At 48.9% G+C, this 70,124-nt stretch overlaps 3 protein-coding genes across 3 annotated transcripts in view; all 3 read right to left on the bottom strand.

The window, feature by feature from the left end:
- Positions 1-21,031, bottom strand: part of CD70 (CD70 molecule) — a 33,356-nt gene extending 12,325 nt beyond the window's left edge. Inside the window, exons 1-2 of the mRNA XM_049788300.1 lie at positions 21,010-21,031; positions 20,001-20,107 (exon numbers count right to left, since the gene is read on the bottom strand). Of these exons, the coding sequence (XP_049644257.1) occupies positions 20,001-20,107; positions 21,010-21,031 (129 nt within the window). The remainder of the gene's footprint in view (positions 1-20,000; positions 20,108-21,009) is intronic.
- A 3,674-nt stretch (positions 21,032-24,705) lies between these two features.
- TNFSF14 (TNF superfamily member 14) lies at positions 24,706-29,785 on the bottom strand. Its single transcript, XM_049788299.1, has 4 exons — positions 29,567-29,785; positions 28,111-28,147; positions 27,804-27,845; positions 24,706-25,130 (listed from the first exon to the last, which is right to left on the bottom strand). The coding sequence occupies exons 1-4, from the start codon at positions 29,783-29,785 to the stop codon at positions 24,706-24,708; spliced, it is 723 nt and encodes a 240-aa protein (XP_049644256.1).
- A 6,542-nt stretch (positions 29,786-36,327) lies between these two features.
- C3 (complement C3) lies at positions 36,328-69,699 on the bottom strand. Its single transcript, XM_049789484.1, has 41 exons — positions 69,550-69,699; positions 68,545-68,737; positions 65,213-65,375; positions 65,054-65,124; positions 64,135-64,229; positions 63,966-64,048; positions 63,613-63,703; positions 63,083-63,185; positions 62,871-62,997; positions 61,796-61,911; positions 61,543-61,692; positions 58,241-58,450; positions 57,941-58,147; positions 55,821-55,985; positions 54,806-54,935; positions 54,583-54,654; positions 54,295-54,495; positions 52,654-52,762; positions 52,128-52,213; positions 51,344-51,486; positions 51,012-51,224; positions 50,041-50,107; positions 49,862-49,948; positions 49,538-49,741; positions 48,826-48,901; positions 48,353-48,512; positions 47,301-47,399; positions 44,147-44,303; positions 43,468-43,631; positions 41,700-41,858; positions 41,473-41,532; positions 40,331-40,421; positions 39,987-40,038; positions 39,553-39,640; positions 39,358-39,447; positions 38,939-39,044; positions 37,923-38,012; positions 37,722-37,805; positions 37,221-37,304; positions 36,987-37,122; positions 36,328-36,505 (listed from the first exon to the last, which is right to left on the bottom strand). The coding sequence occupies exons 1-41, from the start codon at positions 69,630-69,632 to the stop codon at positions 36,364-36,366; spliced, it is 5,007 nt and encodes a 1,668-aa protein (XP_049645441.1). The 5' UTR covers positions 69,633-69,699; the 3' UTR covers positions 36,328-36,363.
- Between the last annotated feature and the right edge of the window lie 425 nt (positions 69,700-70,124).

Here is a 70,124-nt window from a genome sequence, read left to right as displayed (position 1 = left end):
TGGGCCACACTCGGCAGTGCTCAGGGATTACTCTTGGCTCTCTGTTCAAAAATCACTCCTGGCAGGCTTGGGGGACCACATGGGATGCTGGGATTCGAACCACTGTTGGTTCATGCAAGGCAAATGCCCTACCACCAGGTTATCTCTCCGGCCCCTCTTATGTTGTTTTTGTTCAGTTTATTAAAGACTTCTTTTTTTTTGACCACACCCGTTTGATGCTCAGGGGTTACTCCTGGCTAAGTGCTCAGAAATTGCCTCTGGCTTGGGGGGACCATATGGGACGGCGGGGAATTGAACCGCAGTCCTTCCTTGGCTAGCGCTTGCAAGGCAGACACCTTACCTCTAGCACCACCTCACCGGCCCCAAAGACTTCTATTTTTATCTGTTCACATTCCTTGAGTACTTTTTTCATTGTCTGATTGTTTGCTTTAAGGTTCTTTTTTAATCTCTTCTGCTGTATGGAGTTGTTCTGTATTTCATCTTCCAGCTCACTGATTCTGTCCTCGGCTGCTGTTACCCTGTTGGAGAGGCTTTCCATTGAGGTTTTCAGTTCAGCTACTGTGTTTTTCAGATCTGTTATTTCAGTTTGGAATTTTCTGATTTGTGTCTTTGTGTTCTGTTCAGCTAGAGCTATGTTTTCTTTGATTTCCATAAGTATCATCCATATTTCTTTTCTATCTTTATATATTTTATTTAAACACCTTGATTACATACATGATTGTGTTTGGGTTTCAGTCATGTAAAGAAAACCACCCATCACCAGTGCATTGTTCCCATCACCAATGTTTTTAACCACATCCGGCAATGCTCAGGGGCTATTTCTAGCTTTGCTCAGGACGCCTTCCTGGCATGCTCAGGGGGCCATGTGGGACGCCGGTGACTGAACTCAGGTCGAGCTCGTGCAAGGCAAGCACCCTACCCATTGTTCTATTGCTCCGGCCCCTCCATATTTCTTTTTTTTTTTTTTGGGGGGCCACACCCGGCGGTGCTCAGGGGTTACTCCTGGCTGTCTGCTCAGAAATAGCTCCTGGCAGGCACGGGGGACCATATGGGACACTGGGATTCGAACCAACCACCTTTGGTCCTGGATCGGCTGCTTGCAAGGCAAACGCCGCTGTGCCATCTCTCCGGGCCCTAGGAAACAATTTTTGCTGGGCCCTTCCTGGCCCTCTCAGGAGAGCTTCAGGAGGCAGAAAAGAAGACAAACACACAAAGCTGACAGGTCCCCTCAGTCTCTCCCAGTTGTCAATGTCACAGGCCCCTCCCCCAAATTCAGATTCCTTTTTTCACATGCGAGGCAAATATTCTACCTGCTATAATCTTCCCCTACCCTAAAGTGTTTTTGCTTTAACAGCTGTCTTGAGCCGGAGTGATAGTATAGCAGTAGGGTGTTTGCCTTGCACGCGGCCAACCCTGGAAGGACCTGAGTTTGATCCCCGGCATCCCATATGGTCTCCTAAGCCTGCCAATAGCTATTTCTCAGTGCAGAGCCAGGAGTAACCCTTGAGTGATGTCAGGTATGTCCCTAAAACAAACAAACAAACAAACAAAAATCTTACTCTGGGGGCCTGAGTACAGAGAGTAGGGCTCTATCTAACCTTGTGTGTGGTTGACAAGGATTTGATCCTCGACATCCCACAGGGTCCCCTGAGCACCACAAAAAGTGATTCCTGAGTGCAGAGCCAGGAGCAAACTGTGAGAACTGCCGGGTGTGGCCCCCAAGCGAAACAAAACAGACCCCCCCCCCCACACACAAGCAAAAATCTTACTCGAGTGGCTGTGTGGAAAATTGTCTGTAGGGGGAGCCAGTGGACTCAGATTTCAGCTATGCCAGGTCAAATAGACTTCGATGGATGGAATGTCTAAGTATCACAGAGGAGGGGCAGGAGAGATAGCACAGCGGTAGGGCCTTTGCCTTGCAAAGTTCAGGGTTCAATCCCTGGCATCCCATGTGGTCCCTCGAGCCTGCCAGGAGTGATTTCTGAGCACAGAGCCAGCAATAACTCCTGAGCATCTCTGGATGTGGCTCCAACCCCCCTCCCCAAATCTCAGAGAAGTCTAAAAGAGCAGGAGTAGAAAACCAAACCAAACTAATAAATAGGATTAGAACATGTCACTTCTAAACAGGAAAAAGTAGGATGAGGAAACCAAATAATCCCAGATAAAGTAAAAAAAAAAAAGGAGGGGCCGGAGAGATGTCACAGAGGTAGGGCATTTGCCTTGCATCCAGAAGGACGGTGATTTGAATCCCGGCATCCCATATGGTCCCTGAACCTCCTGCTAGGAGCAATTTCTTTTTTTTTTATAATTATCTTTATTTAAACACTGTGATTACAAACATGATTATAGTTGTATGATTACAGTCATGTAAAGAACACCCCCCTTCACCAGTGCAACATTTTCCCACCACCAATTTCCCAGATCTCCCTCCTCCCCCCCCCCCTACACCTGTACTCGAGACAGGCTTTCTACTTCCCTCATTCATTCACATTGTTATGATAGTTTTCAGTGTAGTCATCTCTCCAACTGCACTCATCACTCTATGTGATGTCATGAGCTGCACCTACCAGCCCTCATCTCTCTTGTCTCTGAGATACTGTTAAAAATGTCTTTCATTTTTCTTAAAGCCCATAGATGAGTGAAACCATTCTGCATCTTTCTCTCTCCCTCTGACTTACTTCACTCAGCATAATAGATTCCATGTACATGTATAGGAAAATTTCATGACTTCATCTCTCCTGATGGCTGCATAGCATTCCAATTTCTGAGTGTAGTGCCAGGAGGAAACCCTGAGCGCTGCCGGGTGTGATCCAAAAGCCAAAAGCCAAAAATAAATGAATAAATAACTAAAAAATAAAAAGGAGAGAAAGGAGCAAGGGAAATATTGGGGGCATCAGACAGTGTTGTAACCCGCAGGACACTTTTATTGTGGGTATCTCTGGGGGGGGAAATGTTTGAATAAATACAAAACAAAGACAAACAATAAACACAGAACAAACCAAGAGACACAGAGACAGAAAATGGGAAGGTGTTTCCAAGGTGCCCCTTGTTACAAGACACCCTCAAGCTTACCAAAAAAAAGTCTATAATTGTTTTACCGCCTAGAAAAATTCGCTTCAGGTAAGTTTTCCTAACAGGACATTAATTAGCTCTGACCTTACTAGAACTTCGGCTCCTAGCATCTCCACCTTTTGTATTTAGTAAAAGCAGAAGGAAGTCAATGTTCCTAAGGCAATACTAAGAAAAAGTTTTCTAAACATAGAAATATAGCCAATAATGGGGCTGGAGAGATAGCTTGGAGATAGCGCGTTTGCCTTGCATGCAAAAGGACGGTGGTGGTTCGAATCCCGGCATTCCATATGTTCCACCGAGCCTGCCAGGGGCAATTTCTGAGCATAGAACCAGGAGTAACCCCTGAGCACTGCCGAGTGTGACCCCCCCCAAAAAAAAACAAAAAAAAATGAAATATAGCCAATAAGTTAGTGCTTAAAAGAGAAGTCCAGGTGTCCAGCTAAGGTTAGTCCATTTTGGTGGGGGTTTTTTTGGGGGGGCACACCTGGTGACACTCAGGGGTCACTCCTGGCTATGCACTCAGAAATCACTCCTGGCTTGGGAGACCATCTAGGATGCCAGGGGATCAAACCTCGGTCTGTCCTAGGCTAGCGCCATCAAGGCAGATGCCTTACTGCTCCATGACACAGCTCCAGCCCCAAGGTTAGCCCATTTTGTATGATGAGCACCGGGTCATCCCATTTAACCTGTTTGGATTAGCTATGTCACCTTTATCATACAAAGGCCTGGCAGTACATAGGCTATGTTTGTAGTTTATAAGGAGTTTCCCTGGGGTTTATTGCCTACAGAATCCCCCTGGTGATCAATGGTACCCAGTTAAGGGGCCCCATAAGGGGGATCATATTCCAGAGTCTTCTTATAGGTCTCTGCACTCCACACCAATGTGTAGGCTCAGCCAGCATGAATAATGTTTTAGTGGTCTAATCCTGAATGTTCTGGGCCTGCCTGTGCTTTTCCACAGTTGGTTGGGTCTTATAGCCCTGAGATTCCAGCGAGACCAGCGCGTGGCCCCACCAGAAATTCCCAGGATGGAGGTGGGCAACTCTGTTAAGCAACATGTAAAGAAATCTTGCTTTTTAGATTTTTCTATATTGCTTTACCCATTGACTTGGCCTTGCTAACCTTGGCCCGCAGGCCATGCAGTATTCCTTGGCATGTTGCTTTAAGGGCCCAAGCTGGGGTAAGATAACAAGCCAGGATGTCTCCTCGGTTGTTTCCGTGTTTGGCCTTTTTATGGATCACATGGTGGCATTCGTGATCTCGTAGGGATCTGCAGGGAAGCCTATGTTCTGGAAGTCTAGATGATGATAATGTACTGAAAGGGTTTTGCCTGTAGGTCATCAATCTAACGTTTAATAAAGTCAGTTAATTTTTGGGCCAGAGTGATAGCACAATGTAATGTATTTGCCTTGCATGTGGCCAACACAGGGCAGTCCCTAGTTCAAACCCTGGCATCTCATATGGTCCCCTGAGACTTGCCAGGAGCAACTTCAGAGCATAGAGCCAGGAGTAACTCCTGAGTACTGCTGGGTATGAGCCAAAAACCAAAAATAAATAAATAAATAAATAAAATCAGTTAATTTTTTAAAAGCCTAAGGCCCAAATGAAATTACCAATATGAAGCCAATGAGGGGGCCAAGGACAGAGGGCAAAAGAGTGGTTAACCAACCAAACAGATTCCATTCTCCTCCATCTTGTTTAATATTCACAGCCAGCTGATGTAATTTATCAATCTTATCCTGAATTTCCTGGCAATTATCTGAAATAGTGAAACAATACATGCCTTTCACTTTTATACAGCCTTACAATAGATAGAATTATGACTATGCTTTCAGCATCAGATAAAAAGGAGACTTCAACTGAACTCTGATAAAGTCAGATAGAGTCCCTTGCTGCTGATAAACTTTTTCTTTTTTTTTTTTTTTTTTGGTTTTTGGGTCACACCCGGCAGCATTCAGGGGTTACTCCTGGCTCTATTGCTCAGAAATCGCTCCTGGCAGGCTCGGGGGACCATATGGGATGCCGGGATTCGAACCACTGTCCTTCTGCATGCAAGGCAAATGCCCTACCTCCATGCTATCTCTCTGGCCCCAGTTTCCCTAATTTTTAATGACTTTTGTATGCCTGTTATAAATTCTTCATGCACATTAAGTTCTTGTCCCATTTTTTAAACCCTTCTTCCACAATGAATAGTATAACAGGCAAATATAATCACAACTATAAGAAGACAAGGTTGGGCCCGGAGAGATAGCACAGCGGTGTTTGCCTTGCAAGCAGCTGATCCAGGACCAAAGGTGGTTGGTTTGAATCCCGGTGTCCCATATGGTCCCCTGTGTCTGCCAGGAGCTATTTCTGAGCAGACAGCCAGGAGTAACCCCTGAGCACCGCCGGGTGTGGCCCAAAAACCAAAAAAAAAAAAAAGAAGACAAGGTAAAACTTTAAAAACAAAGAGAACAGTGAGGATTTCAGGAGAGAGAGAAAGCACGCATAGAAAGAGCTAAGAAAAGTTCAAGAGATGAGTGAAAAGAAGAAAGAGCCAAAGGGAGATTTCAAAGTGAAGAAGGAGAGAAATGCTGTAAGGCATAACAGTAGAGTTAACAAAGAAAACTCTTGCTTCTTTCAGCAGGGGATTCTGAGGAGACCCCGAGAAAATCTATGCCTACCTCTTCTGGTAGGAGGCCCTGATGGAGCCCTGAAAGTCTATGCCTAGCCCTCTGTAGGAAGCCCTGATGGGGCCCTGAGAAAGTCTATGCCTAACCCATCTGGTAGGAGGCCCTGATGGGGCCCTGAAAGTCTATGCCTAGCCCTCTGTAGGAAGCCCTGATGGGGCCCTGAAAGTCTATGCCTAGCCCTCTGTAGAAAGCCCTGATGGGGCCCTGAGAAAGTCTATGCCTAACCCATCTGGTAGGAGGCCCTGATGGGGCCCTAAAAGTCTATGCCTACCCCTTCTGGTAGGAGGCCCTGATGGTACCCAGAGAAAGTCTATGCCTAACCCATCTGGTAGGAGGCCCTGATGGGGGCCCTGAAAGTCTACCATTTCTGTAGGAAGCCCTGATGGGGCCCTGAGAAAGTCTATGCCAAAACCATCTGGTAGGAGGCCCTGATGGGGCCCTGAAAGTCTATACCTAGCTCTCTGTAAGAAGCCCTGATGGGGCCCTGAGAAAGTCTATGCCTAACCCATCTGGTAGGAGGCCCTGATGGGGCCCTGAAAGTCTACCATTTCTGTGGGAAGCCCTGATGGGGCCCTGAGAAAGTCTATGCCTACATCTTCTGGTAGGAGGCCCTGATGGGGCCCTGAGAAAGTCTATGCCTAACCCATCTAGTAGGAGGCCCTGATGGGGCCCTGAGAATTTACATGCCTGCCCTTATCTGTGGGGGTTCTGATGGGACCCTGAATAGAAGGAAATCCCCCACTTATCAATCCTGAAGTACTCTGGCACATCATGCATGGAGACTTCTTTGCTGAATCGTGGCCACGTTCACCTTCTGTGGGGCTTCTTTCTGGCAGGGAAATGTTCTAGTGAACACAAAACACAAAACAAAGACAAACAATAAACACAGAACAAAGAGACACAGAACACAGAGACAGACACAGAGACAAAGAATGGGAAGGTTCCGTTTATTAAAACAGCAAAAGTTCCTTATATAGGTTACAGACTCACTAACAGGCAAATATGGGCAGGCAAAAATTTTGTGATAACAAGAACTGTTCAACATTCTTTTCTCAGAAATACCAGTATGTTTCCAAGGTGCCCCTTGTCACAAGACACCCTCAAGTCTAGTAAAACATCTATAATTGTTTTACTGCCTAGAGAAATTTGCTTCAGGTAAGTTTTCTTGAAAGGTTTTCCTGAAAATAGGACATTCCTTAGCTCTGACCTTACTAGAACTTTGGCTCCTAGCAAGTCAGCACAAAAAAAAAAAAAAAATCCAAACAGGACTTTTTTTTTCCTTTTTGGGCCACACCCTGTGATGCTCAGGGGTTACTCTTGGCTATGCACTCAGAAATTGCTCCTGGCTTGGGGCACCATATGGGACACCGGAGGATTGAACCATGGTTCATCCTAGGTTAGCGCATGCAAGGCAAACGTCCTACCACTTGAGCCATCACTCTGGTCCCCAGGTTGGACTTTTATCTGTGTCACATGCAGGGAGATCAAGACACTGGTTATGACATCACTGCTGTCCTTGAAATATGAGTGGTGTGAATTGAGGGACGATATTCAATGGAGACTTGCCCCCAAAATTTGGAGGTCAGGAATGATTGTATTGCTAAGGGAAGAAATGATAGATGTGTTGTGAAAAAATTTTTTTTGTTTTTTTGGGCCACACCCATTTGATGTTCAGGGGTTACTCCTGGCTAAGCGCTCAGAAATCGCCCCTGGCTTAAGAGGACCATATGGGACGCCGGGGGATTGAACCGAGGTCCTTCCTTGGCTAGCGCTTGCAAGGCAGACACCTTACCTCTAGCGCCACCTCACCGGCCCCCACATGTTGTGAAATTTATTTAAAAAACAAACCCTCCTTTTTATTGAGATCAATGTGAATTACAAGTCTTGCACAGTTATATTTAAGGTACATAGTGACAGCGAATTAGGGCCATTCCTACCACCAGTGTTGACATCCCTCCACCACTGTTCCCAGCATGCACCCCAGTCCTCCCTCCACCCTTAGCCCCTGGAATGCTAGTGTAACAGGTCCCTTTTGTGCGTATCTTGTTGTAGTTTGGGTCTCTTGGTTTGTTGTTGTTAACTTTGGGTTGGTTATTTAGGTCTGACTATTTTTTATTTCTTCTCAATGCTCCTAAGACCATCCACTTTTTTTCTTTTTTCTATTTATAGCAAGACATAGAAATATCAGGCAGAACAAGATGATTCATGGAACATGGTTCTGTAAAAAAAATGGTGGGGGCCCTTATGTAGAAACTATAAATATAAATAAAATAAAATAATAGAAAAATAGGGGCCGGGCGGTGGCGCTAAAGGTAAGGTGCCTGCCTTACCTGCGCTAGCCTAGGACGGACCGCGGTTCGATCCCCCGGCATCCCATATGGTCCCCCAAGCCAGGAGCGACTTCTGAGCGCATAGCCAGGAGTAACCCCTGAGCGTCACCGGGTGTGGCCCAAAAACCAAAAAAAAAAAAAAAAAAAAAAAAAAAAAAAAAAAAAAAAAAGAAAAATAGAAAAAAAAACAGAAAAAAGAGGGGAAGATGTGGCAAATTTGTTTGTTTATTTTTCATAGGCATAATAAATGTTGGAAAAATTAGAAAGGAAATTCCCTTAGCCTAAGAGATACAGGGTGTTTCTACCTTTGAAGCAAAAAACAAACCCTTGGGCCGGGCGGTGGTACTAGAGGTAAGGTGCCTGACTTGCCTGCGCTAGCCTTGGACGGACTGGACCGCGGTTCGATCCCCCGGCGTCCCATATGGTCCCCCAAGCCAGGAGGGACTTCTGAGCGCATAGCCTGGAGTAACCCCTGAGCCTCACCGGGTGTGGCCCAAAAACCAAAAAAACAAAACAAAACAAAAAACCCTTTTGAAATAAAAATAAAAACAAAAATTTTCAGGCGGAAGAGGTTTTTTTTTTGTTATTGTTGTTCTTTTTTTAATTTATTTATTTTTAATTATGAGAACAAGGATGCAAAGAAAGAGGACAAGGTAAAGTTACAGTGGAAGGACAATCACCCATAACATAATTCTCAGAAGTCCCCTTGCTGATATCTTAACTTTGAACTTTCAGCCAAAGAACATTAAGATAAATAAAACAGAACCCATGTACAATTACTTTGTCCCTCAAGTCCCCAGATTGTAACACATTATAATATTTCTTAACAGCACACAAGGCAATCTAAAGCCATAAAACTTACGTAACTCCTTAAACATTACAGGCATAGTATAGGGAAGAGGTTTGGGCCACACGTAACAGTGCTCAAGGTTTATTTATGGCTCTGTGCTCAGGGATCACTCCAGGTGGGATTGGGGGACCATATAGGGTGTCAGGAAAGAATCCAGATTAACCACATTCAAGGCAAATGCCCTCCCACCTATACTATCAATCCAACTCCCACATTAGAACGTTAAAACCTATTTATGATATTGGGTGGCAAGGGTGTAAATTGTATTAAAGTACAAATATTGGAGCCAGAGAGATAATATAGCAGGTAGAACATTTGCTCTCCATGCATTAGATCCTCAGCACCCTATTTGGTCCCCAAATCCTGCAATAAATAGTTCTTAAATATGGAACTTGCCAGGCCCGGAGAGATAGCACAGCGGCATTTGCCTTGCAAGCAGCCAATCCAGGACCAAAAGGGGTTGGTTCGAATCCCGGTGTCCCATACGGTCCCCCGTGCCTGCCAGGAGCTATTTCTGAGCAGACAGCCAGGAGTAACCCCTGAGCAACGCTGAGTGTGGCCCAAAAACCAAATATATATATATATGGAACTTGCCAAAATTCTGTTTCCTATGTGCAGAGCCAGTAGTAACTCCGGAGCATTGCTAAGTGTGTCCCCAAAAGAAATAGACAAACAAAATAAAATAAAAATATTATCAGGCTGGATTAAAAAAACAAAAGCAATGTGTTGCTTGCATTTAAACTTAAAAAAAAATTCAGAGGATGTAAATAACAATGAAAAAGGATCTGATTTAAACACATGAACCTGTTTACCATCAGATGCTATTGCGCTATGAGATATGATCAAAGCTATATATGTGTGTAAAGATATATATGTGAAGATATAATTGATGATATAATTGAAGCGCTATAGAAAAATACAATTCTAAAGAAGGGACACTTGAAAATGTGGTCTTTGTGGCCAGAGCCATAATACAGCAGGGAGGGCACTTGCCTTGCAGGCAGATGACTTAGGTCTGACCCCCGGCATCTCATAGAGTCCCCCAAGCACCACTAGGAGCTGTTCCTGAGCACAGAGACAGGAGAAACCCCTGAGCATTGCCAGGTGTAGTCCCCACCTCCCCCAAAATGGGGTGTCTAGTTGACCATATAATTTCACTTGCATGTGGAAGATTAGAGAAATGGACGAAGTCAATAAAACAGAAGCTCTTAGACTGTGAAAAATATAACTGGATGGGCACTACAGACAATGACCAGGATTGGACAAACTAGTTTGCCTGGAGCCTCGAAATGATCTTATGTCAGGAAACTTCAGGGGTAGGGTCTCCGTGTACTTAGGCCAAAGTTTTTCCTTTCCATGACCCCCATACTTTGGTGGGCCCATGCAACCGATAATTGCCACACTAACATTGCTTTTACAGTGCTCCTTTGACTCGAAACCTTTAAGAAACCACCAGTAAAAATATCTGGAATTGCATATATACTTTTAGTTACACTGGCATTCTGGGGGACAAAGGAGGGAGATAGGGGATATATGCTTGGGAACAGGGATGAAGGGAGGACAACACTGGTGGTGGAAAGGCCCTCATTTATTGTCACTGTGTACTTAAATATCACTGTGTAAGATTTGTGAAAAAATAAAATAAAATGCCTCTAATAATGTAAGCCATTACGATAAAAAATTGTGTTTTAATCAGAAATGTTCTTTGATTTACATGTATTCTTATATTAATTATATTATGTTATGTTATGTTAGTTCACCTCAATATGTTAATCAATTTTGTCTCTTGATTAAATTCTTACAATAAAAAAAACAAAACCAAAAAAAAAAAAAAACAGAAGCTCTTGGCTCAAGAGAACAAACTTGGGGCTGTCAGAAATAAAGACTCTTAGGGTACAGCATAAGGTGGGTAAATGGGACCGTGTGGTGAGGAGTGTGGCGAGAATCAGTCTTGGGTAATACTTATGCAGATATTGTGTTAACCAAAATTGGAATTAACACTGAAATATAGAATATGATTCATACCTAATAGGATATGCTGGTCAAAATTGTGTCATACTTATTTTTGTCTTATTTCGTGTTTTTTTTTTTTTTTGTCACACCCAGCGACGCTCAGGGGACTATGCCAGGCAAGCTCGGCGGGGGACTATGCCAGGAACCAAACTAGGGTCTTTCTGGTGTTGGCCGCATGCAAGGCAAACGTCCTACCACTGTACTATCGCTCTGGCCTCACAATTTGTTTCATACTCTTTTTTTTTGGGGGGGGTGGGTTTGGGCCACACCCGGCGGTGCTCAGGGTTTACTCCTGGCTGTCTGCTCAGAAATAGTTCCTGGCAGGCACGGGGGATTGGACACCGGGATTCGAACCAACCACCTTAGGTCCTGGGTCGACTGCTTGCAAGGCAAACGCCGCTGTGCTATCTCTCCGGGCCCTTGTTTCATACTCTTAAAAGATGCAGAGAAAACATTGAACAAGACTCAACATCAATTCTTTCTTTTCTTTCTTTCTTTTTTTTGTTGTTGTTGTTTTATTTCTTTTGGCCACACACATGTGCTCAGGGGTTACTCTTGGCTCTGCATTTAGGAATCACTTCTGGTGGGCTCAAGGGACCATGTGAGATGCCAGAGATTGAACCCAGGTCAGCTACATACAAGGCAAATGCTCCACTACATAGTTGTTCCAGCCCCTCAACAACTATTCTTGATGAATTACCAGAAATTTCCTCAATGAAATCAGGAAGAGGATGGAGTATGAGTGATCAGACAGCAGGGAAGGCATGAGACCAGGTTCAAATCTTGGCATCTCATGGGGTCCCCAAGTATTGCCAGGAGTGATTTCTGAGTGCAGAGCCAGGGATAATTCCTGAGCATCACCGATTGTGGCCCAAACAAAGAAAAAAAACAACAATGAAGAGGAACTGGAGTGATAAATAAGTACAGATGGTTAGGCACTTGCCTGGCATGCAGCCAACCTGGATTCAAATCCCATCATCTCATATGGTCCACCAGGACTGATCTCTAGTGCAGAATCAGGAATAAACCAGGAATACCGATGGGTATAGCCCCTAAACCAAAATTTAAAAAAGGCAGGGGGGCCGGGCGGTGGCGCTGGAGGTAAGGTGCCTGCCTTACCTGCGCTAGCCTTGGACGGACCGCGGTTCGATCCCCCGGCATCCCATATGGTCCCCCAAGCCAGGAGCGACTTCTGAGCACATAGCCAGGAGTAACCCCTGAGCGTCACCGGGTGTGACCCAAAAACCAAAAAAAAAAAAAAAAGGCAGGAAGAGAAGGGGAATTCCTTAATCTGATAAGGGCCATCCCCCCAAAATACCTAATAGAAAATCATCATTAATGGTGAGACAATAAAGTGTTCACTTATAGATTAGAATCAAGAAGGTCCTTTTTAGGGACTTTCTAAAATGTCATTGTTATAGACTATGACCATCGGTGATGCTGTGTCTGTCTGGAACAGATGTTAGGCAGTACACCATTAAAGGAAAACCAAAGAGAAACCATATTGCAAGGGCTGTTGCATAATTGGAAACATTGAGAGAGGCCATACAGTATATGTTTCTACACACAGTGCTTGTGGAAAAAAATGAAACATTAGAAAGAAACATTCAAGGAGACCTAACTAGGGGTTATACCATGTTCATGGATGGGAAGAACTGTCTCTTATCTATCATCTATCTATCTATCTATCTATCTATCTATCTATCTATCTATCTATCTATCTATCTATCTATCTATCTATCTATCTATCATCTATCATCTATCTATCAATCATCTATCTATCTATCATCTGTCTATCTATCATCTGCCTATCTATCATCTATCTATCTGTCTGTCTATCTGTCTCTGTCTCTTTTTCTTTTTTTTTGGCCACATCCAATAATGATCAGTGATTACTCCTAGCTCTGCACTCAGAAATCACTCCTGACAGGCTCAGGGACCCTATGGGACACCAGGAATGGAAACAGGGTCAGCCACATGCAAGGCAAATGACTTACCTGTTGTAATATTGCTCAGGCCTCAATGTTTATTAATAAATAATTTGTTAATAAATAGTTTATTTATTTGTTTGAGAGTAGACACATCCAGTGATGCTTAGGAAAATTTCTGGCTCTATTCAGGAATTATTCCTTGTAGGCTCTGGGGACCAAATGGAATGCTGGGGATTGAACTCAGCTGAGCCATGTGCAAGGCACAACTGCACCCTATCTACTGTACTACTTTTCTGGCCGTGGGAAGAATTTTCTTAAAGTTATCCCTCTGGGGGCTGGAGAGATAGCACAGCAGTAGGGCACTTGCCTTGCATGCGGCTGACCCAGGACTGACCTAGTTCGATTCCCGACATCCCATATGGTCCCCTGAGCTTGCTAGGAGCGATTTCTGAGCACAGATCCAGGAGGAACCCCTGAGCATTTCTGGGTGTGGCTTAAAAACCAATCAATTCATAAAATAAATAAATAAATAAATAAATAAATAAAGTCATTATCTGCTGTGACTAGCTTTGATCTGCTGCGTTAGAGAACTTTGAATTCTCTCCAGGAAAGAAGGAGCACGAATGATGGTGAAATATGAAGAAATGAGAGACTACACAAGTTTGTGTGAAAGAACAAGGTGTTCTGGTTTTAATGTGAAGAATTGGGGGTATAAATGGGGAATTTTGCCAGTCATCATTTTTTCTATAGTATGAAAAGAATGCTCTCCTATGTTAAATTACATGACTCTCTTGTAAATGGAAAAATGCCACGGCATGCATAAACTTAGGGGAACTCAGGAGGCACACCAGATGTATCCCCAGATATCCCTGATGTGGAGAGCTGAAATAACCCCCACGGGATTCCTCAAAAGACCCGCTGTGGACGCTTTTTCCCCTGCATGGATAGTTGAGGAATTCCCAAAGAGATAAATTCATACTTGGTATTACATTTTCTGTCATTATTTGACTATCTTTTCTTTGTAAAATCGCAGGCAAAAATATAACCTCAAATTCTTTTCAGAAATCCCAGCACCAAAAATTACTAAGAGAAACCCTTTTCTGGATAATCAAAGACAATATTTTTTTCTCTTTTTCAAATATATTCTTGCAGCCTCTGTTTCTAGTAATAGAGGGTGTAGCCAGAATACAGCTCCTGGGCTATTGATTCTTCCCAGAAAATGGAAACTTCACCTTAGTGGATATAGCTCTTTCCTTTCCTTTTCTTTACTGCTAAAACAGTAGAGCCATCTCAGCGAAGATCATGTTCCTAGATTTTTCTACTCCTTAATAATCCATTATTTTGCATTTGAAGGTAGCTTGCAAAGAGCCGCTTTGAGTTATGACCTCCTTTGTAACTCAGAGTTTTATTTTTTTTTTTTTTGTAACTCAGAATTCTTATGGCTCACACCCATAGCTTAAGTATTGTTTACTGGTAAATTTTGCTTTGTGATTGGAAACATTCTTCTCTAAACCTATGACTGGCTTTACCCCTTATAAAATCCCCTGCCTAAAAATTAAACTTGTTAGGGCCCGAGAGATAGCACAGCGGTAGGGCGTTTGCCTTAGACGCAGAACGACAGTGGTTCAAATCCCGGCATCCCATATGGTCCCCTGAGCCTGCCTGCCAGGAGCGATTTCTGAGTGTAGGAGTAACCCCTAAGCGCTGTCAGGTGTGACCCCAAAACAAAACAAAACAAAAAATTAAACTTGTCGCACTCCTGCCAGAAGGTATGTTGACCCCGCATACTTATGTGTGGTTTCATTATTTCATATTTTGCCACCCATGCAACCCACTCTCCCTGAAGTGGATTCATTGAAATCCCACTGGCGCTGTAGGACAGATGCCGACTTCATCAGAAAAATAAAACAATTCACATGACTCTAGTGGTCTGAAGACCTAATGAATAGATACCTTTCAAGTAAGAATCCAGAGTTGGGGCCGGCGGTGGCGCTAGAGGTAAGGTGCCTGTCTTGCCTGCGCTAGCCTTGGACGGACCGAGGTTCGATCCCCCAGCATCCCATATGGTCCCCCAAGCCAGGAGCGACTTCTGAGCACATAGCCAGGAGTAACCCCTGAGCGTCACCGGGTGTGGCCCAAAAACAAAAACAAAAACAAAAACAAAAAAAGAATCCAGAGTTAAAAATAGAAGACAAATTTTAACATCTTGAAGCAGTTCCTGTCTGGCTAGTCCCTGGATGTCAATACAGATTAGGGGATTTTGCAAGGAGCTGGTTTTTCCTATCAAACTTCCTATTTTCTGAGGGAACAGGTTTTGTTTTAGGAGCTAATACAGATAACTAACTTCCTAAAATCTCTCTAAGAAATAGTTTTTAGAAAGAACAAGCTTATCTCAAGGAGATGCAACCTGGTGAAGGTTTTCTAAACAGCCCAATGCTATTTCCTGGCCCAAACTTTGGATGTAAGTTCTGAGACAAGAATTATTTAGCAAGCACTCAAAGTCCTTTAGAGATGTCAAAAAGGCAGAACATCCCTTTCTGTTTAAAACTGCAAGGGCATATAGAAGACAAAGAGAAATAAAGTTGTTTTGGGGTATATTTTGGTGCTGAGTGTTCCATGGAAAGAGAAATTTAATCAATATTAATTAGTTAATCAAGGCTTATGTTAGGAAATAAAGAAGTTTAACTATATATACACTTAATCAGCAGAAGGGAGATTCATTCTTTTTTTTTTTTTTTTTTTTCGATTTTTGGATCACACTCGGCAGCGCTCAGGGGTTACGCCTGGCTCCACGCTCCCAAATCGCTCCTGGTAGGCTCAGGAGACCATATGGGATGTCGGGATTCAAACCAATGACCTTCTGTATGCAAGGCAAATGCTTTATCTCCATGCTATCTCTCTGGCCTCTTGTTTTTATTTTTGGGCCACACCTCGTGGCCTTCAGGGGTTACTCCTGGCTCTGCACTCAGAAATAGCTCCTGGAAAGCTCGGGGGCCATATGTGATGTCAGGAATCAAACCCAGGTCCATCCTGGGTCAGTCATGTACAAGGCAAACATCCTATCGCCATGCTATCTCTCAGGTCAGGGAGATTCATATTTAGACCAAATAGATATTGTTATTAAGCATGAGGAATATTACCTTTCACGATCAAAAATCTTGGTCAGCCATCCACGCTGAGGAAAGACTATTCAGTGGGCCTTCTGATGAGATTCTGATTAGTAGGAGGTGATATTCCTTCTCTCCCATTGGGTATTTTCTCACCAGCTACAGGCAATTCTTGGACAGCATAAGGATGTCTGTGGATACAATACAATTTAACTCAGTCCTGATATTCTCTCCTGAAAGCTTGATTCCATAGGGGAGGAACAAAGGGACACTAGACTGCCTTTCTCTTCAAATGCATCTACCAGCCCAGGTTAGTATAACATCATATTGTTATAGAATTATATAGTATAATTCTGCAGGCGAGATAGCATGGAAGTAAGGCGTTTACCTTCCATGCAGAAGGACTGTGGTTCAAATCCCGGCATCCCATAGGGTCCCCCATGCCTGCCAGGGGCGATTTCTGAGTGTAGAGCCAGGAGTAACCCCTGAGCACTGCCGGGTGTGACCCAAAAACCAAAAAAAAAAAAAAAAAAAAAAGACAAAAAAAAGGACTTATATAGTATAATTCTATATTATACCATAATATTATATATTATGATTATATATTTATAATATTACCATAATAATTATTATTTGGGCCCGGAGAGATAGCACAGCGGTGTTTGCCTTGCAAACAGCCGATCCAGGACCTAAGGTGGTTGGTTCGAATCCCGGTGTCCCATATGGTCCCCTGTGCCTGCCAGGAGCTATTTCTGAGCAGACAGCCAGGAAGAACCCCTGAGCACCGCCAGGTGTGGCCCAAAAAAAAAACCAAAAAAATTATTATTATAATTACCTGTGCTCTTAGCTAACTGGTTATAAATCCAAAGCTTCCCTCCTTGGGTATGATGGGATTGGCCAAAGTGAGTTGATGGTTCACAGATCTCAGAACACCCAATAGCTCCCCACATCTCCCATGGGTTGGAAAGGACCAATCTCAGGAACAGTCGTGGGTAATAGGCGGTGAGTATAAGGTAGAGAGGGGGAGGTACAGGACTTCCATTTTCCCTGCAAGGGCTCCATTCTCCCCAAACCACCAACTCATATGGCCTGCCATATGTGCTCAAGAGGGAGCCCCCAAGGAATCCTAAGTGATGCCAGGGATTTAAATCAAGCTCAATGCATGCAATAAGCAAGTATCTCTCCTTCTGTACTTTCTCTTAGTCCCCCTCTACCTAATCTCTTCTGATAAGAACTCTAGTCATGGGGCCCGGAGAGATAGCACAGCGGCGTTTGCCTTGCAAGCAGCCGATCCAGGACCAAAGGTGGTTGGTTCAAATCCCGGTGTCCCATATGGTCCCCCGTGCCTGTCAGGAGCTATTTCTGAGCAGACAGCCAGGAGTAACCCCTGAGCATAGCCGGGTGTGGCCCAAAAACAAAAAACAAAAACAAAAACAAAACTCTAGTCATGTTCTAGTTGGCTTGTAGCTCAGTGGTAGAATTTTTTTTTTTGCATGTGTGCTGTATGATTATGGGATTGATTGATCCTATTCCATCTCACTCAGCCTATGCCTTGCTACTCATTGGTTGGAATCAACTTTGAATGTAGCACCTTGGATTGGTATTGAGACCAACTGGTCTCTCCTTTCAGGTGTGACGTTTTCCCTCAGATTAAACTCTGGAGAGGAAGTTGGCCCTTACATTCCAGATCTCCTGGGAGCTGGATGCTTTTGTAGGAGCTAAGGGTACGTGGGGGAAGCACCTCAAAATCATTTTCTCTCTCTCATAGCATGCGCGCGCGCGCGCGTGTGTGTGTGTTTGAATTATTTTCCAGACCGCCATCCAATTTCAGACCTTCGTCTCTCCACTTTGTTGGTGTTGGAACCCGAGGACTTAATTCAATAGCGTGTGATTTCACATATAACATCATACACACATCTATGTGAGATTAGGGTCCAGTCTGATTAGGGGACTTCAGTCATCTCTCAAAGAAATCTATTGCTAAAGTTACATTCTGAGACCCAAGTTGGGTGGCAGTGTGAGAGCTTCACTACAGAAGTTTTGGGGATGCATAATTTGGCCCCCACACACAGATAGGGAATTTTCCTTGCCATGCTTTTGAGGTGGGTGAATCTCAAAACAAAAATTTCTCTCTAGGGCCATTCTCAGATGAGTCAAAATTAGAAGAGGGTTTGGGTTGAAGTGATAGGATGTCAGGGAAGGCAGGTGCCTTGCACACAGTCATAACATGGGTTACATATCCTTGGTATCCCATAGGGTCTCCTGAGCACCACCAGGAGTGATTCCTGAGTGCAGAGCCAGGAGTAATCCCTGAGCACTGCTGGGTCTTCACACACACACACACACACACACAAGTTAGAAGAGGTTCAAATGTTCTCTTCATTGCAGAAGTCAAGGAGGTGTAGGTTTCACTGCACTTCATCTCCACCCAAGGGAAAGGAAGCAACTCAGTGATATGTCTGAGCATGTAAAGCCACAGACAGTGTCAGAATTTCCTGTGCCTCCACTCAGGAGCCTACTCAGGTGCTGCCAAGAATGGGGACTTTTATAGTTTTTCACCAACACTGATATGAGGTGACAAGATGCAAAAGGAGGCTCAGAGATCTGAGAGGGGTTCCAGGAAATCATCACACATCACAGGCCCCTTGAGTGCCTGTGCCTGTCCTTAGCTCTCAGAAACTCTTTTTGGGCCACCCCTGGCTATGCTCAGGGCTTACTTCTGGCTCTGAACTCAGGAATTACTTCTGGAGGTGCTCAGGGAACCATATGGGATGCTGGGGATTGATCCTGGGTCAATTTCATAAAAGAAAAAGGCCAACAGAATGCCAACACAACAATGGTGTGGTGGTACTCTAGGACAGGACCCAAGAACTCAAAAAAAAAAAAAAAAAAAAAAAAGGGCCCGGAGAGATAGCGCAACGGCGTTTGCCTTGCAAGCAGCCAATCCAGGACCAAAGGTGGTTGGTTCGAATCCTGGTGTCCCATATGGTCCCCCATGCCTGCCAGGAGCTATTTCTGAGCAGATAGCCAGGAGTAACCCCTGAGCACCGCCGGGTGTGGCCCAAAAACAAAAAACAAACAAACAAAAAAAAGAGTTGTTAAGTTAAAAACATTTTTTGACCATACTCAGAGGTGCTCAGGGCTTTCTCCTGGTTCAGGCAAGGAATGACTTCTGCAGGCTTAGGAACCCTATAGGGTACTGCAGATCAAACCCTGGTTGATTGTGTGCAAGGCAAATGAATTCCCTACCTGCTGTGCTATCATTCCAATACCTATTTCCTTCTTTCTTAATGGCTGTGTAGGATTCCATTGAAATATTGAAGTCAGCTGCATGCAAGTCAATACCCATTGTGGGGCTGAAATATTAGTACAGTTGGTAAGGCACTTGTCTTGCATTTGGCCAACCTGGGTTCAATCCCCAGCATCCCATATAGTTCCCTGAGCACCACCACCAGCAGTGATCCCTGAGTACAGAGATGAGAGTATGCCATGAACACTGCTTGGTATGGCCTAAAAACATAAACAAAGAGACAGATGCTGGTGTTTATACATGCATGCGACAACACTTACACTTATAAAAAGAATGCCTATTAAGAAGGCTGGAGAGATAGCATGGAGGTAGGGTGTTTGCTTTGCCTGTAGAAGGATGGTGGTTCGAATCCTGGCATCCCATATTGTGGTCCCTGGAGCCTGCCAGGAGCGATTTCTGAGCATAAAGCCAGGAGTAACCCCTGAGCGTTGCCGAGTGTGACCCCCCAAAAAATGTCTAATAAGGATTCAAGAGCTTTGGGGGAGGGAGAAACGAAGCAGTTCAAGTCAGTCATTCTCCAAATCCAGGAAGAACGGTTTCTCCTCTTTTTTGGACAAGGAAACTGAGGCCCAAAATAAAGCAAGGAAGAAACCTCTCTAAGACCACCCAGTGAGGAAGCACCAATATGAGAATTTAAAGCCAGTTTAGCTCAGAAAATGTGTCTCACTCATCATGTGAACATGGGTATTGTGCAGGAGGAAGAGACCCACATAACCGGAAATTGATCAATAGTGCCACCATTATCATCATCATCATCACCATGTTTCTGGTTACCACCATTGAGTTTTGGAGGAGACAAAGAGAAAGTAGGGGCAGATCTTCCTGAAAAGACACGGAGCTCTGGGGGTGAAAGGGGAAACGGGGTAGATTAGCTTCTCAGAAACTGGAAAGTGGGTCAGTGATCAGGGCTGGAGCCCTTCCAGGCCCTCCACTTTGTCTGAAACCCAGCTGAGACCTAAGTCTCCGGCTACTTCCAACTTTCTCAGGTGTGTTGGGAGGGGTCTCTTGTGGTCTTCTCCTTCCGCCTCTCCCTTCCCTTCTGTCCTACTCCTCCACCTCTTCCTCTCCACCTCCTTCTCTATATCATCTCTCTTCCTCCTTCCTCTCTGATTCTTGCTTCTCTTCTACTTCCTTCTCCTACTCTATCTTTTCCCCCTCTACTTCTTTCTCCTCTTCCTCCTCCTCCATCTTCTGAGTTCTCTTCTTCCTTTTGCTTTAGCCCATGTCTGGGGATGCCAAGCAGTTACTCCTAGCTCTAAACTAGGGAATTACTCGTAGCAGTGCTCAGGGGATCTATGGAATATTTGGGATGCTGGGGATTGAACCAGGACCAGAAAAGTAAAAGTCCTACTAGCTATACTATTTCTCCAGCCTCCTCTCTTCCTCCTCCACCTTCTTCTTTCTCTCCTCTTCTTCCTCCTTCTCTACCTTATTATTTTTCTTTTTTGGGGGGGGCACACCCGATGACACTCAAGGGTTACTCAGAAATAGCTGCTGTCTTGGGAGACCATATGGGATGCCAGGGATTGAACCAACGTCCGTCCTGGATTAGCTGCATGCAAGGCAAATGTCCTACCATTGCGATATTGCTCCAGTCCCCTTCTCCACTTTATCTCTCACCCCTCCTCTTCCTCCTCTCTCCTCCTTACCCCCACTTCCTTGAAACGATCTTTAATTTCCAAAGAGCTGTAAGAACTTCCCCACACACAAGGCTGACAAGTCACTTGGTGGCCGGTGGCCGTTCATAGGTGCCCTTCTGCTGTCCCCTCACACAACCACAAGAGAAAGGGAAATTCCCAAGACGGGTGGATAATGGGTATTTGGGTATTTCATCTCCCACACAGTGCTCAGCAGAGACACAAAGCTACCTACACATGGGTAGAAGTGGGACTCCATGAGACGCTCCCATCTCCACATCCTGCAACTTCTCAATTTGCTCAAAACTGAGCTATCTCCATCATTCTTTTCTGTGTAGGGTGTGCTAGAAACAATTTGTGACTCAGATGAGGCACTGGGTACCCCAAAAGTGCCCATCTAATGTTCATTTCCTTGAACACTAAAATGCCAAACAATTGTACAGGTGGCTTAAACTCTTCCCCCATCTCCTTTCCATGATCATGCGTGGAGGGTTTCACACTTGATCGTGGTTGTGCCATTGAGGACCATACCAACACATCTGTGGATTGTGCTGGTCTTGGGAGAGGTGGGCAGTATCAAACTCAATTTCTGGGAGCCAGAAATATAGTTTGGGGGTAAAGACAGTTGCCTTTCATGAAGTCACCCCTGGTTTCATCCCTGGCACCACCTCTAGTAACCATTTTTTTTTTGGGTCACACCTGGTAACACTCAGGGGTTACTCCTGGCTCTGTGTTCAGAAATCACTCCTGGCAGGCTTGGGGGACCATATGGGATGCCGGGGATTGAACTCAGGTCAGTCCTGAGTTGGCAGTGTGCAAGGCAAATGCCCTATCACTGTGCTATCACTTCAGCCTCACCTCTAGTAACCTTGAGTACTGCCAGGAGAGATTCCTTGAGCACAGAGTCATGAGCCATCCTTGAGCACTGCTAACTGTGGCTTTCCCAAATTTGTGGGTTGAGGAGCCAGGCAGGCGAACTACCACTGCACATCCATCTCTTGGCCCCCACAAATTGGGGTCCCACTGAGCATAGGCCCAAACACCAAGTAGCTCTTTGCCTTGCCTGACCACGGCTGCTCACCCTTTTTACAGATGGAGAAACTGAGGCACTGAGAGGTTGAGAGGTTTGCTTGAGGCGACCCTGCCTGCCTGGGGTAGAGCAGAACTGAGAACTTCCTGTGTGGTAGTTCTTCCCCATCCCCTCCCCACCTAAGATACGAAAAAACAACAACCACAATCTCAAGAGTACCGGTGACTCATTCATGGCTGGGACCTGAGTCCTGCAGCTCCTTTGCAGAGACCATCTGATTTGTCTTGCCATCTACACCCCGAGCCCACCCTCACCCCCACTCCTGCCACTCTGCGTTGGCAGTTTCTTTCCGGCCCCGAGCATCTTGCTTGAATGGGCCAAGATGAGTTGAGTGTTGTCATATGTACAGAGACGATGAACCCCTGGATTCTCAAGGCTCTGGAACCCCAAGGCATAAAGTCAAAAAGAACCTGGATATCAATCAATAATTATTTATTCCCAATACCATTGGTCCAAACACCCCAAGACCTCCAGGTTCTGCACTCAGATATTTCTCCTGGGAGGCTCAAGGAGTCTATGGGATGCCAAGGATCAAACCCAAGCTGTTGTGTGCAAGGCAAGTGCCCTCCCCATCTGAGTTAGTGGATGAGGAGATGCCTAAGAGTTTCTTTGGCTGCCAGAGCCAGAGAAACTACACAAGGGGGTTCGGGCACATGTCTAGCAAGTGCCTGACCCCAGCTGATCCCCTCAGTATTTCCGGTTATAGTCCTGGAAACCCCCAAAATTACCGGAGTGACCTAGGCAAAGCCACGCTGAACTGCAGACCATGGTGCCTGAGACATGGTGCGGAAGGAGTCCTGAATCTTCTGAGCGACACTTGGATGAGACCTCTACATCCCAACCCACTTCCATAAAAAATCTTTGAGGATTGGAGCAACAGTACAGAGGACCAGTCTTGCACTCAGCCAATCTGGGTTTGATCCTCAGCACTATGTAGGGTTCCCCTAAATCTCTCCAGGAGTAATCCCTGAGTACAGAGTCAGGAGTCAGCCCTGAGCACTACTGGGTAGAACCCCAAACAAAACAAAACAAAAGAAGAAGTGAAAATCCAAGTATCAAAAACCAGACAAAAAAGATCCTCTGTATTTTTGTTTTGTTTTGTTTTGGGGCCACACCTGGCAGTGCTCAGGGGTTACTGTTGGTCTGCACTTAGATATTACTCCTGGAAGGCTCAAGGGACCCTATGGGATACCGGGGATCAAACCCAGGTTGGCCGAATGCAAGGCAAATGTCCTCTCCGCTGTGCTATTGCTCTGGCCCTGATGCTCTGGAGTCTTAGATATGACCCACCTCCTTTCTGTAAAATCACCCCACATGCTGTATCTCCAATCCCAGTCTAAAGCAGAGTGACTGCAAGAAATAATCCAGACCAGACTGAGGGTGAAACACAGGTATTCTGGCAATCTTCTACCTCGTATCAAGAGCCAGACTGTCATTTTATTGAGTAGAGCGACCACCCCTGGATGGGGGGGTGGTGGTAAGGACAGAGTAAGGACAGATAGCACAGGCTATCCTGAGCCTGCCCCTCCCAGGTTTACATATAAGACAATCTCTGTTTGGGGGTAAAACCAAGTTGTAAGCAAACAGTTACAAAGAAACCAGGGAGGATCTTTGTTTTGGGTAAAATAATGTAACCTAATCCTTCCTTCCTTCCTTCCTTCCTTCCTTCCTTCCTTCCTTCCTTCCTTCCTTCCTTCCTTCCTTCCTTCCTTCCTTCCTTCCTTCCTTCCTTCCTTCCTTCTTTCCTTCCTTCCTTCTCACTGTGCTATCTTTAGGAGTATTCTGGACATCCAACCCTGCTGTGATGAGGGATATGTGCATGAGAGTGTATGTGTGTGTGTGTTTCTGTGCATGTGTGTAAGCGAGTTAGGTGCTTAGCAATGTCTGAACACAGCCCACCACAATGATGCTTTATCAGAAACCCAGAAAGCAACAGTGATGGGATTTTTTCCTCTCATGGCCAAAGGCAGAGTCACTTTCCCAGCCAAGCCAAACTGTGGGTGGGCCAAATGGGGATGAGTTGGCCTGTGGGTGGCAGAGGCCTGACTGTCCCCTAGACAAGTTTCCATGACAAAGCCTCCTCCACTCCCTTCTCCTGTCACCCTGCCACCACCCACACTTTTGAGGGACTAGGTCAATGGCTTGGTTGATGTCACTCAAGCACCTTGGATCTTCCTCCACCATGTTTCCTGGACTGAAAGTATAGATACTCTGGACCGGAGCCATAGCACAGTGTGGAGGGCGATCCCCACCATCCCATAGGTTCCCCTGAGCACCATCCAGAGTGATTCCTGAGAGCAGATCCAGGAGTAACCCCAGAGCACCAGCAGATGTGGCCCCCAAACAAATAAAGTATAAATACCCACCCTTCACCCCTTCTTCCTGAGTGTCAGGGAGATTAGTTTCACCCCTTACTTTTGGGGAGGGTGTGTGTAGAAACAAATAGACCCTCCCTCCCTTCTCCCAGAAGCCTTGGGTTTGGGGGGATCTTTGGTGATGAGCATTGCCTTCGACAGAATCCACTCTCTGCCAGGTGGGGGGGAGATCCCCAATATTTCTGCAGCTGCTAAATCTTCGTGTTTCTTCCTGGCTGCTCACCCCAAGAGGTGCTTAGAGGGTCCCTCTGGCATCGTGAGGTCTCTCTGCCTGCCTGGCCAGGCTCACCCCTTACCTGGACCCCTGGACCCGCTCCATCACACCATGAAGGCCCCGAAGTATGACTGCATTTCCTCTCGAACCCTAATTATGCTTATGTCGAGCAGACGGACTAGCACCTCATCTTTGGCCTGCAGGAAGACCAGCCCGCCCAGCGAGCTCGTGTCGAACCACAACTCCTGCCTGCCATCCAGCAACTCGCATGGCGTGTTCCGGCCCTTGAGTAACCCCAGTTCCACTTCGGGGTAGGTGGAGGAGCGCAGGTAGATGCCGTGGGAGAAGGAGTAGCCAGCCTTGGGGCAACCCCGGTTGGCCAACTGCACTTGGGAGTAGACATAATAGTAGCCAGTTCTGCGGACGATCAGCGAGCCCGCCTTGTAGTAGAAGCCTCGCATGAAGGCCATACCCTGATTTGTGTCCCACAGCAGGGGGCTCTTAGCATTCTGCAGGCTGAAGTTTGTACCTGGAGGATGGGTGGGTAGAGAGTCAGATCAATGAGAGAATGGTGAGTAGTGCCCCCAGGCCTTTGCCTCTGTAATAACACCCCCCCCCCATCATCATTCTACTACACTGAAAGCTTTCTATGGATGCATTAATTTTTCTTTTTTTCTTCTTTTTCTTTTTGGTTTTTGGGTCACACCCGGCAGCGCTCAGGGGTTACTCCTGGCTCTACGCTCAGAAATCGCTCCTGGCAGACTCAGGGGACCATATGGGATGCCAGGATTTGAACCACCATCCTTGTGCATGCGAGGCAAATGCACTACCTCCATGCTCTCTCTCTGGCCCCAATTTTTCTTTTATTTTTTGGGGAGGACACACCTAGTGGTGTTCAGGGATGACTCCTGGTTCTGCGCTCAGGGATTACACCTGGTAGGAATCTGGGGACGCTATGAGATGCCTGGGATTAAACCTCCGTTGAGTGTGAGGCAAGGCAAACACCCTCCCCACTGTAATAACCTTTCTTTCTTTATTATTATTTTGGGGGAGGCACATCCAGTAATGCTCAGGTGTTACTCCTGGCTATGCGCTTAGAAGCTCCAGGCTTGGAGGACCATATGAAATGCTGGGGTATCGGGGCCGGGCGGTGGTGCTAGAGGTAAGGTGCCTGCCTTGCCTGTGCTATCCTTGGACGGACCGCGGTTCGATCCCCCGGCGTCCCATATGGTCCCCTAAGCCAGGAGTGACTTCTGAGTGCATAGCCAGGAGTAACCCCTGAGCGTCACCAGGTGTGGCCCAAAAACCAAAAAAAAAAAAAAAAAAGAAATGCTGGGGTATCGAACTACGGTCTGTCCTAGGTTAGCGCATGCAAGGCAAATGCCCTACTGCTTGCACCATTGCTCTGGCCCTTATTATTATTATTATTATCATTACTATTATTAATTTTTGGTCACACCCAGAAGGACTTAGGCTCTGTGTTCAGAAATCATTCCTGGTGGGCTCCGGGGATCATATGGGATGCTGGGGATCGAACCAGGTCAGCCGTATGCAAGGCAAATGCTCTCTCCACTGTGCTGTCGCTTCTGCCCCTGTATTTATTTATATTTTGGTTTGGGGGCCATATTTAGCAGTGCTCAGCACATACTCTCAGCTCTGTGCTCAGGGAGCTCTCTTGATTGGGGCTTGAAGGAATCCTCTAGGTGCTGGAGACGGAAGCCATGTTAGCAGCGTGCCAAGTAAGTGCCCCTCTTTGTCCCTCAGTGTACTATTGCTCTGGCACTGCATTCTTTCCCTTTAGCTTTTGCTTTGAAGGTGGGGAAACTGAGGCACAGAACCATGTGGTGGCTGCCATCAGGTGTGAGAGTATTTGTGGAAAGGGGAAGTGGGGATGGCAAGATTCAGTGGCTAAAAGGCACAGCTGGCGAGACAGCACAGCAGGTAGGGCATTTGCCTTGTGCATGGCTGACCAGAGTTGGATCCCAGCATCTCATATATATATGAAACCCGAGCCAACCAGGAGTGATTCCTGAAAACAAAGCCAGGAACGCTACTAGGTGTGTGGTCCAACTCTACCCAAAACCCACAAAAAAAGAAAAGAAGTGAAAGAGACACAGGTTTTGTATGTGGGAGCGTTGGGTTCAATCACCATCAACTTCTAGTTCCCCAAGCACCTCCAAGGGTGACCTCTGAGCACTCAGATGGGAGTACCTCCCAATCACTGTTAGGATGTCTCTTGAGCAAACCCAAATTAAAAAAAAAAATAACCAAAACAACATAGAGCTGGTACAACCGAGGGACAGTGGCAGAACAGACCTTCATTTGGCAACCTCATTGTGAGTCTGAGTGCCTCAGTTTTCCTCTGTAAAATGAAGGTAAGAAGAGTAGTTGAGGGTCAGGGCTGAAGCACAGCACAGCAGGGAGGGCACTTGCCTTGATTATGGCTAAGCGTGGTTTGATCCCCGGCATACTGTAGGGTTCCCCAAGCCTGCCAAGAGTAAACCCTGAGCCCAGAACCAGGAGTGAACCTGAACATCGCTGGGTATGGCCCCAAAACAAACATAAAAAAGAAAGAAAAGGAAAAAAAAAAACATGGATAGGGGCCAGAGCGGTAGCAGAAGTGTTGGGGCATTTGCCTTGCATGTGCTAACCTAGGACAGACTGTGGTGCGATCCCCGGGCATCCAAGCCAGGAGCATTTCTGAGTGCATTGCCAGGAGTAACCCCTGAGTGTCACCGGGTGTGGCCCCAAAACAAAATCAAAACAGAACAAAAAATGAGCACAGGGCCCGGAGAGATAGCACACGAGGGCCCAGAGAGATAGCACAGCAGTGTTTGCCTTGCAAGCAGCCAATCCAGGACCTAAGGTGGTTGGTTCGAATCCCGGTGTCCCATATGGTCCCCTGTGCCTGCCGGGAGCTATTTCTGAGCAGACAGCCAGGAGTAACCCCTGAGCACCGCCGGGTGTGACCCAAAAACAAAAACAAAAAAAAACCAAAAAAACAAAAAACAAAACAATAAAAAATGAGCACAAAATCAGGAGACAACCCTGAGCACCACCCATCCAGAACAGTTCAACATTTGCTTCCTACAAGTACATGAACTGAGCGGTCCCCTTAATATGACAATTCAAAAGGAATACCAAATGAGTGAACTGCTCTGACAAGTTGGGGTACCTATTTGTTCTCCCCAGTCACCCTTACCTATAAGGTGCGCAACCGGCTTGTAATCCATAGAGCTGCGTTCTGGTGAGAGAGGGTCAAAGGTCAGAGGTGAAGGTAGTGGGAAGGGGACAAGAGCCAGCCTCCTAGGGTCAGTAACGCCACCTCCTGGGGCCAACCGCACCCTTTCCGGACCGACCCCAACTTCTGCTTCTCAAGCCTGGAGGAGGGGCACCTGATGGACCAGTTGTGCAAAACACATTGAGCAATGGCCAGCAGGGGTGAGAGTAGCCTATGAAACACCCCCCCCCCCATTTACCCGACTTGGAGTCCCAGGACTGTCACTCACCGTGGAACCATTTCTCCTCAGATCCTGTCTCTTGATCCTGGAAAATGCACAAGTGCAGAATGGCTCAGGGCTGAGGGATTGTCAACTCACCAGCTTCCACCCTCTCAAGATATGAACCCAGCATTGCTAGCATGGAACCCTCTACCCTGCCCACCCCTCAGCAGCAACCTCCACACCAACCCCACCCCCCCACAGGACACATGGAAACGTGCTTAGGAGTCAGTGAGCTCATTTCTGCAAGAGCATTTTAGGACCAGACACTAGGAGGCAACTCGAAAGGGCTTATGACATAAGTCATACTCAAATTATGAGGACATCCGGTGGTGGGGGTGCAGCGGAGGTGGGAAGGGATCTCAAGGCATTCAAGACACAAACTCAATTACTCCGTGACACCTACCCAAAACCTACATGACATAACACAAAGTCTTTTTTTTTTGCCTGCTAGGGATCAAATTCAAGAACTTACACTTGTCCTGTTTCTGAACTTACATCCTCCCTGCTCATAATGGAGCCACCTGGGTCTGTCCCTACATGCACCAGAAACCCAGGCACACAACATAGATTGTGGAGGACACAGGACAGAGAAGATCAAGACCACTCGGGCGCTGGGGTGGCACCACAGAACCCAGAGCATGGCAGAAAAACCTGACAGCCACTTGGAGAAAAAAAATAATAAAGGAGGGAGACTTTGACCATGTCACTGCCTTAATCTGTAGACCAACATCCCTCCCTCCCTGCAAGGTTCTAAGTAACCAACCAAGCCTGTAACGGTTATCAGAACCAGGGGCATAGCACAGCGGTAGGGTGTTTGCCTTGCATGTTGCCGACCTGGATTCGGGTTCGATTCTGGGAATCCCATATGATTCCCCGAGTCTGCCAGGGGCGATTTCTGAGCACAGAGCCAGGAGGAACCCTTGAGCGCTGCCGGGTGTGACCCCCAAACAAAACAAAACAAAATAAAACAGTTACTTTGAACAAGCGTATATAATAATAAGAATTAAGCTTGCTGCAAAGGCCAGATGAGGAAACCACTTTATAGGCCTTAGATCCCATAGGAGTCATTTCCATCACTAGAAAGTTATCCCACCAGGCCGATAGCAGCCCAAAGCTATGGCGTCACTCATGGCAACTCAGACACGTGGTTGTATTTGTCAATTACATGTCAGTTACCTCCGCCGCTGTGGGCGGGGGAAGGAGAGCGGCCGCTTCTGATTGGACGAGCTCTGGCAGTGGGCGGGGCAGCCGCCCCTCCAGCTGTCAAATCTTCCTCTTACCTTCAAACCCTTATTACAGATGGAGAAACTGAGCTTGGGGGTGCCCATCGGTTCTTAGGCCTGCCTCATCCTGGCACGCACTAGGACACCCACTTATCCACTGCCCAAACCTTCCCCCCTTCTCTCTCTCGTTCAAGCCCCCTATTCTGGAGGGAGGGTTCTGCTAGGGATGCCCCACTCACCGACAGAGGCGAGGCCATTTCTCCCACCCGCCAGTACAGCTGAAGCAAGAAGTAGCCCTGGACCACCAGACCGGCCACCAGCAGGCCCAGCAGGAGGCCCAGACCCAGGCGGGTGGCACTGCACGAGGCTTTGCGGCCGCTGGCTTCCAGTCTCCGAAAAGGGACGTCCGTCTGTCCATCCACCACGAACACCGAAGGTCGCACCACAGGTTCCTCCATGCCTGTTCCGAGACTCCTCCGGGACTCCGGGAGTGAGTGTATTGGCACCAGCGACAAAGGAAACCGCGATTGCCCAAATGCGCCTCCTCGGAGTGGAGTGGCAGTCGGGTGAGCCCCAGGTCGCCTTTAGAGCTGCGGTTCGGCCCCTCCCCTTTCCTTCTTCTTCCTGTCCCCTCCACCCCCCAGGTCCTCACGCTCTCTCTTTCTCACACTCACTCACATGTTTTTTGTTTTGTTTTTGAGTCACACCCGGCAGCGCTCAGGGGTTACTCCTGGCTCTACACACAGAAAGCTCTACACACAGAAATTGCTCCTGGCAGGCTCAGGGGACCATATGGGATGCCGGGATTCGAACCACCGTCCTTCTGCATGCAAGGCAAATGCCTTACCTTCATGCTATCTCTCCGGCCCCTCACTCACATGTTTTTACAATTTCTAGAGGCTTCTGAAGATATGAGTAAGGTGAAGGTGGAGCAGGGGATGCCCGACTTTCCCTTCTGGCCACGTCATTCATTCATTCATTCATTCCAGATACCAAATTTTTTTTCAGCATGTCGCATATAGCAGGCACTGTTCTAACTTTTTTGGGGGGGATTGAGTGGGTGCAAGGAGGGGAAGTAGCAGGCAGGTTTGCTCTAAGGAGAGTCAGGTCCTTGGATTTATGGAACTTCTATTCTTTTTTTTGTTTTTGTTTTTTGGGCCACACCCAGTAACGCTCAGGGGTTACTCCTGGCTATGCGCTCAGAAGTTGCTCCTGGCTTGGGGGACCATATGGGACACCGGGGGATCGAACCGCGGTCCGTCCAAGGCTAGCGCAGGCAAGGCAGGCACCTTACCTTTAGCGCCACCGCCCAGCCCCAGGAACTTCTATTCTTCTTAATATTTTTTGTTTGATTTTGGGTCACACCTAACAGCACTCAGGGGTTACTCATGGCTCTGTGCTCAGAAATCACTCCTGGCAGGCTCAGGGGGACCATATGGGATGCTAAGGATTAGGCTTTGTGCAAGGCAAATACCTTACTCACCGTGCTATCACTCTGGCCCCTCTTCTTCATAATTTTTAAAATTGAAGCAGTCGTGTGTGTGTGTGTGTGTGTGTGTGTATGTGTGTGTGTGTGTGTGTGTAACACTCAGCAGTGCTCAGGGTTTACCCTTAGCTCTACACTCAGGCATCACTCCTGGCCATAAGGGATGATGTGGTTTGAAACTGGGTTTGCCTCGAGCAAGTCATACACCTTACTAGACTATCACTCTGGTCCCACTTCCCTTAGGTGATACCTTTCAACTATATCCACTCAGCATATTGCAAATTCTCACCTAGGGAGCATCCTATTGTGTGTCTGTATAGAGAACCATATCTATTTTGGTGGGGGGCCCACACTCGATGGCTCTCAGAGATTATTATACCTGGCTCTATGCTCAAGAATTATTTCTGGCAGGCTGGGGAGACCCTATGGGATGTTGGGGATCAAACCCAGGCCATCACCTTCCTCGTTGTGCTATCTCTCTGGCCCCAGAGAATAATGTCTTGAACAACTCACTTAGGCTTTTGGAATGTTTCTAGGTCTTGGCTCTTGTGATTAGCTGCCAAGAACATAGGGGTGCATATGTCTTTTCAGATTCATGTGTTGGGACAACCAGGGGACATGTCTAGGGGCTGAATATCTGGGGCTTGTGGAAGTTCTCTCTGTGACATGTTCAAATGTCTCCAATCCGTTTACCAGAGATGCTGAACCAAGCAATCCTCTACCAGCAATGACTAGATTTCCTTTTATTCACCACAGCCCTGCCAACACTTAAGGTTTCCGGCTTCCTTCATGAAGATCATTTCAGCTGGTGTGACAGCAAGATATGACACTGGAAGTGGATTCAGTTACAGGAGGAAGATGTAGCTGCAGTGTGGATATGTGTAGGTGTGAGTTTGGATGTACAGATATGCCTGTCATGTGTGCCCAGGCAGGAGCATGTGAAAGTAGGTGTTTTGTTATTGTTGTTTTTTGTTTTGTTTGGTTTGGTCTTGGTCATACCCTGTGGTGTTCAGGTGTTACTTCTGGCTCTGTACTCGGGGGTCATTCTTAGAGGTACTCAGGGGACACCCTAGGAAGTTGGGGATTGAACCCGGGTCAGCCACATGGAAGGCAAATGACCTTCCTATGTGCTATTGCTCCGGCCCCAAACATGTTGAAAATTTTATCTATCTATCTATCTATCTATCTATCTATCTATCTATCTATCTATCTATCTATCTATCTCTCTCTATCTATCTATATCTATCTATCTATCTATCTATCTATCGTTTTGGGGCCACACCCAGTGGTGCTCAGGGGTTACTCCTGTCCTGACTCTGTACTCAGAAATCGCTCCTGGAAGGCTCGGGGGACCATATGGAATGCTGGAATTGAATGTAGTTGACTCTGCTTGGAACAGGACACCTGAGATGGTGCCCCTGAGCACCACCAGAAACGATCCCTGTGCACAAGCCAGGAGTCATCCCTGAGCACTGCAGTGTGCACTCACATGTGTGAGCTTGTACTTCACCCAGAAACTTGGCAAATGTGGGAATCTTCTGGGGCCAGAGTAATAATAGTACAGCAGTAGAGCATTTGCTTCGCACACGGCCAACCCGAGACAGATCTGGATTTGACCCCCGGCATCCCATATGGCCCCCTAAGCCTGCCAGGATCAATTTCTGAGTGCAGAGGCAGCAGTAACCCCTGAGCACTGCTGGGTGTGGCCCAAAACCAAACAAACAAAATCTGGGGTCTTCAGTCTCTGACGTCTCACTCTGTATCAGAATGTAATGCAGGACCCGGAGAGATAGCACAGCGGCGTTTGCCTTGCAAGCAGCCGATCCAAGACCAAAGGTGGTTGGTTCAAATCCCGGTGTCCCATATGGTCCCCCGTGCCTGCCAGGAGCTATTTCTGAGCAGACAGCCAGGAGTAACCCCTGAGCACTGCCAGGTGTGGCCTAAAAACAAAAAAAAAAAAAAAAAGAATGTAATGCACAACATATGCCCACCATCTCTCAGATATCCCACCTCAAGACATCAGGGCAGCATAGGGTGAAAAGTTACACTTTTGTTGTTGTTGTTTTAAGTCAACAGCTTCATAATAGTCTTGACTTTTTAATCTTTGACTATGACTATTTAACGTGACTTGACTATTTAAATATTGACTATCAATATTTATTCTCACCCATCTTCATTTGACCATTTCTCCCTCCTTCCATCCACTCACCCATACTGGTTATTCTCACTCCTTTGTGATCTGCCTGATCGTGACTAATACAATGAAGAAATGGGAGATCTCAAACAAAAGTAGAATCTTGGGTCTAGATTGCAGAACTGAGAAAAAGAAAAATTCCTCTTTTAGGGCTGGAGTGGTAGCACAGAGGTAGAGCATTTACCTTGCACACCGCTGATCCCTGGCATCCCATATGGTCCCCTCAGCCTGCCAGGAGCAATTTCAAAGTACAGAGCCAGGAGTAAGTAACCCCTGAGTGCCTCTGCATGTGACCAAAAAGCAAACAAAAACAATGAAAAAGAAAAATCCCTCTCTTTATCTCAGGTGGCGAAGATGAATATTTGAAAAGGGGGAGCTGGCGCGATAGTGCAGTGAGGAGGGTATTTGCCAGGAAAATGACTGACCGAAGTTTGATCCCTGGCACTCCATAGGGTCCCCTGGACACTGCCAGGAGTGATTCTATTTTTTTTTTTTTTTGGTTTTTGGGCCACACCTGGCGTTGCTCAGGGGTTAGTCCTGGCTGTCTGCTCAGAAATAGCTCCTGGCAGGCACGGGGAACCATATGGGACACCGGGATTCGAACCAACCACCTTTGGTCCTGGATCGGCTGCTTGCAAGGCAAACGCCGCTGTGCTATCTCTCCGGGCCCGATTCTAATTTTTTTAAGTAAAATAAATTATTTAATTGAATCACCATGCGCTATACAGTAATAAAGTTGTTCATGATTGAGTTTCAGTCAGACAATGGCCAACACCCTACCCCAGAGTCCATTTTTGTCCTCAGTTTCCCTTCTACCCTTGCCTTTGTCTGCCTTCGTTGGTGGCAGTCTCTCTCTCTCTCTCTCTCTCTCTCTCTATCTCTCTCTCTCTCTCTCTCTCTCTTCCCAGGACTGATTCAAAATGCAGAAGAATAAGCCCCAAGCACAACTGGGTGTAGCCCCAACACACACACAAAAGGGTGAGCATACTGGTTTTTATTTGGGGGGGGGGAGTTGCTCCCAATCAGGGCTCAGGGCACTGGGATCTTTTTCAAGAGATCCTGGGTCTGCTTGGACCTATGGGTTCTTTTTGTTTGTTTGTTTTTTGTTTTTGTTTTTGGGCCACACCCAGCGGTGCTCAGGGGTTACTCTTGGCTATCTGCTCTTGGCAGGCACGGTGGACCATATGGGACGCCGGGACTCGAAACAACCACCTTAGGTCCTGGATTGGCTGCTTGCAAGGCAAACGCCGCTGTGCTATCTCTCCAGCCCCACCTATGGGTTCTGATCAGGCCTTGGGTGTGGGATTTATCCCCTCCATCTGATAGATAACATTTTGTGGTATGACTCAGATAAAATTTCTTTCCTTCCAAAAAGATACTTGAAATTGCTTCCTGGAGTCAAAAGTTTATGCCACTAGACAGTCTTTTAGTTTAGCAAATAGAATTTTCTATTCATTTAGAAAGGGGAAAAGAAAGAAAATCACACTGGGATGTGCATATCAAATTCTGCTTTGGCAAATGTCCTGCCCATTGAAAAAATTTTTTTTCATTTTTTTTTGTTTGTTGGTTTGTTTTGGAAGTTCACACTTAGTGATCTACTGAGGCTAATCCTTGGCTGGATGCTGGGAGGTCGTGCTTAGTGGCATTTGGAGGGTAGGCAGTTGTGTTCATGCCTCCTGCATGCAGAACTGTGTGTGTGTATGTGTGTGTGTGTCTGTGTGTGTGTGTGTCTGTGTGTGTGCGCGTGTGTGCGTGTGTGCCAGCCCTCTTGGTGCCTTCCCTGGCTCTGTGGAGTTAGTGTTTTAAAAAGATCAGCCCCCCCCCCAAAAAAAAAGAAAAAGAAAAACCCAAACTTTTATGCTGGGGTCAGGTAGTATACTGTGTGAACCCTGGCGTTCATTCTTGTGAAAAATACCCAAGTTCAATCCCTGCCACCACATAGGGACCCTTGAACACCATGAAAAATGAACCTCTGGCAGAGTTAAGAGTCAGCCCTGGGGCCGGGCGGTGGCGCTAAAGGTAAGGTGCCTGCCTTGCCTGCGCTAGCCTTGGACGGACCGCGGTTCGATCCCCCGGTGTCCCATATGGTCCCCCAAGCCAGGAGCAACTTCTGAGCACGTAGCCAGGAATAACCCCTGAGCGTTACTGGGTGTGGCCCAAAAACCAAAAAAAAAAAAAAAAAAAAAAAAGAGTCAGCCCTGGGCCCGGAGAGATAGCACAGCTGCGTTTGTCTTGCAAGCAGCTGATCCAGGTCCAAAGGTGGTTGGTTCGAATCCCGGTGTCCCATATGGTCCCCCGTGCCTGCCAGGAGCTATTTCTGAGCAGACAGCCAGGAGTAACCCCTGAGCACTGCTGGGTGTGGCCCAAAAACCAAAAAAAAAAAAAAAAAAAAGAGTCAGCCCTGGGGTCAGAGCAATAGCACAGCAGGACAGAGCAACCCAAGTTCGATCCCCAGCATCCCAAATGGTCCCCAAGAACCTGCCAGGAGTGATTTCTGAAGGCAGGGCCAGGAGTAACTCCTGAGCTCTGTGGCCCCCAACAAAACAACAACAAAAAAAGTCAGCCCTGAGCACCATAGTCTGAGTCTGTCTGTCTGTCTCTCTCTCTCTCTTACACGAACTCGTGCAATTTTGAAAACCTGAGAGCACTTTCTTAAGTTGAAGATTGATAAATGGGGGGCCGAATAGATGGCATGGAGATAGGGCATTTGCCTTGCTTGCAGGACAGTGGTTCGAATCCCCGCATCCCGTATGGTCCCCGAACCTTCCAGGAGCTATTTCTGAGCCTCAAGCCAGGAGTAAACACTGAGCGCTTCTGGGTGTGACCCAAAAACCAGAAACCAAATAAATAAATAAATAAATAAATTGGAAAATGGATCAAGTACTTGCCTTGCAAGTACTAGCTAACCCAGGCATCTTAGGGTCCCCTGAACTTCCCCAGAAGTGGTTCCTGAGCACAGTTCCAGGAGTAAGCCCTGAGCACTGCTGGATACCCCCCATCCCTTACATCACCACCAGAAAAAAAAAAAAGAAAGAAAAAGAAAAATCTAGGTGAGAAAGTTGGTATGTGTTCAGCGGAGGCTGCTGCCAGGAGGCAGGAGAGAAGGTAGTTGTGGGCAGGGTTTTGGGGTGTGGGGAAAGCCTCCAGGTGAGGGCACAGCGGTAGTGGGGGGGCTCCGCTTGGTGGGGGCTCAGAACTTGCAGGAAAACCACAAGAGGAAGGAGGCTGGATCTGGCCAGTCAGGAGGGAGGGGGACGCCTAAGGAGATGGTAGCTGATGCCTCCCCATCCAAAGACTCCCCCCAGACTCTGGGACACGGGTGCAGCTGGAAAAAAAGCTTTTATTGAGGGGCTGGTTCAGTTGGAGCAGCCGAAGACTATGAGGTTCTCGGTGAAGGCCGACAGATCCTGGCACAGTTTCTCGTTCTCCTCGTCCTGACACTCGTCTTCCTTGGGCCACAGCTCGATCCACGTGTCCTTCCCGATGATGTAGCTGATGCTGGGTGGGAAGTGGGGATATCCCGGTCAGGAGGAGCAGGCAGGGGTCAGGGGTTTCGCCCAGAGCTTGGCAAAGCAGGAGGGAGAAACCAGGGGGCGTGGCATCCGGGGAGGGCGTGGCATGAGAAAGGGGGCGGGGCAAGAGGAGGGGAGGGGCATGTCAGAAGGGGTGGAGCGTGTGATGTGTCATAGGAGAAGGGGCGGGGCATGCAAAGAGGGTGGATCGGAAGCGAATGGGTGTGATATATGAGAAGGGGCGGGGCGTATGCAAAGTGTTTTAGGAGGGGCGGGGCATGTGGGAGAGGCGGGGCATGTAGAGGGTGGAGCAGAAGTGAATTGGTGTAATCTATGAGAAGGGGCGGGACCTGCAGGGATGGGCAGGGCCTATGGTCATGGGCGGGGCCTATGGTCATGGGCGGGGCCTATGCAAAGAGGAGGCTTCATAAGGAGATGGGGTAACAACATTGGCTGCAGGCACTCACTTGGGTTTCTCTCCCCACAGGTCGGAGGAGATGCCCCACACCAGGTAATCCTTCCCTTCTTGCAGTTTCAGAGCTTCCCTGCATTTGATGTGGCTGATGAACCTGCGCTGCTGTTTCACCTGCACCTCGTCCGAGCCTGTCCAAGGCGGGGAGCAAAGAGTTGAGGAGCTGGGGTCAAGGGGAGAGAAAGAGGAGGCAAGGAACCAGGGAGACAACAACCCCCCGGGGACCCACCTGACTTGATGAGCTGCTGAATGACCATGACGTACTCATCAAAGTCATCGGAAGGCTCCACGGACTGCAGGCTGACCTTGTACACTGGGGATGATGGGTGTATGTATCGAGGTCACCGGAAGGGGTGGCCTACCAGCTGACCCAAGGAACCACCTCCTCAAGACCCCCCCCCCCAAGAAAAAGCCATGCATGCACAGGCAAGATCCCAACTCTAGCCCCCACTCATACACACACCAGCCCTTGCAGAAAGTGGACCATGCAAAGGGGGTCCCCCCAGACACACACCATGCTCAGGTATGCCTCTGCCCTGCCTCTCCCCGCCTGTCATCTGCCCAGGCTCCATCACATACAGGCAGGTCACTTCCAGCAACTGTTCCGCCCCACACACACACCCTTAGCCCTACCCTGAGGCAGAACCACAGCAGCCTTAGCCACTCAGATGGCCCCCAACAATGTCCCTGGCCCCCCAGCAATGTCCCCCGCCCCCCGCAGCCTGCTCACCATAGTCCACGCCAGGCTCGCAGGCCTTATCTGTCCGGTGCTCTAGGGTGACCTGGCCCAGCTCGTGGTGCATGAAGCAATTTTCTGGGGGAGAGGGACATGGCTTGGATCACTGCTCTTGAAAATGTGCATGCCACCCCCTCCCTTGCATGCGCACTGCATGGGTTTGGGGGGCCCTGGGGTCACCTCTGGGGCACTCACCCTCAGCGCAGCGACACATGTCTTTGTGACAGAGCTTGTTCAGCATCCCGTCTTCCTTCTCAGGATGGTAGAACTGGGTACAGGATTCATCTGGTGGGATGTGGGTGGAGTGGACAGTGGTCAGAGGGACAGGGGCCACCACCCAGATGCTATCCCTGGGTGTGGGGGGTAGCTCTGGTTTCTAACTTCTGACCCTCAGATCCAGAGATTCGAGCCTTCCTCCGATCCTAGGATACTCAGATCCCCCAAATTCAGACCCCTGGGACACCCCTTCTCCCAATTGTGTTGGGGACACAATTTCTCCAATTGGCTCAGACCCCTTAGTTTTTGTTGTTGTTGCTGCTTTGGGTTACTCCTGACTCTAAACTCAATCACTCCTGGTGGTGCTCATGGGACAATATGGAATGCTGGGGATTGAATCCATGCTCAGCTGCATGCAAGGCAAATGCCCTACCTGCTGTGCTATTGCTCCAGCCCAAGACACCTTAGATTTTTTGTTTGTTTGTTTTTGAACCTCACCCAGCGACACTCAGGGATTACTCTGATTCTGCACACTCAGAAATCACTCCTGGCAGCTTGGGGGACCATATGGGATGCCAGAAATCGAACTCAGGTCAGTCCTGGGTTGGTTGCATGCAAGGCAAAAACCCTATTGCTATGCTATCACTCCAGCCCAAGACCCCCTAGATTTTTTTTTTTTTTTTTTTTTTTGGTTTTTGGGTCACACCCGGCTGTGCTCAGGAGTTACTCCTGGCTGTCTGCTCAGAAATAGCTCCTGGCAGGCACGGGGGACCATATGGGACACCGGGATTCGAACCAACTACCTTTGGTCCTGGATGGGCTGCTTGCAAGGCAAACACCGCTGTGCTATCTCTCCGGGCCCGACCCCCTAGATTTTTAACTCAAAGATTCTTAAGATTTCCCCCACCCCTGCACACACACAGATTCCCTGAGCTCCTTAGAGCCTAACCCTAGCCTCCCCTCTACCCCCAGGCCCCACAAAGATGGCAACTCACCCAGGTTGTAATAGGAGTAAACCTTGACAGAGCCGGGCTGGATGAGCCCCACATTGAAGTACTGATGAACTTTGAAGGTTAAACAGTCCTCTTGGGTGTGGGAGATCTGCGGGAGGAGAGGGTGACAGGGCAGGGTGGGTAAACTGAGGCATCAGGAGGAGTGTTGGTGAGCGATCACTTCCCTAGTTATATCAACTTGGCCTCCTTCTTAGGGTGCTGGGCTGGCCTGACCAGGAGAGGAAAAGCCCCAAGGGTGAAGAAAAAGGGGACAAGATTGAATTTTATACCCAGCTCAGGGCTGAGTCCTGGCTCTATGCGGTGGTGGGGATTGAACCGGGGTCGACCGCGTGCCAGACAAGAGCCTTCCTCACTGTGCTATTGGTCTGGTGGTGCCAGTGATGGCTGGAAAGCGCCTTTACCTTGTCCAGATAGATGATGAGTGTGTTTCTCTTGGTATATGCGTCGTTCAGCTCATACTTAGAAATGTATCGGTCCACACCAGTACTTAGCTGTGGAAAAGGTGCAACTCGTGAAGTGTCCGGCTGCCAGCCCCTTCCTTCCCTGCACCAGACTCTTGCTTGGGCTCTACATCTGGCACCCCAGTCCCTACCTACCAGTTTCAAGTCCTCCACATCTGGAGAGAAGCCGGTCATCATGGATATGTCCAGGATGGACATAGTTGCATCCTCACGCCCCAGGTACCTGGGTAAAGCAAGGGGAGAAGTGACTAGTTTTCATGCGAAGAAAGGCCTGAACAAGGGGTCAGGTTGAATATGGGGGGTGTCTGGGGTTTTTTTGTGCCAACAGAACAGCTGAGAGTGTGGTTTGATCTTCAGATGCCCTCTGTAAAGGCGATGGAGGTGAGGGAGCTTGATGAGGCCTGGAAACTTCAAACTCTGCAGCTCAAATGCATGAGTTTGGGTCTCCCCGGGTGGTGCTCAGGGATGACTGTGGTTCCATGCTTAGGAATGACTCCTGGCTTTGTGCTCAGGGCTTACTCTGGGCTTTGTGCTCAGGGATCCCTCTTGACTCAGCGACAATGACTTACTTGGTGCAAATGTCAAGGAACATGGTTTTCAAGGCATCCTGAGGCTTCTTGACTAGAAACACAAGAGGAGATTTTTCAGGGCCTCCATTTGAGGGGGGCAGATAACAGAATAGGGACAGTGTTTGGGAGGAGACACAGGTTGGTCTTTCTTTTTTGGGGGTGGGGTCACACCTGGTGGCACTCAGGAGTTACTCCTGGCTCTGTACTCAGGAATTACTCCTAGTGGGACTTGGGGGATGCTACGGGAGGACGGGGATTGAACACAGGTTGGCTAAATGTAAGGCAGGCAGGCACCTTCACCACTATCTTATCACTCCAGCTTCAGGTGGGTTTGTAACTCTTACCTTCTGGTGGGGCTGGTCGGATGCTGACCCTGAGATTGAAATTTTTGCAAATGACCTTGTGTTTGATCTTCGCGTGGTACATGGTCACCACCTAGAGAAGGGACAGGTGGAAGAGGAACAGAGTCACTTGCCTTTGTTTTTGTTGAATGAACCTATTGATTTTATTTTTTAATTTGGTTTTGGGGGCCACATCCGGTAGTGCTCAGGGCTGACTCCTGGCTCTGTGCTCAGGAATTACTCCTGGTGGGCTCAGGGGACCCTCTGGGATGCCGGGAGATGGAACTGGGATCAACTCCTTCCTGGCTGGAATATCTCTCCATGTAAGACTTGAAGAAGAAGAAGAAATGCATTTACCCGATGCACAAAATCCAGACTATAACAATAAACTTTACAAGGTGCTTCACATGGATAGAGGCTGGAGATATTGGTGGTGAGAACATTGTATGTCTGGAAGTCAACTATGAATAACTGTGTATATCAGGGTGTCTTTTTTTTTTATGGTTTTTGGGCCACACCCGGTGATGCTCAAGGGTTACTCCTGGCTATGCATTCAGAAGTCACTCCTGGCTTGGGGGACCATATGGGACACCGGGGGATCGAACCGCAGTCCATCCTAGGCTAGCGCTGGCAAGGCAGACACCTTACCTCTAGCGCCACCACACCGGCCCCTATCAGGGTGTCTTAATATTTTATGAAAAAATAAGAAAGAGGGGCCAGAGTAATAGCACAGCGATAGGGCATTTGCCTTGCGTGCAACCGACCTGGGAGGAACACAAATCGATTCCCATATGGTCCCCCAGCCTTCCAGGGGCAATTTCTGAATGCAGAGCCAGGAGTAACCACTGAGTGATGCTGGGTGTGGCCCCAAACCAATCAATCAATTAAAAAAAAAAGAAAAAAGAAGAGAGGGAGAAAGAGCAAAAGAAAGATGAAGAGAGAAAGGATAAAAGGAAGAAAAGAATGAAGGAAAGTGGGAGGGAGGGAAGGAGGGAAGGAATGAAAGATGGAGGAAAGGAGGGGAAAGGAGGGAAAAATGGAGGCAAAGAGGGAAGAAAGGAAGGAGGGAAAGAGAAACATATTTGACTGGCTTAGAATACCTTAGAACCCAGAACAGAGCATCCCTGCTAGCCCCAGCTCCTTACCGACAAGGTCCCTTCACCTTTCCCCTTGGCCACGACTGTGAAATCCTCGTTTTTCTTTGTCTGCAGAGGGTGGGCAGAGAGAGAAGAGGGTGTTGTGAGCCTGGCTCTCATGCAGGCTGCAGGGGGCACTAGCCTCCCTGCAGCCTCCTTTGGAACACCCTGGCAGAGGGTGAGAGCAAGAAGGGCCAAGCATCCATCCATCCACCCATCCATCTGTTCGTCTCTACCTCCTCAGAGCGCAGGAGGCTGGCGGACTCCCACAAGATGCGATGGTTAATCGGGGAGCTGCGGCTTGGTAGTTTGATAGACACATCCAAGTCCAGGTCTTTGTGATCAGACACGTCCTGTTGGTACCTGGCTAAAGCTTGGTACACCATGAAGGTAGCCTGGATCCCAGGAGAAAGAGAAATGGAGATAGAGAGAGAAAGCGAGAGAGAAGTTAGCTGAGAGGTGAAGAAAGGAGGCTAGAGGGGGAGTGAGCTCAGAGCAGGGACACTGAGCTTGGACCCTAGATGCCATTAGGGGAAATGAGGATAAAACCCAGGGCCAGAGTGATAGGACAGCAGGGAGGACACTTGTCTTGCATGCAGCCAAGCTGTGTTCCACCTCCAGCACCCCATAGGAGCCCCCCAAGCCCTGCCAGGCATCATCCCTGAGCACAGAACCAGGAGTCAGCCCCTGAACACTGCCAGGTGTGGCCCTAAATCAAAACAATACGAACTTTGGGCTGGAGTTATAGCACTGTGGGAAGAGCATTTGCTTTGGGTGTGGCCAACCCAGGTTTGATCCCTGGCATCCTGAGTCTGCCAGGAGTGATTCCTGAGCACAGAACCAGGAGTCACCCCTGAGTGCTGCCAGGTGTGGCCCAGAAACAAACAAACAAAAACAACAACATAAAACCCAACTAGTCGGTCCCGGAGAGATAGCACAGTGGCGTTTGCCTTGCAAGCAGCCAATCCAGGACCAAAGGTGGTTGGTTCGAATCCCGGTGTCCCATATGGTCCCCCGTGCCTGCCAGGAGCTATTTCTGAGCAGACAGCCAGGAGTAACTCCTGAGCACTGCCGGGTGTGACCCAAAAACCAAAAAAAAAAAAAAAAAAAAACCCAACTAGTCCATGAGGTCTGGTCCACGAATCTGAGCTTAGTAAAGCAATGGGGTGGATGGAGGGACTCTGAGACAGTGGAGGGTGCAGGGAAGGGGTAGGATTGGAACAGGGTGTACATGAAACCCATTATGAATGCTGAGGTCAGTGCTGCAGAAAACCCCAAAACAGTTGGAGGCTGGTGAGATAATATAATGGGGGGGGGTTGCAGGTCTTGCACACAACAGACCCAGGTTCCATCCCAGCCCCCTTTATAGAATCTCCTGAGCTCCCCTGGCAATATAACCCTTGAGCTCAGAGCCTAAGTACCACTGTGTGTGGCCTCCCCTCAACCCAAACAAAATTCAAAACAGATTGTCTTTAAATAAACAGCAAAGTCAAAAATAAAAGACAGGGTTGCCCAGAGGCTGGAAAGATAGTACAGCAGTGAGCAGGGCTCTTGCCTTGCATGTCGCTGAGCCAGGTTCAATCGTGACTCAGTCCACCATGAGTCATCCCTGAGCACAGTCAGACACGGCTTCCCCCTATCAATCAATAAATCAAAGACAGGGGTGGATGGAGCTGGGGTGTCAGCTCCTAGGGTTGTCTGAACACTGGCTTGGCTTTGCATACAGTGGTTTGGCCTGGATTCTTTTTTTTTTTTGGTTTTTGGGCCACACCCGGTAACGCTCAGGGGTTACTCCTGGCTATGTGCTCAGAAGTCGCTTCTGGCTTGGGGGACCATGGGACGCTGGGGGATCGAACCACGGTCCATCCTAGGCTAGTGCTGGCAAGGCAGACACCTTACCTCTAGCACCACCGCGCCCCTTGGCCTGGATTCTAATCCAATCACCACATGGACAGTCCCAGCACGAGGGGACACAGGTCACCCTGGAAATCTGAGGCCACTTACCTGGGTAGAACCATAGCCGCCCCCGTAGTATCTCTGTTCGTTGAGCCAGCGCACCACAGGGGGAATGTAATCGAAGTCTTTAATCTCCAGCAAGGCCAGGAGGGCATAGGATGTGGCTTCCACGTTGTAGAGCTTCTGGCCAGGTTCCTCCCACCTGTTCTTCTCTGCAGAGAGAACCCCCAAGCTAATGCTCAATGTTCTGGCCAGCATGGGAGGCAGCAGGAAGAAAGAAAACCCCTAAGGTTTTCCAACTGCCCACTCTGGCCTCATTCTTCCTCCCCGCACTGACCCTCACTCCTCCATTTTAATCTTGAACCAGAAGCTCAAGGAATTATCAGCAAATTTGACAAACTCACTCTCACCTTTGAGCTTTTAGATATAGATTGGTTTTGGGGGGGGGGCACATCTAGGGGTGCTCAGGGCTTACTCTTGGTTCGCACTCAGGGAGGAATCTTGGCAGGCTCAGAGAATGTTAGGGGTGTGAAGGATTGAAGTTAGCCAGCCAGCTATGTGCAAGGCAAGCGCTCTACCCACTATACTATTTCTCTGGCCCTTCATGGACCTCCTAGTGTAGCTTACCAAAGAGAACCTTGCACACCAAACATCCATACCAGGTTGCCATAGTGATATCCACATTTCCCCACTCCCCAGATCCTTGACACTGACAAGCTCCCCTAACCTGTGGCCGCATCCAAAAATGTAGAGAGCTGTGGTTCCTTCAGTTTGCCCATGAGGGCCAAGGCATATCCTGCGATGGCAATGGTGTAGGGCCTCTTCAGCTTCACATAGTTGGCTTCCAGAAAATTGCTGGCCTTATTTATGCTCTGTTCCAAGCTCTAGGAGAGAGAAAAAAAAATGAGATTCCTAGACTACGAAGTTACACTAGGCATACTAGCAATGTAGCTGCCTTGAAATGAGGTGACCAATAATGGCCCCCTTGGCATTCTTGAGTTGGCTTAGTGCATACTCTGACATCCTTGGGAATTTCCAAACATCAGCATCTCAAACTGGTGCAATAGGGCAGCAGAGAAGGCATTTGCCTTGCATACAGATAAACCAGGTTTGTTTCCTGGGGTCACATATGATCCTCCCCTCAAATGTACCAGGAGTGATGGTTGAACAGAGAGCCAGGAGTAAGGTTACACAGTTGGGTGTGGCTCAAAAATCCCCAAAGAATTTAAATTCTATTTTGTTTCTTTGTTTTGGGGTCACTATTGGGGATGCTCAAGGCTTACTCCTGTTTTTTTGCATTCAGGAATCATTCCTGGCAGTGTTCGAGAGATCCTATGGGCTGCCAGAGAGTGAACCTAGGTCAGCTACATGTAAGACAAGTGCCTTCCCCAGTGTACTATTAATGCAACCCAGAATTTCAATTATTTTTTGTTTGTTTGTTTTTGGGCTACACTCAGCGGTGCTCAGGAGTTACTCCTGGCTCTGCACTCAGATATCGCTCCTGGCAGGCTCGAGGGACTCTGTGTTATGCCAGGTATCAAACCCAGTCCATTCCGATCAGTGGCATGCAAGGCAAATGCCCTATCAAAGAGACAGCATGGAGGAAGGGCATTTGCCTTGCATGCAGAAGGCCAGTGGTTCGAATCCTGGAAACCATATGGTCCCCTGGTCTGCCAGGAGCAATTTCTGAGCTTAGAGCCAGGAGTAACCCCTGAGTGCTGCCAGGTGTGGCCCAAAAACCAAAAAAAAAAATAAATAAATAAAATAAAAATAAAAATAAAAATAAAGAATTTCAATTCTTTTTTTTTTTTTGGTTTTTGGGCCACACCCGTTTGATGCTCAGGGGCTACTCCTGGCTATGTGCTCAGAAGTCACTCCTGGCTTGGGGGGACCATATGGGATGCCGGGGGATCGAACCGAGGTCCGTCCTACGCTAGCGCTTGCAAGGCAGACACCTTACCTCTAGCGCCACCTTCCCGGCCCCAAGAATTTCAATTCTTAATAATGATTGCATTTGGGGTTCAAATCCCAGCATCCCATATGGTCCCCCGAGCCTGCCAGGAACAATTTCTGAGTGTAGAGCCATAACTAACTCCTGAGCACGGCCGGTTGTGACCCAAAAAACAAATAATAATAATAATAATGATGATGATGATGATGATGATGATGATGATGATGATGATGATTGCATTTAATATATGTCTTACAAAATAATTTTTTAAAGTTAAGACATTTTTTTTTTGGGGGGGAGGCAGGTTGGGCACTCTTCATGGTGATCAGGGAACCATATGCAGTGACTTAACCTGTTAAACTATCTCTTCCCACAGTAAGTTCTGAAAATTGAGTTCCAATCTTCAAATTGAGTGACTTTTTTTTTTTTTTTTTTTGGTTTTTGGGCCACACCCTGTGACGCTCAGGGGTTACTCCTGGCTATGCGCTCAGAAGTTGCTCCTGGCTTCTTGGGGGACCATATTGGACGCCGGGGGATCGAACCGCGGTCCATCCTAGGCTAGTGCAGGCAAGGCAGGCACCTTACCTCCAGCGCCACCACCCGGCCCCAAATTGAGTGACTTTTAAGGTCCCTGAGCACTTCTAGGAAATCCCTAGTCAATCAGTCAACAGTACCAGGAAGACAACTAAATGATTAGATCAGTGTTTTTCAACCACTGTGCTGTGGCACACTAGTGTGCTGTGAGATATTGTCTAGTGTGCTGTGGGAAAAATTCCATTTTCCTCCGTAACATGTGGCTTTGGCTCACAAATAGACCAATCATTAAAATAATTTCTTTGTGTTTATTTGATTCCTATTCAAGAGAATTACTTTATATATAGTCAATATAGGCACAGAGTTAATTTTTTTTTTTTTTTTTGGTTTTTGGGCCACACCCGGCAGTGCTCAGGGGTTACTCCTGGTTGTCTGCTCAGAAATAGCTCCTGGCAGGCACGGGGGACCATATGGGACACCAGAATTCGAACCAACCACCTTTGGTCCTGGATCGGCTGGTTGCAAGGCAAACGCCGCTGTGCTATCTCTCCGGGCCCTTTTTTTTTGGGGGGGGGGGGGTTTGAGTCACACCCGGCAGCGCTCAGGGGTTACTCCTGGCTCCACAATCAGAAATCGCTCCTGGTAGGCTCGGGGGACCATATGGAATGCTGGAATTCGAACTATCGTCCTTCTGCATGAAAGGCAAACACCTTACCTCCATGCTATCTCTCCGGCCCCAAGTTAAAATATTTTTTAACATTTTTTTTTGTTTTTTTTTTTGGGCCACACCCGTTTGATGCTCAGCGGTTACTCCTGGCTAAGCACTCAGAAATTGCCCCTGGCTTGGGGGGACCTTATGGGACGCTGGGGGATCGAACCGCCGTTCTTCCTTGGCTAGCGCTTGCAAGGCAGACACTTTACCTCTAGCACCACCTCGCTGGCCCCTTTTTAACATTTTCTAATGGTGACGTGCCTTGTGATTTTTATTTTTTTTTTTTCATGAAAAAGTGTGCCTTTGCACAAAAAGGTTGAAAAACACTGGGTTAGATGAGCAGCATCATTTAGTTTCCCACTACTTCTGGACGTGATCCCTGAGCACTAAACTAAGACTAGCCCTCGAACACCACCAGATATGGCACCAAAAAACACATTAGATGAATGAAAATGGCATTAGATACACATATATGAAGGAGCTATCTCTTAGGTTGTTACAAAAATGAGAAGAGATCAAGTTATGGGGTCTTCTGAAAGGGGAAGACTCGGCTACTGCCTCAGCAAATACTCAGCATTATTAGGAACTTCTCATTGGGAGTGGAAATTTCTAGACTATAATGACTCCTCTCTCTAAGGCAGATGTGCTCAGGGTGGGGGACACCAGTTGGTTGGGGACACTTACATTGATTTGTCCCTGGCAAATATCCTTGGCCTCCAGAAGAGCGATGAGAACAAAGGCAGTGAGGGACATATCTTTCTCCTGAGCACCCCGGTAGCCACCCTAGGAGATGAAGCAGGAAATAAGAAGAGCATCACTGGGGTATTCAATGTGCAAATCAAGTCCCCTAGAATCAGCAGGGTTAGGGTAAGTTTTAGGCTCTCCTTAGAGGAGAGTGTCTTAGTGTCTCCTTAGAGGGCCAGACTTCTTTATCTTTCCATCTGCTTGTCTGTCCACACACCCACATGTCTAACCATCCACCATCCATCCACACATTCATTCTTCCATACACTCATCCATCCACATACCCACCCATCCACCCTTCCATTAATTCACCCATCCACCCACACATCATCCATTCATACTCCCACTCACCCACCCACCCATCCATCCATCCACACATCCTCCCATCCATTCACCCACACACCCACCCGTACATCCACGCACCTGCATAGCCATCCATCCATTCATTTGTTCACCCATCCATCCATCATTTCTTCTTTCTATCCATTCACCCATCCATCCTTATATCCATTGACCCATCCATCCATCCACATATCCTTCCTTTCTTCCATCCATCCATCCATCCTTCAAATGATGTTGATACTGTGGCCGGATTCTGCACACTTGGCCCTATGACGCTTGGGCCAGTCAGGAACCAGCCAACATATCAAAACCTAACATGATCATAAACTGAAGAGTAAGGTTCAGGAGAATAGGACATTAGGCGTGTGTGTGATCCACTCAGTCAAAAGGCAGGATGACATATAGAACCTCCATTCTGAAGAATGATCAGAACTCAAAGATTACAGAGATGGGCAAGAGTGGGGTTTGGGGAGCATGTCAAAAGGGCCCTGTGGCTCAGGAGAGTAAGGCTTCTACTGTCTGGAATGTGTGTGAAAACAGGGAAGACTTTGAGGTTAGGAAGATCAACTCTAAGTCAGGGGTTTCCCATCTGAAATCTGCGACAGCATCGTTCCGCCCAGACCCCTTCCGGAGTCCCTCCTGCCCCTTACAATCATTTCTTGGTGAATCACAGGCCCATCCTCCTGGAAAATCCCATCTGGCTTCTGCTTCTCCAGGATCAGCCATTTGACAGCCCCGCAGAGGACCTGGGAGTCGATGGCGATGAGGTTGGTGGCCAGAGAGAAGACCTTGACCACATAGGCAGTCAGCCTGTGGGTGAGCACAGAGTGTAAGCCAATCGGTCCAGCAACCACCAGAGATTGTCATCTCGGTCAACCAAACAGAATGGCCAGTGAGCCCTGATTCACCTGCCCCAATGGCTAGGCTGGAGATCCAAGTATGGCTTTCCTGTTTAGGCTGGAGCTTGACTTTAGGTCACTTGCCCATTGACTCCCCCTGAGTACCTTGACTTTGCGAATAGGGGGTGTCTAGTTACACTGGACTATGTGGGCAAGATGCATCTACACCACCCCAAATAGGGACCTTCCCAGTGGGGGTGTTAAGGCTGAACCCCAGTGCTCACCAGGTGCTAGAGGGCCGATTGAGGAAGGCTGCGTATGCGGAGTTCTTCTGTCTGTAGGCCAGCTGTTGGGTATAGCCTAAAGGGAAGCAAGCAGTGTTGATGGAGGAATTGGGGCTTGGGCTTGGGCTTGGACTGGGAGTCCCGTATATGGGGATCTGCAGTCAGATATGCTTGGGAGGGCAGAAGGAGGGGACACGGATTTGCTGAGATGGAGTACTGGAAGACTGCAAGGGAAGAAGGGGCTCAAGTTAGGGGCTGGATGAGTGATGCAGGGAGGAGGTGCTGAAAGGGAGGAAGGAGGTCAGAGTGGCTGTGGCCTCTATGGGGCAGGGCCTCCGGGAGGGAGGAGCTCGCACAAAAGGTTCAGAAGGGTGGGGCCTCAGTGGGGGCGTGGTCTCAGGTAGGGCGGGGCTCCCACAGGGACTCAGAGGAGGAGCCTCAGTGGGGCGTGGCTTCAGCAGGGCGTGGTCTCTGAGGAGTAGGGGCTTAATGCAGATAAAGGGAGGAGCCTCGGTGGGGCGGGGCCTCAGTGGGGCAGGGCCTTTGTGAGGGTGGGGCTTACATGCAGGTGAGAGGGAGGAGCCTGTGTGGGCGTGGTCTCGGTGGGGCGGGGTTTGTGTGAGGGAGGAGCTTACGTAGAGCTCCGAGAGGGAGGAGTCTCTGTGGGTCAGGGTCTTAGAACTTAGGCAAGAGACTACAGGGGAAGTCGCACCCTTCTTGATGAGTTCCAAGGCGTTCTGCCGTTTCTCCAAGCTGTACTTGGCCCACTGATCGGTGCTATCCAGATAGTGCACGGCTATGACGGTGGGCGTCATGCTGATCATGTTCTGCTCCCCGCAGCCCGAGGGGGTGACAATGAGATGATTCAGCCGGTCCCCATCAATAGCATCTTCCGTCATCTGGGCCACGGGATTCCCTGCAGCGAGGCCAGGCAGAAACATTCAACCACAGCCCCATCCTCACCCACTCATCGGGAGGAGGTTGGTGGATGCCCTCCTTGGGACTCCCCCTTGGACCAAGGCCAAGTGCTCCTCACCCTGGAGAAGGATGCGGGTCTCTAAATCCGTGTCGGGGACTTGATCACTAAGGTCTACTGCCGTGACCTCCTCTCTCTGCACGCCCTCTGCCGGCAGAAGGGGAGACACGCGTGGGTCACCCCCTCTCTCCTCCTGCCCCGGCTCTCCCACGCACCCTGGTGTCGGGGCCTGGACTCACCTTTGCCCAGGACTTCGGGATTCAGCGAGCGCACTGCCACAGTTTTGTTGACTCTGATTCCTTCAGGCTGCACAAATGGTGGATGAAAGAACAGACAGACATGGGTGGCTTGTTAATAGGGGCACTGCTGTGCTGTGGACATGGCCTTGTGGCTGGGAGTTCCTCACTTCATCTCTCAAGCTTCAGCTTCCTCATAATGGAGCCAAACCCCTACACTAGTTCTACGGGTGGTGCGTGACTTACTGGAGTTTAAATATAGATATAAGGGCCCGAAAGAAAGCTCAATGGGTTGGGGCACACGTTTTGCATGTGGAAAGCTTCAGGTCCGCAAGATCCCCAAACACTGCTGGTGTGACCGATCCCCGAGCAGCACGCTGGGAGAAGCCCCTGAGCATGAATGAATATGGCTCAGTGACTAAGAATAAGAACCACCAACACCAGAGCCATAGCCAGCGGTGGTCAGGACTTACTACTCTTGGCTCTGTGCTCATGGATATCTCCTGGCAGGGCTCAAGGATTGAGCCTGGGTCCACCACATTCAAAGCAAACATCCTATGCTCTGCAACATCACTTCAGTCTTGCATTCTAACACAGTAGATATTTAATGATAAATTTCAGGATGGAGCAATAGCACAGCAGGTAGGTTGCTAGCCTTGTATGCAGTAGACCCAGGTTCAAACTCCAGCATTCCATATGGTGCCCTGAGCTACCAAGAGTGATTTCTGAATGCAGAGCCAGGAGTATCCCCTGAACTTAAGTCTCTGAGTATGGTCCCAAAACCATAATAATAATAAAATTTGGGGGACCCCTTAGCATCTCATGTCCAGAGCATTAGCACCATCCTTGCCTCACCTAAATCCAGCACCTGCTTCTTTCTGAACACCAAGATCACCTCAAATTCCCTAAAGTGGGTACAGTTCGTGGCATGCTGCAGAGGGGGAACCGCCAACTAGGGGACCCTGAGAACTCACCACGACCTTCAGGGTCTTCTTGACACCGTCAGCGATGTAGTAATTGAAGACAGCGGCTTTGACCTCCACCTCCTGGAGGCCCACCTTCAGGGGCACAATGACAAAAGGCACAGCCACCGAGGATGCCGCCGGCACCTTCAGGGTCGTGTAGTGGCGCTTCTTGGAGGAGGCCAAACTGCAGAACGCGGGATTGTACAGAAGCTCCACCTTGACCTGCAGAAATGGGGGGAAGCAGAGACAGGGTCCAGCCAGGGCCACGCCCCTCCAGGACACCCCCCTTTCCAGTGTGCCTGTACATGCAGACCCGCGCTTCCGCCACACTTGAAACCCACCCTGAGATCGTCTGCAGGCCGGTAGTTGTACAGGATGGCTCGGATTTCCACCTGCTCATTGCGCACCACCGAGTAGGGGAGACGCAGATCGATGAAGAAGTCTTGCATTACGGTCACCTCAAAGGGGTCGGCCACGCAGATCCCTGTGGGGTGCAAGCCCAATCATTCTAGATGGTGCTTAGGAGACTTTAGGGGGTGCCGGGATTAGAACCCGGCTTGGTCGAGTGCAAGGCAAACTTGACCTCCCCGCTGTTTTAAACAAAGCCCTTGAACCAGCTATAGACAGAGATTGTAGGGTGCATGGATATGATGTAAAGGACCCCTATGGGCCTTCTAATTGTATTCATATATACAGTTAGCTGTGCAGGAGGAAAGAGGGCACAAAAATGAAGAGTCCTATCTGGGGACAAGGAGCACCCCAAAAGACAGTGGCGGTGCCCTCCTGGGAGCACAACCCTCTATGAGCTCCACAGCGACCCCTGGCAAGCTATCCCAAGAACAGGCGTGTGAGCACTGGCACTATCCCTTGTGGTCCCCTTGAGCCCCACCAGACTCAGGAGTGATTCTTGAGTACTGGTGAGCATGCATCCCCCCAAAATAAAGAGAAATGGACTCTCTTATCTACTGTCAACACACTGCTGCCTCTCCAAACACTGTGGCCAAGGTCTACACCACCATGAAATGTCCCATGTGCTGGAATCAATGAGCAAAGGTCCTGGGGTGGGGTGGGCGAGGAGGAAAACCCCTGGGCTCTTGTCACACACCGCAGCCACATTTCTCTCACCTTTCTCTTTTGACAGACTCACACCCAGAATCTCCCAGGTGGTGATGGAATCTTTCAAAAATATATTCATGTTCTTGGTGATAGTTCTAGGCAGTGAGAAAGAGAGGGGGGGAGGGCCATTAGGAGAAGGTATGTAGTGTGGGGGGGACCAAATGCAGGTTCCAGGGGACAGATGGGAGGGAGGGAGGTGGGGCGACCAGATGTTGTTCAAGTTGTGTTTTTGCTAGGTGGGATTGTGATTCCTGAAGAGGGAATACTGGGGTGGGGGAGTACCTACCGAAGAAATGGTCCAATCTGGGAGACTGAGGTGCATGCAAAATAAAGTGGTGGGGGGGGAATGAGGTCCATACAAAAGAAATGATCTAATTTGGGGGAGTGGAGGTGCATAAAACCTTAATTGATGCAAATTTGACGCAAATGAACTGATCCAGCCTGGGGGGGGGGGGGAATTCTAAGGCATCTCCAAGTGGTTTCATCTGGTGTGTGGAGAGGAACTGGCCCTAGGTGGGCTGACTAGGGGACTTACCCACTTTTTTCGGATTGTTTTAAGTCATCAATGACCCACAGCCAACTCTCGGGGAACTGACTTCGGGAGGTGATGTCCTCTTCCGGGATTATGTCTTCATCAAGGTCACCTAGGACAGTGGTTGGCAACCTGTTTTTCAACTGAGCCAAATCTCGCCAAAACCACGATTGAAATTTATTTTGAGAGCCACACAGGGCGCGCACTGACAGAGGCTAGGAGCAGAGTCCTGACTCCTGGAGCGGCTGCCCGGCACACAGAAGAGCCAAATTAAAAGTGTAAAGAGCCACATGTGGCTCGTGAGCCGCAGGTTGCTGACCGCTGACGTAGGAAAAAGAAATTCCCTGGAGCTCATAACAGAGTCCGCCTCTCCCTGATCCCGGAGTTATCTAAACCTCAGAGGAGGCTCCTAACAGTTTTAGCGATAGGTGGGATCTGGAGTTGATAATTTTGGGTGTGTGTGCTCAGGGCTCTGTATTCAGGACTCATTCCTAGCAGGCTCCTAGGATCACATGGGATGCCAGGGATCAAACCCAAGTCAGTCAAGTGCAAAGCAAGCACCCTCTTCACTGTATTATCATGCCAACCCTAGGCTGCCTTGTCTTTATTTATTTATTTTTATAAAATTGCTTTTTGGATCACACCCAGCAGTGCTCAGGGCTGACACCTGGCACTGTACTCAGGCTTCACTCCTGGTGAGCTTAGGGGACCCTACAGGATGTCAGGGATGGAATCCAGGACAGTTGGGAAGGCAAGGCAAGTTGCCCTCCCCATTGTTCTATTGCTCTGGCCCTAAGGTACTGATTCTTGGGAACATCCTGGCATGTTTGCTCCTTCCTCCATAAAAATATGTTTGCAATCTTATTTACGGGAGAGAGAGAGAGAGAGAGAGAGTGGCCCTTGGACATGCAGATCAACCCCCAGCATTATAGAATCCCCTGAACACACAGCCCTGAGCACCACTAGGTGTGGCCCCCAATAGGCAAGAAGACCTCAGTTGTGTCTGTTGATAGAAAGGTCAAAGTAACTTGAATCCCACCATCTGGTCTCTCCCTGCCCTGCCACCTCTGATTGTCCAAGGAAAAGATTTTGGGAGCCTTTGATGGTATTGAGATCCCTGAACCCCACATGCAGATTTCCCTTCAACCACAGTATCAAGGTTCCTGTCACCAAGACTAGGGCCAATCGTGCTGTGGTTCCTGAAATGACACGCCAAGTGGATGGCGTCTGTGACAGTTATGTGGCCTAAAGGCAAACCTGATCAGGTGACGGATTCTGAGAAATAGTGAGAGATGGTGAGAGATGACAGAGAGATGCGAATAAGGGGTTTGGATGGAGACTATCTGTGAGCAAACATCGGGGACACAATGAAAGACATGTTTGAGTATCCTTGACAGACCAAAGGAGACCCGAGACCCAGCAAGAAAAGGGCGTGAGAGATTTGCTCTCGTCTTTCCTAAGACTAACTCCCAAAGGGTCTCCTCCCTCAGATCCCTCCCTCATCAGTCTTCTCTCCCTTAGAACCTCTTCTATCAGACTGAGTCTCCCTCCTTCAGACAGGGTCTCCTCGCCCCGCCCACACACGACCACGCCCACACCCGGCCCCGCCCCTATTCTGGCCACGCCCGCACCGCGCAGACTCACTCCGGGCCAGGCCCAGGGGCCTCGTGCGCGCCTGCTCCTGGCGCAGGCGCATGATGTAGCGGCAGCAGTCAAGGAAGGCGTCTACGCATGCGCGGTCTTGCAGGATGAAGGTGGCGCGGCGCTCGCAGGCGAACCTCATGGGGTTGTCCCGCATGCCGTCTTCGCAGCAGCGCCGCAGATCCTTGTTCTTGTACTGGCCGGCTGTGGGCACACCACGGGAGAGACTCAGACCCTGCACCCCGGGGGGGCTTCCAGGGCCTGTGGGGGCCTCCCCAACTCCCCACCCACCTTTGTCTCTCCTCTTCTCCACGAGCTGCACCGAGCGCCGCTTGCGAGTCGCCACTTCGGGGCACTTGGGGTCTAGGGAGAGGGGTCGGGCAGTGAGGGAGCCTCTGGGTGCTGCTCAGAGGCGGCCCCCCACTCCCAATCCGAGCCAGGAAGCAGCCGATGCAGGAGACAGAAGGGATAAGCTAGACAGATGACAGAGGCAGGGGCCCCCCCAGCCCCTCACCTGCCCGGTGGGCGGTCTGCAGGCCTTTGCTGGTCTTGAAGGAGAGCCCCGCGTCCCCAAAGACCCCCGCATAGTCTTTCCCACTGCCTGGGGTGCAGCCGATGTCGGCTTTCTCCACGATGTCCCAGATCTGCGGGGTGTGCAAAGTGTGGGGGAAGGCCGGTGACTCCTCCCTTCACTGACCAGTCCATCCTAGACCACCACCAACCCCATCTTTGGACAGTCCAGAAACTATCTTTGGAGGGGGCAGCACTGTCCCCAGCTTGGGCCTTTGACTTTTCCATAATCCCTTCATGTTTTTTGTTTGTTTGGTTTTGTTTTGTTTGGTTTGGTTTTTGGTTTTTGGGCCACACCCGGTGATGCTCAGGGGTTACTCCTGGCTATGCGCTCAGAAGTCGCTCCCGGCTTGGGGGACCATATGGGACACCGGGGGATCGAACCGCGGTCCATCCAAGGCTAGCGCAGGCACGGCAGGCACCTTACCTCTAGCGCCACCACCCGGCCCCTTGGTTTTGGTTTTGGGGCCACACCTGGCTGCGTTCAGGGGTTACTTCTGGCTCTGCGCTCAGAAATTGCTCCTGGCAGGTTTAGTCATATGGGATGCTGGGGATTGAACCCAGAATCCGTCCTGGTCGACTGCGTGCAAGGCAAATGCCCTACTGCTGCGCTATTCAGTCCCTCTTCATGTTATTTTCTTTCATGGGAACTACACTCAAAAGTTCTCTGGCTCTGGGCTCAGGAGCTACCCCGGATGGTGCTCGGGAAGATCATGCAGTGCCAGGGGTTGAACTGGCTCAGCCGCATACAAGACTGTATATACAAGACTGTATACAGCTTTCCCCGCTGTACTATCTAGCCTCCCTGTTCTCCTTCATAACCCAGAGTTCCCCCATTCTTCCATCTGTTTTCATTCTGACCTGGCCCTGTGAACTCACTCCTTAGCCCACACCATGTGCTCCCCTCCTGAAATAACCATTCATTGCTTCTGCCATCCTGGTGGGTGGAGGGAACCTACCTTGCTTTGAGTGAATTTGTTCTTCTTATTCAGCACAAACACACCCTTGTCCACGGCCACCAGCCCCACGCGGGCTCCTGGGTCTCCTTCTATCTTGAGGGTCATCTGTTGTCCGGGCAGATACTGCTTATGCTTATCTTCCTCCTTAGCACTTGTCACTACCAGCTGTGGGGAGACAGGCAGGTTGGAGAAGTCAGTCTTTTGGAAATGGGAGACGAGAAAACATGGAAGATGGGGAAGGGATGCAGGGAGAGTGCAGAGAATCGGGAAGACATATAACAGGGAAAGAGTAGGACACAGGCACACCTGCCACTTCTTTGCATCTGTTTCAGAAGAGTTTAGCTACAGCATGTCTCAGTGGACAGCATAGCAAGGGGTCCAGGAAATTTTGACCCTAAACACAATTTTGTGTGAGGGAAACCAACCCGGCTCCTGGCTGGAAAAATGGGTTCCATTCCAAAGGTGAAAGGTGAAATTCTAATCACCAATGCATGGCCAAACTTCTAAAGCTCGACACTTATATTCATTTTTTTTTTTTTTTTTTTTTGGTTTTTGGGCCACACCCGGTGACGCTCAGGGGTTACTCCTGGCTATGCGCTCAGAAGTCGCTCCTGGCTTGGGGGACCATATGGGACGCCGGGGGATCGAACCGCGGTCCGTCTCCTAGGCTAGCGCAGGTAAGGCAGGCACCTTACCTCCAGCGCCACCGCCCGGCCCCTCGACACTTATATTCAACAAGAATTTTTTTCCCTTCTACCCACCCACCCATCCATCCATCCATCTATCCATCTATCCATCCATCCACTTATTCCTTCATTCACCCATCTACCCATTCACATTCCTCTAGCCATCCTTCCAGTCATTCATCCGTTCACTTATTTATCGTTCATGGATGCTTTGATTCACCCACTCACACATCAATCTATCCATCCATTAATCCATCCACTCGTCAACCATATATCCATGCATACATTGACATATCCATCCATTTGACCATTCGTCACACATAGTTAGATGGCTGACTATCCATCTAATTATCCTTCCATTTGTTCACCCAGTTTAATCATTGTCCACTCATCCATCTGTCTATTCATCATCCTTTTTTCTTTTGTTTTTGGGCCACACCCGTTTGATGCTCAGGGGTTACTCCTGGCTATGCGCTCAGAAAATGCTCCTGGCTTGGGGGGACCATATGGGATGCCGGGGGATTGAACCGCAGTCCATCCTACGCTAGCGCTTGCAAGGCAGACACCTTACCTCTAGCGCCACCTTCCCGACCCCCTCATCATCCATTTAATCTCCCACTTACACATCCATCTATCCATCTATCAGTCCATTTGCTCACTCATTAATCATGCATGCATCCATCCACATATTCATCCATTCTTCCATCTGTCCATTCATTATTATTAATTCTTCTGCCCATCTTTCCATTCATCTAGCCACCTACTCTTTAATCTGTCCATCCATCAGTCTAGCCATCATTTTGTTCATCCACTCATTACTTATGTGTCCATTTATTCACATATACATCTATTCATTCTTTCAATGGTTTGTCCATTCATTCATTATATACCTTTTTTTTTTGGTTTTTGGGCCACACCCAGTGACGTTCAGGGGTTACTCCTGGCTATGCACTCAGAAGTCACTCCTGGCTTGGGGGACTATATGGGACACTGGGGAATCGAACCGAGGTCCGTCCTAGGCTAGCACTGGCAAGGCAGACACCTTACCTCTAGCGCCACTGCCCCAGCCCCCATTATATACCCTTTATCCACCTGTCCATACATCTATCCATTCATCTAGCCACAACTCACACATTCTTCTATCAGTCCATCTATCCACTCATCAATCATGTATCCATCACATATCCATCCATCCTTTATTCATCTATCCAGACTTCCATTTGTTCATCTGCTCATTCATTATCCATTCATCCGTCCATCTGTCCATTCATCTACCATCCACTCACACATTCATCCATCCATCAATTCATTAATTATGCATGCATCCATCCATATATTCATTGACAGAGAGCTGGAGGGAGAAGATAAAAGAGAGAGGAGATGGGGGGAGGTCTGGACAGAGAAGAGGAGGGAAAGGAAGGGAATGCAACTCACAGTGCCCATGCAGGAGTCCTTGACATCCACCCACACGGAATCGGCCACCACCTCTCTGTTCCCGCCGGTCCCAATGAGGGTGTAATAGGCCACAAGGCGGAATGACGGGATAAGCTCTGTAGTGATTTGCAGGGGCAGCACCACCAGGTCCTGGCCCACATCTCGCTGTTGCCGATCCACCTTCAGCAGCTTTCCCTTGCTCATGATCTGGGGAAGAGGGAGAGTAGTGAGGGTAGGGGCGAGGATCTGGGAGAGGGGAGGAAGGTGAAGGGGGCTAAGGGAAGATGGGGGGGCACAAACCAGGTAGGTGTAGTATTTGATCTTGGCATCCAGACCAGGGTCCATGCGCACGTGGAAGTTGACATTAATCATCTCCCCGGGCCGGAGTTCAGAGCGGGGGACAGAGAGGTGCAGGTAGTTGTTGGAGTTGCCCTGGGGGGTGTAGGGATGGGCCGTCATGGTCTTCACAGCCTGTTGTTCCTTGGGGATTCCATCCTTCTTTGTGCGAACCTGCCAGGAGAGAGACAATGATTAGACTTCATTGTCCCAAGAGACAATGATTAGACTTCAAAATGTTGGGGCCAGGAGTGACTGCCCAATGGGGAGAACATTTGCCTTGCACTTGACTGACCCATGTTTGATCCCGGACATCCCATATAGTACCCCCCCCAGCCTGCCAGGAGTGATACCTGAGCAGAGAACCAGGAATATCCCCTGTGCGCTGCTGGGTGTGGTCCAAACTCCAAAACAAAACCCCAAAACAAAAACAAAAACAAAACCCAAGACCAAAATGTGTGAGTGAGAATCAGGGAGGGCTTTAGCCTTGCATACAGCCACCCCAGGTTTGATCATTGGCATCCCATAGGGTCCCCAGAGCCCTCCAGGAGTGATCCCTAAGCTCAGAGCTAGGAATCAGCCCTGAGCATCGCTGGGCTTGGCTCTCAAACAAAAATTAAAATGTGTGATGGCTGGGGCCGGAGAGATAGCATGGAGGTAAGGCGTTTGCCTTGCATGCAGAAGGACAGTGGTTCAAATCCCAACATCCCATATGGTCCCCAGAGCCTGCCAGGAGCGATTTCTGAGTGTGGAGCCAGGAGTAACCCCTGAATACTGCCGGTGTAACCCAAAAAAACAAAAATAAAATAAAAATAAAATAAAATGTGTGGATGGGGTCCGAGAGCTAGTGTAGTTGGGAAGGAGCTTGTCTCATATGCACCTGACTTGGGTTTGATTCCTGGAACCTTGTCAGGTGGCCTGAGTCCCACCAGAATGATCTCTGAGAGCAGAGCCAGGATAGTACTGTTTACTGCTGGGTGTGCCCCCCCAAGTGTGATGTTGGAGTTATGTGCATGAGAAACTATGATTAACAACATTATAAACCACAGAATCTCAATACAGGGGTTAAAAATAATTTTTACAGGGCTGGAGAGATAGCATGGAGGTAAGGCGTTTGCCTTTCATGCAAGAGGTCATCGGTTCGAATCCCAGCGTCCCATATGGTCCCCCGTGCCTGCCAGGAGCAATTTCTGAGCATGGAGCCAGGAGTAACCCCTGAGCACTGCCGGGTGTGACCCAAAAACCACAAAAAAAAAAAAAAATAATAACTTTTACAGGCTGGTAAAAAATAATTTTTAGGGCCAGAGAGAAGCACAGCGGTAGGGCATTTGCCTTGCACACGCTGACGATTCAGGACGAATGGTGGTTTGAATTCCAGCATCCCATATGGTTCTCTGTGCCCGCCAGAAGCAATTTCTGGGCACAGAGCCAGGAGTAACCCCTGAGCATTGCCGAGTGTGGCCCAAAAAGCAAATAAATAAATAAATAAATAAATAAATAAATAAATAAATTGGCACAGGTGTTTCCTGGGAAGGTGGTGTGTGAGCACATGTCATCTGCTTTTCCCCTCCTCTGAATTGTGAACATTTGTGAACAATCATGCTTCCATGCTGGGCTGTGTAACGGGGGCTCTCCCCACCTTTGGAGAAACCCTCTTCTCTCTTGAGTGAGTGAATTACTCCCACTCTCTTATCTTCCCCACTCTTCCTCAGTACCTCCAAATAAAACCTGTTTTCTACTTAAAAATAAAGTTTGTTACCTTTTTAAAGGGCCAAAGAGCTAATACAACAGGGAGGGGAGAAGGAACTCGTTTTGCATCAGGTTCTACTACTGCTACCCCATAGGGTTCCCTGAGAATTACTCCCACATGAAGCCCTGAGCACAGAGCCAAGAATAAGACATGAGCACTGTCAGGTGCGGCCCCAACACACCCACTCTGGGAAAAAAAAGGAAGGAAGGAAAGTTTAGAAAGGTTGTAAGGGGGAGCGTGGAGCAATACCACCGCGGTAAGGTGTTTGCCTTGCATGCAGCCGACCGGGGACGGACCTGGGTTCAATCCCCAGCATCCCATATGGTTCCCCAAACCTGCCAGGAGTAATTTCGGAGTGCAGAGCCAGAAGTTACCCCAGAGGACGGTGGGATGTGGCCCAACACCCAAAATAAATAAACAAACAAATAAATATATGTATACTTTCTTTGTTGTTTTTGTTTGTTTTCAGGTCACACCCGCAGCGCTCAGGGATTCCTCCTGGCTCTACGCTCAGAATTCGCCCCTGGCAGGCTGGGGGAACCATATGGGATGTCGGGTTTCGAACCACCGACCTTCTGCATGCAAGGCAAACGCCTTACCTCCATGCTATCTCTCCGGCTCCCAAACACTTTTCAAAAAAGAAAGGTTCCCAGGATTAGGTGGAATATAAAACCAAAACCAATGCCCGAATTGTGGGAGGAGAGGGGGAAGAGGTGGGGGAGACCAGACTGAATGTGACATAGAGATCATGGTGGAAGGTCATGGGTATTTCTGTGGTAGAGGTGGGGAGATGCACTGTCTGCAGACCTCACAAGACTTAACACTATATAGTTACCTACATTAAATTAATAAAACAAAAATGGATTTCACTAGGAAGGTGGGAAGGTCCATTCTTAGCCTGTGCTGGATTTCAGTTCCAGCCCCAGTGCCTCATTGTCCACTAGGTGGAGCTCGGAGACCCCTGACACTAACTACCATGTGGGGCCCTGAGAGGTTCCTCTGCTCACCTGTCCCCAGGGCCCCTTTCAGGATACTGCATTCTACCCCCTAGGCTGAGTAGGCTACAGAGGGGATGAGCAGATGAATGAGAGGACGTGCTGAGAATTTGGGGTCAGGGACCTGCAGACTTAGGGGACTTCATGCAAACCAGCTCTGTTAAGACATCTGTACTGAAGGCAGGACCTCTATGGTAGAGCCTCCAATCCCGTCCCAACCTCGCCTACCATGCACAAGCCACGCCCACCCAACAAACCACGCCCACTTGGCCCTGCTAGGCACGCCCACTCGGTCATAGCCTTATCCCGAGCCCTGTTGTAGCCCCGCCCATAGGGCACCAACCACGCCCATCCAGTCCTCACCACGCCCCCGGACACACCCACTCAATCCAATCACACCCACTAAGCCATAACCACGCCCCAATATGGTTAGACTCCACCCACTGGTCCTCAGCCACGCCTCTGCCAATGACAGCCCTGCCACGCCCCCTGGAGCAGAGAACTGGTCCAGGGACACTCACGGTGATGGTGAGGGGATCCCGGGTCTTGGGGGTGTTGATGCTCAGCTTGGCCACACCATCTTCCTGGGTAAAGGACTGCACGTTGTTGAATCCATCTGTCACTACGGGCACGCGGCTTGCTGGCGAGCCATCGGGGTTGGTCACGGACACCTGTGTGCACCGATAGGGTGTCAGGGGGTTCAAGCGGGCCCTGGAAGCAGGACCCAGACTCAAGAAGGGCGCAAGGAGGTGCGGTCCGCTCCAGGGTTCTCACCATCAGGTCGAAGGGCATGGCCGGCTTGAAGTACTTGGGAGTCTTGGTGAAGTGGATCTTGTAGGGGGAGTCCACAATGGGGATGCTGCTGCTCTCTGCCTCCACCATGTCGCTGCCTGAGGGGACCGCCGTGAACATGGGCTCCTCAGACACCCCTCAGAGTCGGCCTCCCTGCTCTTCCTCCTCCTCAGAGTCCACTTTTATGCTGTATCTCCTTTCTCACACGGGGCCACCCCACTCAGATTAAGTCACCTTTCTCAGATTTTCTCCTTACCTTTATATTTTATTTATTTATTTTGTTTTTGGTTTTGATTTTGGTTTTTGGGCCACACCCGATGATGCTCATGGGTTACTCCTGGCTATGCGCTCAGAAATCGCTTCTGGCTTGGGGGACCATATGGGACGCCGGGGATCGAACTGTGGTCCGCCCTAGGCTAGCACTAGCACGTGCAAGGCAGACAGACGCCTTACTGCTTGCGCCACCCTCTCTGGCCCTGGCCTTCAGAATGGATCACAAGCTGGTAGTGGGCCTCCACCATCAGACTGCTTCCCTGCCCTCAAAGACTGGACTACATGGTGGTACTAGATTCCCGTAGGCTGGCCATGGAGCTGCTGGGCCTTTCTCTGCACATTGGGTGGCCTCCCTCGGACCGGAACACTGTGGTGATTGGCCTCCACCTTCAGACTGGGTCACATGATGGCCTCCCTCCACAGACTAGACTACATGCTAGTAGTAAACATCCCCTCTCAGCCGGAACCATATGGTGGACCCTTAAACTACACCACACAGTAGTTATAGTCTAGAACACAAGATGAAACTGGACCTCCCTCCTCAAACTGGACCACCATGGTATGAACTTATTCCCTTGACTATAGGGTAGTATAGGCCTCCTCCCTCAGATTAAAGTACATGATAAACTGGGGTTCCCTCCTCAGACTGGCCTACAAATGGTACGGATCTTCCCCGCTCAGATTAAACCACATCAATAGTAACTAGATTTCTCTTCCTCAAATGGCCTCCCCACTCAGACTGGACCAATTGTGGGGTGGATCTCCCCCTCAGACTAGTTCTCACCTGACTGCAAGATGACGGTGGCCAAAACATACAAGGACTTCCCCACCAGTGCATTGGCGTCCGATGGCTGAACCCCATTTAGCAGGACATCCCGGCTAAGCGTGGCCTCCCCAACGCCGTCATCAATCTGGGGGACAGTAAGGGCTCAGTGAGGGGCAGGGCACTGAGGGGGGGGTAGTGGGGGCTGCGGGGAGGGGACTTGGGTCAGATACCAAGACTCGTGAGAGGGACTGAGTTAGTGAGATTTTCTGGTCGCCGTCCTGAACACCAAAGATGACAAAAGCAGTTCCTTCCACATTCTTCCCATACAGGAACCTGCAGATTGGGGGTGTCCAGCTCTGTCCTCCAGAAAAGCCCCACTTTCACCCAGTTTCCACCTCCCCAAGTCCAGCCCTCACCTACTGCTTCACTGCCCTGATCTGTTTTTTTATTATTATTATTATTATTATTATTATTATTGTTTTGGTTTTCGGGTCACACCCTACAGTAAACTCAGGGCTTACTCCTAACCCTGTACTCAGGGGTCACTACTGGTGGGGTTCAGGGGCCCCTATTCAGTACCTGGGATTGAACCTGGGCTGTCCAAGCACAAGACAAGCTTCTCCCTACTGGCCCCTCCAGCCCCCTTCCCTACAGTTTCCTCTGGGGCTCATCTGGTCCCTCACTCATCTCCCCTAATCCTGTCCGTGCCATCACTTGGTTCTCAGCTACTCCCCAACCTAGCCTGTCCTCACCCCCTTACCTGGCTGTGATGGTGACTTTCAGGTCGTTAGGGTCATTGACATAGTAGAATTTCTCTGCAGGCTCCACTTTAACCTCAAAACTGGGTAACACTGGTGGAGCAGAGAGTGTGTGTGGTCAGGGCAGAGTCCACCATGCCCAGGTCCTTTGCCCAGGATCCCTCCTCCTCTATTTTAATTTTTGTGGGTGGCAGGGAGCACACCCAATGGTGCTCAGGGGTGACTTCTGACTCTGCCCTCAGGAATCACGCATGGTGGTGCTCAGGGATGCTGGTGATCGGACCTGGGTCATCGGTGGGCAAGGCAAATGTCCTCCCTATTGTACTATTGCTCCAGTATGTCCCACTTCTCTTACCATATTCCTTCACCTCGAACTCCGTGGTGAAAACCTTCTTGGGTGAATCCTCGTAGTAAGCTTTGATCTTCCACTGCCCCATGCTGAGAAAGGGAAGGCAGGTGAGGAGACAACAATGCACAGGGTATTGGGGAGCCCTGAACCACATCTCAAGGGATCCCTCACTTACTTGACCAGTTCTGGAATGTCCCAAGATAAGGGCAGCACCCCTTTGTAGTCGCTGGAAGACTTGGAGTTCCGATCAACAGGAATGCCATCTGGGGTCTGTGGAGGAGACAGGGAGGAGTATGGGGAAGATGGGGGGTGGGGGCACCTGGCTGCGTTCAGATCTAACTATTGTCTCTGAGCTCAAGGATCACTCTAGGCGGTGCTTGGGGAACCCAGAGTGTTGCTGGGGATTGAACCTGAGAGAGTTGTGTTCCAAGCAAATACCCGACCACAGTCTTATCTCAGCCATCCCTATCTCTCTCCCCCTTGGTCATTTCCTGTGTCAAGTTAGTAGGGTTGGGGCTTAAGATCACAGTGATAGGACAGTGCGGGGAGGACACTCCTTGCATATGGCCAAGGGGTTCAATCCTTGGCACCCCATAAAGATCCCCAAGGCTCACCAGACTGGCACAGGGCCAGAAGCAAACCCTGAGGACTGCGTGAGACCCCAAAAAAATACCAAATACCTAAAGGGGTGGAGCTTCAATGGGGGCGGTACTAAAAAGGAGGGTCTGCTAGGGGATCCAGAGGGGCGGGACTCTACTGGGGAGAGGCAGGGTTCCATTGGAGGAAGAGTGCAAGAGGGGCGGAGCTTTGTTGGGGGTGGTTGAATGGAGAGGGCGGGGCTACTAGGATTCCAGAGGGGAGGGAAAGCACCGTGGGAAGGACATTTGTCTTGCATGTGGCAGAACCAGTTTTGATCCCCAGCATCCCATATGGTCCCCCGAGCCAGGTAGAAGTAATTTCTGAGTGCAGAGCCAGAAGTTACCCCTGAGCCTTGCTGGATGTGGCCCCAAAACCAAATGCACTAACTTAAACCATATGCTACATGCTTCCTCCCTATCTTTCTTTACATGTGGGGGTGACCTCTCTCTCATTACCTCAATGTCAACGACAACAGACCGGCCCACTGGCAGCAGACTGTGGTCCACGGTGAAGATCCGATAGTAGACTGCAAGGGGATAGAAGAAAGAGAAGAAGGAACCCATAAAACTCGACTCCTCGCCACCCCTTGCCCCTGCAGCTTCTTTACCCCTCACCTGTGGAGCCTGGCGTGTAGATGGTCTTGTCTGTCTGGATGAAGAGGTACCCACTCTGGAGGCTGACCATCACTAGTTTCTCCACCGGGCTGTTGGGGAAGGATGCCTGGACCACCACGAACTGTTCCCCCTTCTTATTGTTCAGTTCCTCACTCACTGGGATCTAGGCATGGACCAGATTTAGCATCAGTGCTCAGCTCCAGAGTCCTATCCCATTGCCCCATCTCTAGGCCTTCTGGGGAGACAAAGGTTCCTGGTATGGGTATAGTAGGGATTGGAGACAGGACAGAAGTCTCAAATCTGAGGGGAGGTCAGAGACCAGAAGGGGGCGATTTGGTAAAAAGGCAGGACTAAAAGGGAGAGTGAAAGGCTTGGGTGCTAGGACAGCCTTGCTCAGGGCTGACCTGGGTTTGATTCCGGCAACCCATAAGGTCCCCTAAGGCTGCCAGGAGTGATTTTAGAGCACAGAGCCAGGACTAACTGTGGAGTATTGCCAGGTGTGGTTCAAAGATAAACAAAAAAAGAAAAGGTGTGTGTGTGTGTGTGTGTGTGTGTGTGTGTGTGTGTGTGTACTCAAGTAAAAGAGAAGAGACTCAAAGAGGGTGTGAAGGCAGAGCCAATGAGGTGCTTGCCTTGGATGGGGCCCAACCTGGGTTTTAATCCCAACACCCCACCTTTTGGTTCCCCAAGCCTACCATGAGAAATTCTTGGATGCAGAATCAGGCTAAGTAAACCCTGAGCACAGGTAGGTGTGGATGCCCTCCCCATCCAAAAGAAAGTAAGGGAAGGGTTAAACAATAGCGCAGTGGAGAGAGTTGTATGCTTTGTATATGGCCAACCTGCTTTTGATCTCCGCATATTTCCCATATGGTCCCTTGAGCACTGCCTGATGTGGCCCAAAAACAAAACAAACAAACAAACAAAATGGTGGGAATATGCGGGGGGGGGGGGAGAGTTAAGGAAGGGGTGTAGGGGCAGGAGAGATGGCTCAAGAGGTAGGGCGTTTGCTTTGCACGGGCTAACCTAGGATGGACCGCGGTTCGATCCCCCAGCTTCCCTCCAAACCAGGAACAATTTCTGAGAGCAGAGCCAGGAGTAACCCCTGAGCATCACCGGGTGTGACCAAAAAAACAAACAAAAACAAAAAACAAAACAAAACAAAAGCAAGAAAGAGAGAGAAAGAAAGAAAAGAGAGAGAAAGAGAGAGAGAGAAAGAAAGGAAGGAAGGAAGGAAGGAAGGAAGGAAGGAAGGAAGGAAGGAAGGAAGGGAGGGAGGGAGGGAGGGAGAGAGAGAAAGAGAGAGAGAAAGGAAGGAAGGAAGGAAGGAAGGAAGGAAGGAAGGAAGGAAGGAAGGAAGGAAGGGAGGGAGGGAGGGAGGGAGGGAGAGAGAGAAAGAGAGAGAGAAAGAAAGAAAGAAAGAAAGAACGAACGAAAGAAAGAAAGAAAGAAAGAAAGAAAGAAAGAGAAAGAAGGAAGGAAGAAAGGAAAGGAGAAAAAGAAAGAAGAAAGAAAGAAAGAAAGAGAAGACAGAAAGAAGGAAAGAGAAAGAAAGAAAGAAAGAAAGAAAGAAAGAGGCCCGGAGAGATAGCACAGCGGCATTTGCCTTGCAAGCAGCTGATCCAGGACCAAAGGTGGTTGGTTCGAATCCCCGTGTCCTATATGGTCCCCTGTGCTTGCCAGGAGCTATTTCTGAGCAGACAGCCAGGAGTAACCCCTGAGCACTGCCGGGTGTGACCCAAAAACCAAAACAAAAAACAAAAAAAGAAAGGAAGGAAGGAAGGAAGGAAGGAAGGAAGGAAGGAAGGAAGGAAGGAAGGAAGGAAGGAAGGAAGGAAGGAAGGAAGGAAAAAAGGAAGGAAGGAAGGAAGAAGAAAGAAGAAAGAAGAGAAAGAAGAAAGAAAGAAGAAAGAAAGAAAGAAGAAGAAAGAAAGAAAGAAAGAAAAGAAAGAAAGAAAGAAAGAAAGAGAAAGAAAGAAAGAAAGAGAAGAAAGAAAGAAAAAGAAAGAAAGAAAGAAAGAAAGAAAGAAAGAAAGAGAAAGAAAGAAAGAAGAAGAAAGAAAGAAAGAAAGAAAGAAAGAAGAAAGAAAGAAAGAAAGGAAAAAAGAAAGAAAGAAAGAAAGAAAAGAAAGAAAGAGAAAAAAAAAAGAAAGAAAGAAAGAAAGAAAGAAAGAAAGAAAAGAAAGAAAGAAAGAAAGAAAGAAAGAAAGAAAGAAAGAAAGAAAGAGGTGTAGCTTTTCTTGTAAAGGGGCAGGTCTTTTTTTGGAACAGGAAGGTGATGCATACAGAAAGAAAATGGAGGCGTGTGTGGACTATAGTATAGATAGGAGGGCTCGCTAAGTCTGGGTTCATTCCTAACACTGCATATGGTCCCTGAGCCCAGTCAAGAGAAATTCCTGAACGCAAAGTTAGGAATAAATTCTGAGCACTGTTAGGTATGGCCCAAAACAAAACAAGCAAACAAATAAACAAAAAAACAAGCAAGGAGGGGGCTAGAGTCATAGCACAGTGGGGAGGGGCTGATCCCCAGCATCTCATATGGTTCTTCAGGAACTGCTAAAAGTGATCCCCTGAATGCAGAGCCAGGAGTAATCCCTGAGCACGGCTGAGTGTGACTCCCCCAAGAAAACAAAAACAAAAACAAACAAGAAAGCAGTGGAAAAAGAAGAAAAAAGAACTGAAAAAAAAAAATAATAAAAGAAGGGCCCGGAGAGATAGCACAGCGGCGTTGGCCTTGCAAGCAGCCGATCCAGAACCAAAAGTGGTTGGTTCGAATCCCGGTGTCCCATATGGTCCCCCGTGCCTGCCAGGAGCTATTTCTGAGCAGACAGCCAGGAGTAACCCCTGAGCACTGCCGGGTGTGGCCCAAAAAACAAAATAAATAAATAAATAAATAAATAAATAAATAAATAAATAAATAAATAAATAAATAAATAAATAAAAGAAAGCAGTGGAGGCTCAAAAGGACAAGACTGGCCTTGGAGGTGTGGAATGCCAGGGGGCGGGGCTTATGCAAGACATGGTTGGGCGGGGCTAAAAGAGGTTAAGTGAGAGATGGGGCCTCATTGGGTGAGTGACTGTAGGGGGCGGGACTACTAGGGAGGGATTCCAGAGGGGAAAGGCTCCACTGGGGAGGGGCAGAGTTCTATTGGGGGAAGGTGGGAAAGGGGCGGAGCTTCATTGGGGAGGGACAGAAAGGGGCGGGACTACTAGGGAGGGATTCCAGGGGATGGTACTCCATTGGGGAGGGTCAGGATTCCATTGGCAGCTAAAAGAGGGTTGGGGTTCTGCATGGGGAGGCCCTAAAGAGGGGCCAGGTTCCTGCAGGCACCCACCTTCATTGATAAGGTGCTTAGGTGTTTGTTGGCCTGGGTCAGCATGGTTTTCTCACTGAACAACACTTGCTTTTTAGCAGGGAAGTCATAGACTGTTACAGTGACCGGAATGTCCCCCTGGGCATCGTGAGCCTCCAGGACCACCAGCTCCTCATTCTCCAGCCTCAGGATGTTGGGAGTGATGATGGAGAACCTAGGAGGCAGGAAAAAAAGGAGAAGTGAGGGTACAGCTGGCCCCCACTCAGCGGTGCCCTTGGCACCCTGCCCCGGTCTCTGGCCTTTGGATAGGAACCAGGGACAGTCAACAGTAGCCTAAAAACCAAGGTCAGCGACTTCCTCCAGCCTCTAGACATGCAAAGCCACCATCCCCAAAACTCACCCCCAAGTCTAAATTCTGCTTCAGCTCCAGCTAGACACAGTCAGATCCACAACAGCAAAACTTCAAACCCTCAATCCAAGAAGAATTTTCAGCTGGCCCAGGTTTAATCATGCAATCAAGCCCACTATAGCACATCAGGGAGGGCATTTGCCTTGCATGCAACTGACCAGGTTAGATCCCCTGCATCCCATAGGGTCCCCCAAGCCTTCCAAGAAGTCTCCCTGATTCCCCCAAAGAAACAAACTTCTCCTCCAAGGAGGACACTATTTTGTGCTGAGCTTGTAAGCCACTTTGCCTTGTCTAACTCTATAAACTAAACTTCTATAAACTAAATGCATACACACCAACTCCACAATCCCCCCAATTCTGAGAGGGCCTGTAAATCTGAACCCCACCTGAAAACAATGGGTTCCCTAAAACCTTCAGTCACCTAATCCTACCAACACTCAATGCATCTCCTCTCCTGGATTCCAGGAACTCGCATATGTTAGCTGTGCATTTGCAGAGAAGCAGGGGGTGCGTTGATACCCACAGAAATCAGAGCCCACAAATGCACACTCCACCCCCCCCCACACACACACCAGACATGGTTGTGTTGGTTGGAGGTGAGCTTGTAAGCTACTCACATGGGGTCCCCCAGGACCTGCGGGAGGCCGGTTAGCAGCAGCAGCAGCAGGTGGCTGGGGCTGAGGCCCGAGAGAAGCCCCATGATGCAGGGAGAGGAAGGACTTAGGGGTGCAGGTGAGGTGGCAGGGAAGGTGTGAGCAGCACCCTTTGGAAGCTGCTTTTATGCTGTTTTCCTGGGCCCAGCCCTCTGCAGGCTGTCGCCTCCCCCATCTTCCTCCCTACCCCCACTCCCCACCAGTCTGGTGCTGCCCAGGATTTCACAACACTATTTCCTAGGTTTTTCAATCCTTGGGTAAATTACCCAAGGCCATGTCCTCCTGCCCCATGAACAAAATTGTCCCTTGCCCTGGCCTCAGGGTCATGGTCCCCCGGTGCCCTGCAAAGCTACCCTGTTGTATGGCAACCAGGGAGAAAAGGGACACTAAAGTTCAGTGGACAGTACCACCACCATACTGCCCCAACTAGCTTAGCCTGGCCACTTGAGCCATGCCAGTCTCTGCTCAGCTTACCCTGTGAATCCATTGGTACCTCAAGTCTCGCTTCCTTGCTAAGGTGAGGGTGGAGGGACACTCAC

Source organism: Suncus etruscus, chromosome 15 (assembly GCF_024139225.1).
Source record: "Suncus etruscus isolate mSunEtr1 chromosome 15, mSunEtr1.pri.cur, whole genome shotgun sequence".
NCBI classification, from domain to species: domain Eukaryota; kingdom Metazoa; phylum Chordata; class Mammalia; order Eulipotyphla; family Soricidae; genus Suncus; species Suncus etruscus.
This window is presented reverse-complemented; position numbering and strand designations above follow the sequence as displayed.

Coding starts and splice junctions, on each gene's coding strand:
- C3 (XM_049789484.1), bottom strand. CDS start 69,632: ATGGGGCTTCTCTCGGGCCTCAGCCCCAGCCACCTGCTGCTGCTGCTG. Junction 64,230..65,053: donor CTGTTGTCGTTGACATTGAG/GTAATGAGAGAG, acceptor TCTCCTCCACAG/ACCCCAGATGGCATTCCTGT. Junction 55,986..57,940: donor AGGACTCCTGCATGGGCACT/GTGAGTTGCATT, acceptor GTCTCCCCACAG/CTGGTAGTGACAAGTGCTAA.
- TNFSF14 (XM_049788299.1), bottom strand. CDS start 29,785: ATGGAGGAACCTGTGGTGCGACCTTCGGTGTTCGTGGTGGATGGACAG. Junction 27,846..28,110: donor TGAGGAGAAATGGTTCCACG/GTGAGTGACAGT, acceptor CTCTCTCACCAG/AACGCAGCTCTATGGATTAC. Junction 25,131..27,803: donor GCCGGTTGCGCACCTTATAG/GTAAGGGTGACT, acceptor CCCATCCTCCAG/GTACAAACTTCAGCCTGCAG.